The sequence below is a fragment of the Solanum lycopersicum genome, chromosome 4, assembly GCF_036512215.1.
Source record: "Solanum lycopersicum chromosome 4, SLM_r2.1".
NCBI classification, from domain to species: Eukaryota; Viridiplantae; Streptophyta; class Magnoliopsida; order Solanales; family Solanaceae; genus Solanum; species Solanum lycopersicum.
In genome coordinates, this window is record NC_090803.1 from 46,181,609 (window position 1) to 46,253,697 (window position 72,089).

General features: G+C 33.8%; 1 protein-coding gene across 3 annotated transcripts; it reads right to left on the reverse strand.

Moving 5' to 3' along the window:
- Positions 1–35,543: 35,543 nt before the first annotated feature.
- LOC101250210 (uncharacterized) lies at positions 35,544–57,144 on the reverse strand. Of its 3 annotated transcripts, none has more exons than XM_019213540.3 (8): positions 55,507–57,144; positions 49,701–50,118; positions 47,124–47,268; positions 45,710–45,825; positions 45,545–45,623; positions 38,256–38,489; positions 36,849–36,900; positions 35,544–36,188 (listed from the first exon to the last, which is right to left on the reverse strand). In XM_019213540.3, the coding sequence occupies exons 1-8, from the start codon at positions 56,615–56,617 to the stop codon at positions 36,088–36,090; spliced, it is 2,256 nt and encodes a 751-aa protein (XP_019069085.1). In that variant the 5' UTR covers positions 56,618–57,144; the 3' UTR covers positions 35,544–36,087. The 3 variants fall into 3 exon arrangements, with proteins under 3 accessions (XP_019069085.1, XP_069153246.1, XP_004237518.1); XM_069297145.1 differs by having other exon boundaries at positions 36,849–36,923; XM_004237470.5 differs by lacking the exon at positions 36,849–36,900.
- Positions 57,145–72,089: the final 14,945 nt, after the last annotated feature.

The following is a 72,089-nucleotide window of genomic DNA, read 5'->3' on the forward strand; positions in this document are numbered from 1 at the left end:
ATGTCTTTGGAAGACTAACTACAAAATCCATTGCAATTCTTTCCCACTTCCATTTAGGAATGGGCATTATCTGAAGTGTCCCTCCAGGGCTTTGGTGTTCATACTTTACCTGCTGACAATTCGGGATTGGGCAACAAAATTAACAATGTCACGCTTCATTCTACTCCACCAATAATGTTGCCTTAGATCACGATACATCTTGGTTGCACCAGGATGTATAGAATACCTCGAACTATGAGCCTCTGCAAGAATAGTGTGAGTTAAATCATCAACAAGGGGCACACATACCCTTCCCTTAATTCTCAAGACGCCTTCCTCATCAATTATTGCCTCTTTAGCCTCTCCTCGCAATACCATATCTCGAATTCGGCTCAGGTTCTCATCAGCAAACTGCTTCCCCTTAATCTTGTCAAGAAAGGAACATCTTGCCTCCACAGAGGCCGAAAATCCTTCTTTCTCTAGTACTTCCAGCATCACAAAGTCATTAGCTAGAGTCTGAAATTATCTAGCCAATGAGCGTCTAGAAACCTGTAAGTAGGCTAAACTACCCATGCTCTCTGCTTTTTTACTCAAAGCATCTGCCACAGCATTAGCTTTTCCTGGGTGATACAAAATAGTAATATCATAGTCTTTCAATAGTCCATCCACCTCCTCTGCCTCAAATTCAAATATTTCTGAGTAAAGATATATTGTAAACTACGATGATCTCTATAGACTTCACACTTGACCCCATATAGATAATGTCTCCATTACTTTAATTCAAATACAACTGCAGCCAACTCCAAATCATTGGTCGGATAGTTATGTTCATGCACTTTCAATCGCCTCGAAGCATAAGCAATTACATTCCTCTCCTGCATTAGCACTACACCCAAACAAGAATAAGATGCATCACAATAAATAATAAAATTCCTACCTTCCACTGGCAAGGTAAGAATTGGTGCAGTAGTCAACAAAGTATTGAGTTTCTGAAAGCTTCCTTCACATTCGTCCGACCATACAAATGGAACATTCTGCTTAGTCAAATTTGTCAGCTGGGAGGCAATGAAAGAAAATCCCTTGATGAATCGACGGTAGTAGCTAGCTAAACCAACAAAGCTCCTTATCTCTGAAACATTAGTGAGTCTTACCCAACTCTTCATTGCTTCAATCATAGAAGGATCCACCATCACTCCATCCTTAGAAACCACGTGCCCGAAGAAGGTCACTGAATCGAGCCAAAACTCACACTTGGAGAATTTGGCATAAAGCCTTTTATCCCTCAACAACTCCAATACAACTCTCAAATTCTCCTCACTTTCTTTCGTGCTCCTTGAGTATATCAATATATCATCAATAAATACAATAACAAAGAGATCCAGATATGGCTTAAAAATTCATTCATCAGGCTCATGAAAGCAACAGGGGCATTCGTAAGCCCAAAAGACACTACTAAGAATTCATAATGTCCATACCTGGTTCAAAAAGCAGTCTCTAGCACATCTATTGCCCGTATTTTCAATTGATGATAACCGGATCTCAAATCAATTTTAGAGAAGACACAAGCACCTTGTAACTGATCGAACAAATCATCAATGCGAGGAATGGGATACTTGTTCTTAATAGTTACCTTATTCAGCTGCCTGTAGTCTATGCACATCCGAAAGCTTCCATCTTTCTTCTTCACAAATAAAATAGGAGCACCCCAAGGGGATGCACTCTGTCTAATAAAACCTTTACCTAACAACTCCTGAAGTTGGGCCTTTAGCTCCCTTAACTCAGCTGGAGCCATTCTATAAGGGGGAAAGGAAATGGGGCGAGTACTTGGCTCCAGATCAATACAAAACTCAATATCCCTATCCGGTGGCATACCAGGAAGGTCTGCAGGAAACACATCCAGAAACTCACGGACCATCAAAACAGACTCAATCGAAGGTACCTTGGAAGTATCATCCCTGAGATGTGCCAAAAAATCTAACCAACCCTTACTCACCATCCTCTTAGCACGAAGAAAAGAGATAATACGAACTGGAGTGGAAATATAGTAACCCTCCCACACTAGAGGATCTGTCCCAGGCTTAGCCAATGTCACAGTTTTAGCATTACAATCTAAGATTGCAAAATTTGGAGAAAGCCAAGTCATACCCAGAATTACATCAAAATCAACCATCTCTAGAATAATCAAATCTACATAAGTATTGCACCTCACCAAAGTCACAAGGCATGACCTATATACCTTTTCAACTATCACAGACTCACCCACAGGAGTAGAGACACAAATAGGCATGTCAAGCAAATCACAATATAAATCAAGAAAAGTAGCAAATGAGGAAGATGCATATGAAAATGTGGATCCAGGATCAAACAATACAGAATCCATGCAATCACAAACCAAAAGAGTACCTGTGATAACAACATCAGATGTCTCTGCTTCAGACCTCCTGGTGAAAGCATAACAATGGGCCCTATCACCTGTCTGTTAATTGCCCCTACCAAGCTGCGCTACAGTAGTTCAAACTTTCCCGCCACCCCGACTGAACTGGTGACCACCATTACCTTGGCCACCATGTCCTCCAGAATGGCGGCCTCTACCATGACCACCTCTACCTCTAACTACTGAGGGTCTGTAACTCTGTTTTAGATAATATTTCCTAATATATCCAGCCTCTCCACATCTATAACAATTCCTGGAGTCAAGTATAGGTCTCTATGAAAATGAAGAAGTCTGGAGATAACCTCTGAACTAAGAAAAAGGCTGACTAGTCTGCGACGGGCCCCCAGTTGAAGTCTGCAATGAAGACTGAATAGGAGGGCTGGGTAACCTCCTGAACTCTTTCCTCTGGATTAAGAACCACCAAATTCACCTCCCTTATGGAACTTCTTAAATGTCGACGCTATGTTGAAGTCGTCTGGATTCACCCCCTCTACCTCTATCACAAAATCAACCACTTTCTGAAAGGATTTTGCTGCAGCAACTACCTGTAAGGCTGGAATTTGTAAAATTGACCTCAATCCTTTCACAAAGCAGCGAATCCTCTCTTGTGGGCTGAAGCAAAGCTGAGTGGCATACCTGGATAGTGCACAAAACTTGGCCTCATAAGCAGTAACAGACATCCTTCCTTGCTCTAGGCTCAGAAACTCATCTCTCCTCCTATCCCTCAAAGTCCGGGGTATATACTTCTCCATAAATAAGCTAGAAAATAATGCCCAAGTCATAGGTGGTGCCCTTGCTGGTCGACACTCAACATACGACCGCCACCACATTTTGGCATTCCCCTGGAACTGATAGGTCACCAACTCAACACCGAATCATTCTACTATGTCCATCTTATGTAGCAAATCATGACAATCAACCAGAAAATCATAGGCATCATCAGATTCAGCACCCTTGAAGACTGGAGGTTTCAACTTTAAGAACTTAATGAAATGTTCATGCTAATCACCTGTCATTATAGACCCTGTAGTCAATCGAGGAAACGTGCCTACTTCCAATGATGCATCAATGCAGGGAGCCACAACAGCTGCATGTTGTACCCCCTGAACCTGAGGTGGTGGTGCAGAAAACACTGGAGGTGTCTGTCCTTGATCAGATAACCCGCTAAGATAAGTAAGAACTTGATTAATCATCTCTGGGGTAGGCTGGGGTGGTACTTTCTTATCCTGAATCTGCTCATTTTCCCCTTCTTCACCCTCTCTCACTATCTCATCAGTAGGGTGAGGAGTCACTGCTCTATTCCTAACTGGACCAGGTGTTTATCCTCTGGCTCTAGTGGGCGTCCTCCTGCGACCTCTACCACGGACTCTTGCCACTGCTCCTCCTCGAGTTACATCCCCAATGGTTGGCTAAGACGCACCCTGTCTTGTCGGTGTTGGTGTTGGCACATTTGTTAAACCATCTGTGAAATAGAGTGAGAAGGTCATATACCAATTTGTATCACCCAGATATCAATTGGATCCAAGTAATAGCACGAAAGAGAGAAAGAATGAAATTTTCCTAAAGTCTTATAGCCTCTCGAAGAAAAGTAAACGCGTCCCCATCCCGTTCCACAAGTATCTACTAGATTTGTCCTTGTGTGATGAGATCATTGAACCTAATGCTCTGATACCAAGTTTATCACGATCCAAAATAATTCGTGAGTGGCACCCAATATTACCTCCTTAGGTGGGCGAACCAACACATCTAAACCCCAACATATACCAATAGTTCAACTATAAATGATATAAATAATGCGGAAGCTCCAAAAGACACTAACAACCAATTTAAATAAATTTCTAAAGTTTAATACTTATCATCCCAAAATCTGATAGTCATCACATCAAGGACATCTATTTCCAAAATACCAAGTCTAAGAGTGATTAAAAACCAAAATAAGCAAAAAGATGGTCCATGTCTGAAATACAAATACATCAAGACGTGAATGAGAGGATCTAGCACGAGCTAGAATTAATAGCTCACCCTGAACTCTGATGTGCTGGAGACTGGCTAGAGTTGAGGGCGAGTCGAAGTTGATGGTACACTTGCTGCACTCCACAAAAGAACAGAGAAGAAAATACAAGTAAGTGTCAGTACAATAAAGACGTACTGAGTAGGTATCATCGGCCAACTCAAAATAGAAACCAATATATATTGAATAATAACATAAAATCAACTACAATACTTAACATGTGGCAAGCAACAAACACATGAACAATTGACAACACCAGCATAATAGGTACACCATCAATCATAACATAAAGCACACCTATGAGGACTCATGCCTCCACACCATACTCATTGGAAAACAGGTTCTTTGAGAATAAGTATATTACTTCAAGATTTCTTTCTTTTAATGTTATTGTGTCGAACGTTACACTCTGATCCCATATATCGTGTCGAAACGTGACACTCCGATCCCATAATACCATGTCGGAACGTGACACTCCGATCCAATTATCCCATTATTTTATTTCATCAAGCCTTCTTTATTCAAGGCGTCATTTTAAATAGGGAGGGTTCAAGATTAGAAATTCAATAGTCTCATAATTTTAGGCCAACCACAAACCACACAATCAAAACATACAATCACTCAATCAAGTGCATAGGAGACTTTACAATATCACTCAATACATACCAATCGCTATTTAGAGTTTATATATCAAATAGAAATAAACCATAACATACCTTTACTGAAGAATCGAAGTCAAGCAACTACTTCTCCAATGTATTTCCTTTCCTTATTGCCTCTGAACCCTTCCAATCTATCAAAGATATATATCCATAAGGTGTTAGTTCACAAGACCATAAACACTCTGATTATTATGTGTCTAGCCTATACCCATCAATTCACCTAATTTTACAATCAATCTCTAAAGTTTAAACCTAAGGGTAAGTCTTAATTCCTCCAATTAGCACAACTTTGATGAAATTTAAGTAATTCAATACACCTAATATTTAATTACTTATCTCAATATATTTAGGATCTAGTATATAAGGTGAGAACAAAATATTTTAATGTATAAAGATGGAAGCCACTGGTCACAAACCAGCGGCTACGGACTAATAGCGAGACCCGATTGCATGTGACTATAACACATGCAAATATGTAAAAACTTATTGCATCCAAATTTTCCCCTTAAATATACATGACTTCTGTAATAATCTTTAGGTAATCATTAGATAGTTTTTGAATTTATTTTCATATTTGATTTTATATTAGGTTTATAAGTATATATGTTATGTCTTCTTATACCTTCATATACTAGCAACAATAAATAATAATTATAGTAAGAGGAATTGTTCGAACTCAAAAATCACTGATTTGCGAAATCAGTACCTTACCACTAAATACATTATAGAAGTAGCCCATCTCTTTCTCAATTTTAACAATACCATTATAATATTATATTATTGAAATTCATCCTTTAAATTCTCAAACTAAATGACCCCTAAAAAGCATTAGAAAATAAATGAAAGAGGGAGCAGTATCAATTCGTTCATTGCTAGACAACAACAAAGGTTCTGGTAATCCACATAACATAAGTTAGGATAATTAGATATTAAATATAAAAATAATATGGACTAAAAAAAAGAAAAGAAACTCATTAAATGCATTGAAAAGGAAATAGACAGATTCGTCGAACATATATCTATTCAAATATATTCCAACAAAGTTCTGTACATTGCCTGTAGCATGGCATTTATTATGGATGGTAGTGGCAGATCAAAGGATAATTACGAGTACTCACACTTGATCTTTGATGTAGCCGCACAGGATAGTCTCCTTTTTCACTTTATTCTTATGCGTTTATATTTCTTCCTTTCTTAACTGATCAGTTTTCACCCTAATTTTATATTTTAAAATTATAAAAGTGATCAATTATTAATTTTAAAGTTATCTTCTTTAACCATCAACTAACTTAATTGTAAAAACTATTCCACTAATTTCATAGTTATAATTATGAATAGCCCAAAACATCCATTTAAAATCTATCGAAAAAATATTTATGAAACAAAAAGCTCTAATACTTAAAACGACCAAAAGAGTCGTTACAATTTTGTTTCTACTAATTATATAAAACATTATCAAAATTGTTTAAATATAATTTGAAATATGAATTTGAATTTAAAAAATAAGTAACTAATCTAATCCCGAAAAACATCTTCTTTTTAGTGGCTAAATAGTAGTTTTTTGCTCTTCCCTATTTTTTTATTTTCTTTTTGAATTTAAAAACAATAACAAGATATGGTAAAAGTCATTACAGAATAATGAGAAATACAAATGCAAGTTTTGATGCTTTTCACATTCGGTAAATATAAAAAATCGAAGTTGAAAAAATAAATGTAAAATTTTAATGCTCTTTACTTTGTAGCATTGGAAAATAGGAACTTTTGTGTAATCTAAATTTTTAAGATTCGGTACAATAAATATACCATATATCCTTTACTTTGTAGTTAAGATATTGTAATTTGACAATTTATCTACAATTTAATTTTTTAATTTGAATTTTAAGATAGGAAAAAAAATATTGGCCAGAAAAGTTTGATCATAATATGACCAGAATGGTAAAAAGACGTGTTCACAGTATAAACTAATTTATTTTTGGACATTTTTGCCCTTTAACTCAATTATTAAATATATTTTTTCACTTAGATTTCCAATCCATTGAAAATGATTGATGACATTAATTTATGATTCCATAATTAAACATTAAAAAGAAATCACAAAATTTACTAAAGAAAACATAAGTTTCACCCACTCTACTCTCTTGAGATTTTCAAAATTTTTTTTAAAAAAATGTAAACATAGTAGTAAAGACTTATATAATAAAAGAAATAGTAAAAATCTATATAATAAAAAAACTAGTAAAAAACTACATCGCTTTTTTAATTTAAAAACTTCCTCCTTTTTACTAATTCTTTTTTTGTTTATTTCTTAATGACAAAAAGAACAAAAATAAAAAGTATATAAGAGGAGTAAAGTGTAAATGATCTATTTTAGTTTATAATTTTTAATCTAGAAAAGATAAATTATATCTAAATTTAAATATTAAAAATTTATATCTTTAATACTCAAAATTAAAAATCTAAAATTAATTGACTTGACAAAAAACTACTCCTATGTATTTAAATAAGTTGTTAAGCATCAAATTTTTAGAAAGAAGTTAAATAATAAAAGTATATTTCATCAGATTATATTTAGAACGTTTATGAGTGTATGTGGAAAATTGAAACTACACTAATGTTTCTCTTATTATGTAATTGTCTTCATGTCTTCGTTCGTATATGAGTCGTATCATACACAAATAAAGACTCCTTAAAATTAATATTTTTTTATTTGAGTACTAGAGAGGCATACAAATATTTTTTGGATAAAAATGTTGATGGAGCTTCATTGAAAAATTATAATAACACCTAACAAATATAAAAAGTTCTTTATGATTTCAAAATAATTTTTTATAAAAAAAAATTAAAATAAAAACACCTTCATAGTTCTCCCATGATAATGACAATACAAATTTGTTAAGCATGAACTATCGAAGTTTCATAACATATATATTTTTCGTTATTAGTATTATTTATTGTTTTATCAAAAAATGTTTGCTATGAAATGATATGTTAAATATTAAGTTTACATAGTTGTTGTCATAATATTAATAATTTTATTGTATTTATTATATGAATAAACTTAAATTACATTTTATCTAATTTTTTAATATAATGTAAAATCGTTTAATAATAACACTCAAAACTCAAAACACTCTAGTTCATATGTTCCAATCCTAGATAACAAACCAAAAGAGCCAAGCATTAATATTGTAGTCTTGTGCTCTTGTGTTATGCCAAATTGATTATTTGATAATCATTACTTATATTTGTTATTAATATGAGTTTTAATTAATTTGGTAATTGTAGTAATTATTATGTTAAAAAAATTAGGCTATGCATAAAATTAAAAATATAATTTGAATTATTTCAATAACGACAATTAAAACTCAAAATACTTTCAAATTAGTAGGCATCGACACATTATAGAAATACTTAAACTCATATGATTCATAAGCGACGATCCCATTTAACAAATCAAAGATATCAAAAAATTTATAACACGAACTTATTTTTTAATACATAAAATTTATCTAATTATTAAATTATCCTACAAAACTTATATTTCTATATTTATCACATAAAAGTACAAACTATATTAAAAAAAGATTGACATAATGTACAAGTACCCCATGAACTTATTTTATTAGTAATTTTCTACCCCCTTTTGGCTACGTGACACTATTTTGTGGGCCCAACGTTGATTGACTTTTTTTTCAAGCTAGTGCCACATAAGCCGAAAAGGGGTAGAATTACTTATAAAAAGTTTTTTTTTTTTGGGGGGGGGGGGGGGGGGGAGGGGTAATAGGACCTTAGTATAGTATAAGTGTGTCTCTAGGATTTAGGGCATATGTTGAGGGGGTACTTGCGCATTTTTCCAAAAAAATTTGTTGTTATCGGAAAAGAAATAATCTTGATAGTTATAAAAAAAATTAATCTATTTTAGAAGATGATTATGAAATATAATATCCAAATGAGTCTGTTTCATATTATTTTAAATGTTGATGATAGTGTATTAAATTTACTATAATGAAATTAAAATAAGAAACAAATGTAATATTATTCGAACAAATTTTGTATTATAAAGCTAGATATGAATGAATATTTCTTTTGTGTGCTAATTTAGAATTGGATGATTTGTATATAATAGAAACAACAAGATGAAGAAAAAGGAAAAAAAAGAGTGAATTAGGAAAAAATTAGAAGAAGATAAAGTTAGATGGTAATGGTTCCATATTATTGTTGTTCACACGTATTTCTATATGTTTAGGAAATAGTGGTAATAAAGACTTGACTTTACTTTAAAAGAGAAAAAGGTTAAATTAGTCTTTTTTCAATTCTGGCTAAATTCTGACCATATAATTCTAGTCATTTAGCACTTCTCTTTCAAGTAAATTATAATCACACATAATATGTTTTAGCAGATAAAAGTTCAAATCATTAATCTCTCATTCACATTCATATATTTTATGATACAATTCACGCAAATTCTACTTTAAAATATTCAGTAGATACTTTGAATAAATCTATTAGTCCCTTTGTTTCTATTTAGTTGTCCATTTTAGAAGTGACACAAATATTAAGACACCAATTATTATCATATGTTAGTTACAATTTTATCCTTAACTTAAAAGATTGTACAACTCCACAAGTATAATAAATGTATTTTCTAGTTCCAAAAATCATGCATTACAACTTACTAGTACTGGAAATTTTCTAGAATTAAATAAGAACATTTAGAAAAAAAATTATTGTCCTTTCTTGATTTGTTAAAATAGACAAGTATATAGGGACATCTATAAAAGGAAATATGGACAAGTAAATAGGGACAGAGGAAGTATAATGACTGTATCAATGAAGATTATTTTACCTTTAAATTAATTTTCTATTATACTTTTACAAAAATTTAATATATATATATATATATATATATATATATATATATATATATATATATATAGCATGTCATTTAAAGTTTGATCAAAATAAAATAATAACAAAATTAATGGTATATTTAGAAGATATTCAACATAATATATTATAAAACTAAAAGCATTGCTAATATAGCTATAGATATAATAGTAATAAAATAAATTAAATAGTGTACTAATGATATTAATTTAATGTTGCTATAATATATTAAATATATTATTAAGTGCATAATGCATTTTATTATTTATTTTTAAAATGAGTGAGACTTATTTTACTAGAATGTTCAACTTGATCTTGAAGGGCGTACAACTAATTTTTTCTGGAGAGATGGATAATCTAGAATTAATTACACTTTTTTGGGTCATGTCGTGCATTTTTTGATACCAGATATCAAACATACAAGTATCATATGATTGATGCATAATTTAGTGGAACTAATCATCATCGAAAAAATATAATTTTTTACTGTGTTTTTATATTAGATTTTCATATGATTATTTTTGACATTTTTAAAGTCAACGAAAAGTATTACCCCACATATATCATGATCCAGACCATCGTGATTGACATCCACACTAACTCTCTCATGGGAAAACCACCACTACAACCCAAACAAGTAACTAAACCAAAATTAAGGCGTTTAAGTTACGGAAGCAAGTTAAATACTAAGGAAATAAATAGAGTTCCCATAAACTCTAACAAGAGTCTATCAACTAAAACAAATGCCGAATAATTAACCTAGAACCTGAAAGTCAACGTATCGAACTATTAAATGATAACCAAGTCTAAAATAAGAAGGGTCATAATCCCAACTATCATAAAAACATCCAAAGAACTAGTCTAAGAATTAATTATACTAGAACATTCTAGACTTATTTTACTAGAATGTTCAACTTGATCTTGAAGGGCGTACAACTAATTTTTTCTGGAGAGATGGATAATCCAGAATTAATTACACTTTTTTGGGTCATGTCGTGCATTTTTTGATACCAGATATCAAACATACAAGTATCATATGATTGATGCATAATTTAGTGGAACTAATTATCATCGAAAAAATATAATTTTTTTACTGTGTTTTTTTATTAGATTTTCATATGATTATTTTTGACATTTCTAAAGTCAACGAAAAGTATTACCCCACATATATCATGATCCAGACCGTCGTGATTGACATCCACACTAACTCTCTCATGGGAAAACCACCACTACAACCCAAACAAGTAACTAAACCAAAATTAAGGCGTTTAAGTTACGGAAGCAAGTTAAATACTAAGGAAATAAATAGAGTTCCCATAAACTCTAACAAGAGTCTATCAACTAAAACAAATGCCGAATAATTAACCTAGAACCTGAAAGTCAACGTATCAAACTATTAAATGATAACCAAGTCTAAAATAAGAAGGTCATAATCCCAACTATCATAAAAACATCCAAAGAACTAGTCTAAGTCTGAAATGTGGACATAGACTCGAGAGAATCCAAAGCATCCGGAAAGATGCTAGCTCTACCTTGAATTCGAAAGCAACGTTAATAGATCTTCTAAGTGAGGTCTGTCAATAGCCGTTGGAAGATGTCATGTACTCAATAAAAATAAGAGCAAGTGCTTGTGTACGAGTAGGATCACACAACTATCCCACTAAGTGCAACATAAACAAGTTAATATAGCTCCACAAGTCTACGTCCACAGCAATCAACTCCCTAAAGAAGCACATGCCTACTATCAAATGGATCTGATGGACATGCCAAGCTTTCGAAGAAAGAAGACCAAAATGATTTTTGAACCTCCTTGATTATAGTACCTTTTCAACTTAGCTATATGTAAATAATATAGCTACTTTGAATAGGACATAGGTTAGTTAGTTGATAGGCTTTCTTGTAAAGGGAGAGTCTCCCTAATTTATGCTTCCTAGATACTATGTAACGAGAGGAGTCCTCTCCTTAGGTTTGTAGTATTTTGGTTTCATCTTTCATTGTAAGGGGTGGAGTTGACATTCTTGAAAGTCAACTCCAAACCATCTTAGGATTGGAGGTTAGGTTTATGCCCCCCTCAGTGTATTTTGTTTTGTTATTAATGGTAAAGCCTGGGGGTGTTGCTCAGCCCCTACCCCTCCAAGGGTAATTAAACTAAAAAAAAAAAAAAAACAAGTTAATACAACAATATAATCATGCAATGTATTGAACATATACAATTTTGAATATCATATGCTTCAACAATACACATTTATAAGAAGTGGTTAATTCTCATGGAACCCAAACCCAAACTATTAGTGCACCGAACATGGTACCTGATCCCATAGTTATGTCGGAACGCGACAATTTGATCCCATTTTTATGTCGGAACGTGTCATATGGACCTAGTTAGTTATGTCTAAATGTGGCAATCTGATCCATCAACACACCACAATCACATTCACAAGTATATTCTCAATAATCATACAATAAAGAAGTGATTCATGACATATAATTATTCATCTATCTCATTTACAACAAGTGTGAATCAACAATGAAACATTCACATACATACATCATAATGAAGCAATAATAATAAATATATCACACAACTATAGAATCACAACTATCACCTACCTCGATACAAGCTATAACCCTATGGACCCATTTGCCCATGCGATATGGTATCATGATATGGAATCATTAGATGAAATTGAAGTTTCGTTTGAACATGTGTTATGGAATTTTGATGTTGTATATTTTCTCATAAACATAAAAATCTCATAAGTTGTCAAACTATTAAATTAATCCTAATTATTTTTTTAAATCTTATCAAATAAATAAAAATATATAAAATAACATAATAAATTATTACAGAGCTATTTGTTCTCCATTTAAGTAATTGTTTCATCATACTTTAATTTAATAATAAAAAATGAACATAAATTATAATGTACTAGCTATAAATTTAATATAGTTCTCCCACATAATGATATAGACAATTTCCTCACATTGAGCATAAATTATAGTGTAGCTAAATACTAAAAAATTACACATAAAATATAAATGTTCACTTATTAAGACCATAAAATAAAATTATTAATCTGTTTCAAATTTTACCTTAAACCAAGGTCAAAATCGATTATTATGTCAAATTTTTGAATATACACTAGTCATATATTTCTGTTGTATAAATGTTGATGCCATCTTGTAATTGCTCCGACAACTATTTTAACATGCAGTTTAATTGTTTCAAGTAAGTTTAAAAGTTTCACTTGCCGAGCGTTGAAATAAATACAGAATGGTAGAAGTAACAAATATAAAACGGTTGGAGTAAAATAAAATTTATTACTCAACAATCGGTTTGTATGAGTTAAGTGACTATATGTTGGTGACTATAATAAATTTTATAATGGTGAATATAATAAATTTTAAAAACTAATGATGTGATTATAAATTTTATATACATATGAAATAAATAGTTAGTAGATATAAATGTGGGGTTGTTTTCAACTATATATAAAATCGTGAGTCAATTTTTGTATTAAAATATTTTAATCATGGTATGAAATTTCCATATAATTTCATATTATGTTTTTAGGAGAATATGGTATCGCATCATATGACGTGGAATCAACCTAAAATCGCATGTGCAAACGTTGATCCTATGTCACATACCATATCGTGATATGGTATTGCATGACCAAACACCTAATAAGAATCTTGATAGTTCTCTTTCCAGATTTGTTCCGCTTGTTCTTGGTCTAAAAATAATCATAATAACACGAGAATCAACAAACAATCACTAATTGCGCAAATTTCTAACATTTTCATGAACCCTAGATCATACCCATGATCCCAAGTATCCAAAATATGGTTGTATCCACCATATAATATATAACAAAACCTTTCCCCATCAATATATACCCATCCTATTACGTTTTACGGATCGAGAAATGGATTCGGAGATTCAAAACATTACATTTAACCTCAAGAAAGGTGAAAAACTGTTAGGACTTGCATGTAGTTCGTTGCATAGCTCAAAAAGTCGAGAAGTGCATAATAAGGTTGTATAAGGATTTATTAACAATCTTATGTCGCGTCGCGCCCACCACAGCGAACCTCACCCCGCTGTAGCGGCTTCGCCAGAGCGGCAAAAAACTCGCTAAGACAGCTTGCACGGAACCCGCAAGCTATTTCAAAAATCTCAATATCCCCCATTCACAACACACCTCTAAACAACAACACTCAGAAAATACTTTTCTTGCCAAGATCAATTCATAGAGTTCTACTTGCCCGAATTCAATTCGTAAAGTTATACGATTCTTTAACGATTAATCTAACTACTCATGTAATCAAAATCATAAATGATTCACCCACTTTCATCCAAATCTGGACTAGGTTGGAAAAAAATTTCAAATACTATGAAAATGTTTTTCAATCCAAAAACTTCCCCCGTTGACTTTTCTATAATGACATAATCTGATTGTTACGACATATCATAACTAACGAAGCTCGAGCAGTGGCAATTGCCAGTAGAGAAATAATGGCGAACATGATACATCAATTTTACAGCGACATACCTCGTAATGCCCCATCTCATTTAAACTCACTTGAAAATCATGAAGTTTCATTATTATTTTTAACATATGCATTTCTGAATGTAATTTTATATAAAGAAGCATGAAAGATGAAGCTTATAATATACAATATTGAATAGCACAGTAGGTTGAATAATTTTAATATTCAACACATGTGGTCAACAACTTTTAATAATCATGTGCTTAATGCTAGATGAAAAAAAATCTCAAATTACTAATCATGTTCTAAATGGATTTGGACATTCGAGCACGGTACAGCCCAAAAGTTTTGAAGTCCATTTCAGACCTTGAAAAGCTCCCAAAAAAGTTCATATCTGACACTGAAAAGTTTAGAATTTTCTATGTTTTATGGAAACCATCTAAGGGTCATGAAATGATCCACAAACCATAAATGATATCCATAAACCAACTTCAGAGAGTTTAATAATTTGGTATGAATTATGAGTATTCTTTCAGGGTCATAAAAAGCTTTTATAGACATAGAAGAGGTTCATAGATCGATGTGTAGAAACACGAAATCTACCTTGAGTTTTAAGGGCATGCTATATGGGTCGTAGAATATTTACAAATAGTGTTTTGGTCCGCTGATTGAAGTTTCAAAACTCGTAAGTTAGCTTGATTCTTAAGGATACATATTACGACTCGTGCATTAATTATGGACCATAGTGTGATAAACTAACCCATTCTTTATAAATATGACAACAATGAATAGTTTGGGCAAGACATTTATTGAGTAGTGGCTAAAATATCTTTTGACTAGATCTGCCTAGATGAAATATGGGCTAGGTAGGGGTACGATCATCTAGGAATGGTTGTGATGTAATGTTGATGTTTTGTTGAGATTTACTTGTATCCAAGGCACTAAGGAGTCTAGAGGGGCTTCCAAAATTAAATTTGGTAAGTAGAACTCTTGAAATTGATATGGGTGTGGAAGGTACTTGTTGGGACGTCTGGGGAATAAGTTTGCTGTAAAATTATTTTTTTGGACTTTTGAAGATCTACTATTTTGTCAAGCCAAATATAGAGGGACGCATCCTGCTATAACAGGGGAAAAGGGGTTTTAGTTCAGAAGCAATCCATAAACCCCTATTTTCTATGCTTTATGTTCTTAGATTTTGGATGACAACTTTGGGTTGTTTGCATTTAATTTTCAATTGAAATCATCAGTAGATGTAAGATTATTACTTTGCAACTATTAACATTGATTTTTAAGCCTTATAATATAGGTTATTAAGGGTTTTGACATGATTCCATCGTTAAAAAAGCCCTATGTTAGGGATGTTGATGATACATTGGCTTAGGGTTAGGATTGAGTTGTATTTTGGGAGTTATTAGGTCACTGTTATATTGAATGTTGTGTTTTATTTGTTATTTTAGACCAAGAGCAAGCTAAAGCTTCACATATTGTTCAAGATTTGTGATCAGAGTTCTACAGTAGATTTTTGGTACCCAAGTAAGCTAGGTTTTCTTAATTGAGTTGTTAGGTAAGTTTTCTATTGCATGGTATTTTGTAGATTGATAGGAGGTCTCATGCCTAGGCCGTCGAGCAAGGAATCTGGAAGTTAAAAGTTGTTGTTTATTGATGTGAGGATGACAAAAGATATTGACTAGGAGTGATTATCTAATTTATGATTTTTAATCTTGAGTTTCTTTATTGGGGTGATTAGTATAATTGTAAGGTCAAGTTCTATGAAATTAATTGTTTATAGCCATTTGCGCAACATGTGGTGATCAAGGAAACAAATGTGTGTTCATAAAAAAGGGACCACTGTTGGGCTATTGGCATATGCATATAGGTGATGATTGTATATTTTCAGTTTATGTATGCACGCCTACTACTTAGTAGTTTCGTTTGTACAATGGACGGTCGAGAGACATATGAAATTCTCTCATGTAGATCATCTCATGTAATGAACTTATTATGGTGACTTGTGGTTTCCAAGTGGTATTATTCATTATGTTATGTGATAGTGCATAATTATTTGTGATTGTCAGTTGGATCGAATACCACACTAGAACACTAAATATGAATGACTCGGGTACCGTATTAGTTTACTAGTGGTTTGGGTTCTAGGAGAGGACCACGTATAATTTATGGTTCTATGAGAGGACTGAGCATTTAGATTTGATATCATTGGTTGATTCTAGGTTTTTTTTGATTTCATGATATTGTGACTGGGAGTCTATGTGTTCATAATTGTCGTAATTTGTGATTGCCATGTGTTTATGGATATTGGGCTGTGCATATGAATCCAAGGTGAGGACTTGAAGTTTTGGATATATTATACTTGCAGTTATAATTGTTTAAACTATTGTTGAATTTATAAGAACACAATGCTTTAATTGCTTCTAATTAAATAGTGTTTCTATTTATCATGATGTTATTGGTTTATTGAAATAATGTCTTTAAGTTAGACAAATGACTGGGTTTAGTGTATTGTTAATTGATAAGACTGGTCATGGTTGTTTAGTATGTCTTAGAACTTATTTGACAATAGGGATGAGAGTCTAGAGGGATGAGTTGGTATAAGGTGCTACTTTTATGTATTGTTCCAAAAGGGCCAGTAAGTTGGCTGGTAAACCTAGTGATTGTCATACCCGGAGACTACACCTTGGACGTAGTCGACACCCAACGACCATTGATGGCGTTGATCGAACCCTTGGCCTGACTTACTTAACGAAAGACTATACTCATCTCATAAAAAGAATTAAAAGCATTATCATCAAATAACTTAAATAATTCGCTTGGACTAAATGTCTTAGCACTTGAACATATGAAATATAGGATAAATTCAACTCCAAAACTGAACTACTAACTATATATGAAGCCATTAAACTGACTGAGATGGATGTTGGGAAGGACACCAAAACATCCTAATGAACTAAACTAGAAAATAAATAAAAGGAATGTCCTCTGGAATGCAAGGAGGCTCACCAAGTGATTGTGGTATACTCAATTGTATCAACGGTGCGTTGCGTGCTCATCCTAGTTACCTACATCTGCATCATGAAAAGATGCAGGCCAACTGACATCAGTACATTGAATATACGAGAATGCGAGTTGGAAAGCTAAACGACGACTTAAGCTTGAGGATATTAAGATGAAATTACCTTGGATTTTTTCAACAAAAGAATATGCTTAACTCAAACTATGTATATAAAGAAATTCAAAACACATGCGATATATATAAAGCTTGTAAAACAAAACAGATTAGTTCGTTAAAAAATGCAATAACAAACTCAACTTTACTTATATATGAAAGTCATATAACTTTTTAAAGAGATTATCTAACCAATAATCATCACTTGAGACTAAGTACTGATACAATGTTTTGCCTCACGCTGTCGAGGAACATCCTATACCTTGCCATTGATATAGGACCTTACTTAACTTAGTGGATCAACTAGCTTAACTTACTTCATCATCTAAAATGTATGACCCTTTAACACCCATGATGACTTCATAATTTACATGGAGACTTGAGTTAATATGAAATCTCATCCCCACATAGGTGCTCAACACTACTCTCAAAAAATACTTTGGCTCATGCTTTTAACAAAACTTCCTTCCTTTGTGTTGGGATAATTTACTGAACCCTTTAGGTTTGAAAAGCTCCTTTTAGGGAATAATTAGTTCCCTTATAGATTTTGAGAAATGAACTCAACTCTTACTCTTTGCTAGACTTGAAACTTAACTCTTAGGGAATACTTAGTTCCTTGTAACGTTTGAGAATTTAACTCTACTCTTTACTCTTTGATCAACTTATAACTTTAGCCTTAAAACAAAGTTAATATGTTTGTTTAAGAATCTTTGAAAACTTTAAGAACTAACTTTGACTTGCTTCTTGAATTTTAAACTTGACTCGTAACTTCTTTGACCTTGATCTTAGCTTCCCTTGAATTAAATTATGGATTCAAGGATCATGATCTCGTGTTTATGGATGATCTCATGATGTTTAGATGTACTTTAGAGTGTTGGATTCAACTAGTACTTAACTACTACGAAAAAATAGGGAACGAACGGGGTCTCAAGGGGGTTTTGGTGCTCTGAGAGGCGCGGAGCGCTAGAGCCTGTTAGAAAGACTCTAGTTTTAGGTGCTCTAACTAGCGCCGGATACCAAGGCCTATCAGACAGATCTTGACATGAGGGGCTTTGGCAGGTGAGGCGCCCTAAGATGTAACAGACGGGACCTCCGAATTTTCTTCTTCGTTTTTCCTCTCTAAACCTCCTAATTTTTCATGGATCCCACCCCAAACACTTTGGATATCTAAATACCTCATTACCCAATATATTAGACCCAAAAACAGTCTGGAAACATGAATCCAATCTACTAGAGATCAACTACAATTCAACCGACAATAATTTCACAATTTTTCATCAAGAACTTCCATGTTCATCATTCAAATAAACTCTAAATTGCTGAATTGAATCAAATTAGAGTGTGGGTGAAAAGACCTAACACAGAATGATCTCACATACTTCGATATGGATCACCCCCTACGAAATCCACGCAAAGATCTTAGCGTTCCTTGAAAAATTCTTGATCTTTTTTTCTTTTCTCTTTTTCTCAAGCCCTAAGCATTCTTAATTTTGTTAAAATTGAATTGGGACTTGGTTTTTAACCCTAATGAACCCTTAAAACGATTTAGGAAATACTAGGGTGAAAAGACAACTTTACTCTTACTAAAATCCGGATTGGACTTTCCTCAGTCCAATAGCCCAACTTTTGAAAGACATATCTCCGTCATAGGACATCGGATTTGAGCAAACTCGGCGGAGTTGGAAAGATCTTCCCATGATATTTCTAACCATATAAAGAACTCATCAGAACTCCTACTAGTCTTGAAATTATCGCCGTTTGAGAATGACTAAAACTTACTTTTAAAAGCTGGAAATTTTCCAGATTTCCCTACTTATTCCCAAGATGATTATTCTTTGTTTCTTAGATTATTCTTAGTTAATTCAATCTCCCCCTTGGTAACATTCGTCCTCGAACGAGAACTCTTTCACTAAGCTAAGGGTAGTAACATCACTTCAGCACTCAACAACAACAACAAGTAACAACATTCTTACGCATAGACTAATAAAGTGCTAGGAAAAGAATTTAACACCTTGATTCACATTATCTCCAGATTCAAAGAGATGTGGATATATATTCTTCATATCCTCTTCAGCTTCCCAAGTCGCTTCCTCAACGAATTGGTTCCTCCAAAGGACCTTTACTAAATCAACTTCCTTTGTTGCGAACTTGACGATCCAAAATCTGAACCGGAACTTCTTCATAGGATAAGTTATCCTTAATACCAACATTCTTAGTTGGTATCATCAATGAAGAATCACCCAAGCACTTCTTTAACATATAAATATGAAATACCGGAGAACCACTACTAACTCTTGGTGTAGCTCCATATTCTCTTGGAGATTCTATAAGGTCCAATATACCAGAGACTAAGTTTTCCCTTCTTACCAAACCTCATAACACCTTTCATGGGTGAAACCTTAAGATACAACCAATCATCTACCTCAAACTCTAATGGCCTTCTCCTAATATCAGTGTAGGATTTTTGGAGACTTTGTGCCGTCTTCAATCTTTCTTAAATAACTTTCACCTTCTCTATAGATTGGTGTAGTAGGTCTGGTCCTATCAACCCTGCTTCACCAACTTCGAACAACCCAATTGGAGATCTGCATCTTCTTCCATAAAGAGCTTCATATAGAGTCACTCGGATGTTCAAATGATAAATATTATTGTAAGCGAACTCAATGAGAGGTATGTGATCATCCCAATTTCCTTTGAAGTCGATCACCCAAGATCTTAACATATCTTCGAAGGTATGGATAGTACGCTCTGCTTGTCCATCTTTCTGAGGATGAAAAGAGTGCTCAAGTTAATCTTTGAACCCAAACCTTTTTACAAAGATTTCCGAAACTGTGCAGTAAATTATGCACCCTAGCTGAAGTAATGGAGATCACCATTTCATGAAGTCTTACCACTTATTGAAGACACAACATAGCATAATCCTCAACCAAATAAGTAGTCTTTACCGGCAAGAAATGGGCTGACTTTGTCATTCTGTCCACAATCACCCAAATAGAATCATGTTGCGCTTGAGATCTTGGCAATCCTGTGATGAAGTTCATATCCCACTTCCATTCTGGAAGCTCTATAGTTTGAGCCAAACATCCAAGCCTACTTGCTGATAATTTGAGCACTCAACAAGCTAGGCAATATATTTCTTCATGCCTTCCAACCAATATACCTCTCTCGAATCGCGGTACATCTAGGTGGAACCCGGATGAATGGAATATATTGAGCTATGAACCTCCTCCAAGATCCTCTCTTGGAGTCCATCCACCTTAGGTACACATAATTGCCTTGGTACTTCAACACACCATCTCCCCCTTGTTCAAAAGCCAATACTCTTTACTTATTAACACTTGTCTTTAATCAAGCAAAATGGAATCTTGGTCTTGCTTCTCTTTCAGCTTTGACACTAAGGACGACTCAGCCCCATTTTTCAACACTAGACCACCTTCTGTGGAATCCATAAGTCGGTATCTTAAACGTGCAAGTTTATGTACATCTTTAGATAACTCCCTCTTTCATTCTTCAACATGGTAAGTAGTCCCCATGGATAACCTGCTTAAAGCATTAACGACCACATTAGCATTACCTAGGTGTTAAAAGATGATCATGTCATAATGTTTGAGTAATTACAACCACCTCCTCTGTTTGGGATTGAGCTCTTTCTGAGTGAACACATATTGGAGGCTCTTTTGATCAGTGAATATATCAACATGAACACCATACAAGTAGTGGCGCCATATCTTCAATCAAACACTACTGCAACCAATTCTAAGTCATGAGTTGGATAATTTATAAACCTTCAACTGTCTAGAGACATAAGCTATAACCTTGCCATTCTGCATCAACACACAACCTAAACCAACTCTTGATGCATCACAATATACCATAAAACATTGAGTTCCTTTCGGTAAAGTCAAAACCGAAACGGTCATCAATCTCTTTTTTCAACTCCTGAAAACTTTCCTTGATTGTCTTCTAAGTTAACCTGATCAAAGGAGACGAGATAGATGAAACCCTTCAACAAATCTCCTATAATAGTGTGTTAACCCAAGAAACTACTTATATATATTGGAGATATGGGTCTAGGTTAACTATGAACTGCTTTTATCTTCTGGGTGTCAACTCTAATCCCATCACCAAAAACAATGTCACACAAGAATGCCACAGACTTAAGCCAAAACTCACCCTTGGAGAAATTGGCATATAGTTCCTTATCTTTCAGAGTTTGTAGAACAATCTTATGATCTTCTTCATTCCTTGAACAAACCAATATGTCATTAATGAAGACGATGACAAACAGATCTAGATATGGTTTGAAGACTTTGTTCGTGAGATCCATGAATGTTGCAGGTGCATTCGTCAAATCAAATGACATAACCAAAAATTCATAATGCCCACACCTTCTTCTAAAAGATATCTTGGGAGTATCACATTCCCTAACATTCAACTGATCATAGCATGATCTGAGGTCAATCTTGGAAAGCAAGAAACACCTTGAAGTTTATCAAAAAGATCATCTATCCTTGGAATAGGATTTTTATACTTGATGGTCGCCTTATTCAATTGGAAGTAGTCTATACACATCAAAGGGAACCATCCTTCTTCCTTACAAACAGAATAGAGCGCCCCAAGGCGAGACACTTGATCAAATGAAGCCTTTATCTAGCAAATATTTCAATTGCTCTTTTTAAATTTTTTTAACTCTGCTTGTTCAATTCTGTATGGCGGAATAGAGATAGGATGCGTATCTGAGGGGACGTCTATGCCGAAGTCTATCTGTCTTTCAGGAGGGACTCTAGGTAGATCGTCAGGAAAGATTTATGGAAACTCACTGATTGTAGGCACTATATGAATGGAAGATACCTCAACACTTGAGTCATTAACTCGGACTAAGTGATAGATACACCCCTTTGAAACTAACTTTATCGCCTTAAGGTATGAAATGAAACGACCCTTAAGCACTGCTAAACTACTAGTACACTCTATGACTGGATCATTAGGAATTTCAAACTTGACAACTCAAGTTCTGAAATCTATTGATTCATAACATGCATGAAGCCTGTCCATACCTATAATGACATCAAAATCTACCATGTCTAACTCGATTAAATCATTAATGTTACTCTTGTTATTAATAGAAATAGGACAATCACGATATACTTTTTCCGCTAGAATAGACTCCCCAACATGTGTAGAAACACACAAGGGTGCACAAAGTTTTTCAGAAAGAATCTCAAACTGATTTGCAACATAAGGAGTTACAAAAGATAAACTTGCTCCTAGGTCTAACAACATAAACATTAAAAGTAAAGAATTTTATCATACCCGTGACAACATCAAAGAGTTCTCTTGATCTTTGAGGCTAGTGATTGTATAGAGACGATTTGCCCCGTCGCCAGTACAAGACGTGGCTCCTCTAGGTGCAACCCTATCAAATGGAGCAACTGATGAAAAATTGAGCTCTATTACCCGGATTTCCAGCACCTTGCTTATTCTTAGGGCACTCTCTCATGAAGTGACCCTCTTTACCACACTTGAAACAACTTGTCTAGCCATCACGAGATTTACCAAGGTGGGTTTTACTAGATCTACCACATAGAGAAGCCCAACTACCTCTTTGTGCGACACTATCTTGGGACTAGGCTGGCCTAGCCTTGAAGTTCTGCGAATTCTGGCCATTATACTCACCTCTATTTTTGGGTGCATGTGCACTAACAGATGATGTTGCATGCCCCTTTGATTTATGAAATTATGGCCCACTTGAACCACCTTTCTGCTGCCCAGTCTTCACTTTCTTGTTTCTGTATTCCTCTCTGTCCCTCAACTTCTCCTCTTCAACTTGTTGAACATAGACCATAAACCTGGATATGTCCATATCACCAATCAACATTGCAGCCCTACCTCTTTCCTTGAAGCACGACCCAAACTGACAACAAACGCGTTCATTCTGCTCCTCATATCTTTCACCATCTCCAAAACATAGTGAGATAGTTGGGTGAACTTCAAACAATACTCATGAACACTCATTGAGTCTTGTTTCAAAGTGAGGAACTCTCGTACTTTGCTTCCTTCAGTTCTCGAGGAAGAAACCTCCCCAAGAAGGCTTCTTCGAAACAAGCCAACTTTGAGGTAGTGCATCCTCAACTCTGCCTTTCTTCCATTGGTCAAACCAAGTTCTAGCCACACTTTACAATTGGTACACAGCTAATTCAACCCTCTCAGTATCAACCACATTCATTACCCCAAACACTTTCTTCAATTCTTCTACACAATTTTCCAGATCCTCAGTAATGCTTGATATGGTGAAACTAAAAAGGATTCATCCTAAGAAACTCATAAACCCTCGAGGTGTCAGCCTCTTACTGTCGAGCTCCTCTCTGTTGCCCGAATTGGTTAGTCACTGTTTGGATCATCATTCGGATAGCCTCACGGAACTCACCATTGGTAATCTCTCCATGGGCTTGCAAATCTGGTGCATTAGGGACCTATTGGTCCTCAATATTTCTCCTTGCTGGTCAATCTCTGACTGCTCTTCGTGGAGGCATGATGATCTGAAACACGTGCAAACATCACACTAATGACTAGGACTCTACAAACAAGTCCTAATAGACTCCCCAGGACTCTTGAACTCTGTGCTCTGATACCAAGTTTGTCACGCCCTGAGCCTACTCCATAGACGTGGCCGGAACTCAACGACTATTGTTGGCCTTGACCGAACCCTTGTCCTAGCTTACTTAACTCAGTAGAAGACTATACTCATGTCAGATAAAGAATTAAAAGCATTCTCATCAAATAACTTAAATAATTATCTTAGCAAAATGGCACTAAGTGTCAACACTTAAACATATAAATATAAGAGAAATTAGACTCCAAAACTTAACTACTAACTGTCTATGAAGCGTCTAAACTGACTGAGATGGATGTTAAGACAGACCCAATAACATCCTAATGAACTAAACTAGAAAAGTAATAAAAGGGATATCCTCTGGAATGCAAGAAGGCTCACCAAATGACTATCTGCGTCTGCATCATGAAACAATGCAGGTAAACTGGCATCAATACATTGAATGTACGAGTATGCGAGTTGGGAATATAAACGACGACTTAACCTTAGTGTATTATGATGAACTTACTTTGACTCTGCTCAACTCAAGAATATGCTTAACTCAAAGTCTGTATATAAAGAAATTTAAAACACATGCGATATATGTATAAAGCTTGTAAAACAATAAAACAACTTAGTTGTTAAATAAATGCAATAACAAACTCAACTTTACTTATATATAAAGGTAATATAACTTTTGTGGGAGATTCTCTAACCGACAACCATCACTTAAGCCTAAGTGTTGATACAACGTTTTGCCTTACGCTGTCGAGGAACATCCTATACCTTGCCATCGGTATAGGACCTTACTTAACTTAGTGGATCAACTAGCTTAACTTACTTGATCATCTAAAATGTATGACCCTTTAACACCCATCATAACTTCATAATTTACATGGAGACTTGAGTTAATATGAAATCTCATCCCCACATAGGTGCTCAACACTACTCTCAAAATATACTTCGGCTCATGCTTTTAACAAAACTTCCTTCCTTTGTGTTGGGATAATTTACTGAACCCTTTAGGTTTGAAAACCTCCTTTTGGAATCAATGTTCCCCTTTTTGTTCAAAAATCTTTTGGGACTCTTAGTTTCCGTTTAACTTTAAAGTGAAAACATTCATAAACCTTTAGGGAATAATTAATTCCTTATAACTTTTGAGAAATGAACTCAACTCTTACTCTTTGCTTAACTTGAAACTTAACTCTTAGGTAATACTTAGTTCAATTACAGCTTTTTAGAATTCAACTCTACTCTTTCCTCTTTACTCAACTTGTAACTTGAGACTTAAAACAAAGTTAATATGTTTGTTTAAGACTCTTACTGTAAGAACTCACTTTGACTTGCTTCCTAACTCTTAAACTTAACTCTTAACTTCTTTGACCTTTATCTTAGCTTCCCTTGAATTGATTTATGGATTCAAGGATCATGATCTCTTCTTAATTGTTTGATGTACTTTAGAGTGTTGGAATCAATTGGGATGATAGTTACATCACTTAGAAACTAGTATGAAAAGATAGGGAAAGAACAGGATCTCCAGGGGTCTTGGCTCTCTAAGAGGCGCATAGCGCCAGAGCCTATTGGACAAACTCTGGTATGAGGTGCTCTGGATGGTGCAGTGCGCCAGGGCCTGTCAGACAGACCCTGCCCTGAGGGGATCTGGCAAGCGTGGCACACCAGGGCCTGTCAGACAGACCCTGCCTAGAGGGGCTCTGGCAAGCGTAGCGCACTAGGGCCTGTCAGACAGATTGCCTCGAGGGGCTCTGGCAAGCGCGGCGCCCAAGATGTAAAAGATGGGACCTCCGACTATTTTTCTCCATTTTTCATCTCTAAACCTCCTAAACTTCCATGTATCCTACCCTTAGAATCAATAAATGCCTCATTACCCAATAGATTTGACAAAAAAATAGTCCGAAAACATGAAATAAATCTACTAGAGATCAACTACAATTCAACCAACAATAGTTTCATAATTTTTCATCAAGAACTTTCATGTTCATCATTCAAATAAACTCTAACTTGATGAATTGAATCAAATTGAGGTATGGGTTAAAGGACACAACACAGAATAATCTCACATACTTTGATAGGGATCACCCTCGACAAAATCCACGCAAGGATCTTGGCGTTCCTTGAAGAATTTTGATACTCTTTTTTTTTTACTTTTTCTCCCAGGCCCTAAGAGTTCTTAATTTTGTTAAAATTGAATTGGGACTTGGTTTTTACCTCTAATAAACCCTTAAAATGAATTAGTAAATACTAGGGTGAAAAGAAAACTTTACCCTTACTAAAATTCGAATTGGACTTTCCTTAGTCCAACAGACCAACTTCCAAAAGACATATCTCCCTCATACGATGTTGGATTTGCAAAAACTTGGCGGCGTTGAAAAGATATTTCCAGGGTCTTTTCAACCATATAAATAACTCACCAGATCTCATCTTGAGAAGGAAGTTATGAAAGTTTGATACCAAAACTCACTTTTGAAAGCTAAAAATTTTCTAGATTTCCCTACTTATTCCCAAAAATGATTATTCTTGGTTTCTTAGCTTATTCTTTGTTAGTTCAATTACGATATATAACAGTTATAGCCTTGTGTTCATAAATATTATGTGGTGGAAGGTATAGGCTATGATCTAATATTAGTGGTGGTCTGTATTAGGGAATACCTATATGATAGCAGAGTTAGGCTGTAATATGATATAAAAGTGACATTACATATAGGCTTGGAAAGACTTAGAGAGTATCATGTAGGATTGGGAATATGTAGAGTGACATCAAAGGTAGGATTGGTAATCTTAAGAGTGACATAAAAGGTAAGCTTGGGAAGCATCGGAGTTTGTAGCATAATGAGTTAGGAGGGTGGGTTCAAATGTAGTTTATAGGTATTATACTAATCATGGTGAAATTAAATTAATAGATACTTGAGTAGGTGTAACTTTCATATCGCATAACTTCTCTTTTTATATGCATTGTATTCTATGGTAGGTTTGGGCCGATCGATGATGCCTACTGGTATGTGTTGATTGTACTTATGTTAGTCTTACTATGTCACATGACATAGTTTGGTTGCAGGAATTCAATTTATGTCTCATAGGTGATTATAATGATGATTTCCGACAACTTCTATTCCTATGTTCTTATGGTGAGATCTGGTCTTATTTCTTTTATACTAAATCTTTAACAGTGTTCGTATGTTCATTGTTAAATCACTTAAAGGTTCAAATCAATTTATGGTAATTTCATAACCATATAAGATGATGTTATATTTATTTTCTGTCTTGCCCAAATTAATTTTGGGGTTGAGGATCCTCATATATGTGTTAGAGCATGTTGCACTGCTCGGTGAATTGGAACATGACAAACTAATATCACAACCTAGGTTATTAGTCTCTCAGTACAAGAGAAAATGTTGAATATGGTTTTTAAGGATTGTTGTATTGATGTCCACATCTAATCTTAGCGGACATGAAGCATTCTAGGAATCTATCTCACTTCTTTACTTCTTTTATGCAATATATCGCTTGTGATATGAGTTGAGTCCAATTGGTATCTCTGGATCCCAATTAGTATCTTAATGAAGTAGTCTGGATGGTGTTGTTGCAACTGATGGTACAAAAACTGAAGATTGGAAATGGAATGTTCTAATCGGTATCTAGCCTTAGGGGCCATATGAACACATGGGTGGTAAATTAGTGGTTATCTATGATGTGAGAAGGTGTCCATGAGCTTGGTTGAATTGATTAAAAATGCGTACTAATGTTTATTCTGTGGTGTATTATTTAATTATATGCAAATGTGTGAAGTGTATTTTCATGAATGATTAAAGTTGACTGAGAGGTTATTCCTTGTACTTTTATGATACAGTGGACAAGGAAAATTCTTGACTTGATTATGTGTGCTGAACTAATGATAAATGTCTATATGTTTTATTGAGTGTGTTTTGGTATAGTCCAGTTTTAAAACTTTATGGCAATGAGATAAAGTCTGTATTATACATGTCTGGAAATTATTTTGGGATGATTTTTACATGGCTTACCACTAGTTAAGATGGTACGTTAAAAGGATTTTTTATGATGTGCTAAACTCCGATTTTGAGATAGATAATATAGTTAGGGATCATGAAATCTACTATGGTATGATATAGGGTACATGATAATACGAATTGTGTCTCGATATTGCTGAAATTTATTCTATGATAATGTGATTCTGAGTTGTCTATGCATTGTTTGATTTGGTCTTAAGATTTGTTAGAGGTCTAATGTGGTTTCACGTGTTAAGATTGAAAATAAGGAATGAGATAATTTGATGAGAAAAGGTAGATATGGTAAGCTTGGGCATAAAAGTTATCGATTTGGTGTGAGTGATATTGCTTGGTTGAGTGAACCTATATATATATTCTAAAATTAGACCTTATTTTTTGTAGTGTTGTTTATCCTTGATTGGATCACTACTTACGTTGTAGTGATGTGTGTTTAATGAGGAACTGTGAGCTTGGTGGGATCAAGTTTACAGGTATTGGTGAAATGATATGTATCTATTAGTGGGAATAGTCACTCATGTAGTATCTAAAAAAATGTACCGTAATTGATTGAGTAGTGTTGGACATTACTCCTATGATAATTTTATGAGAATGGTTATTGGCTGGAGTAGCTCTTTAAAAAAGGTCATAGCAATTGGAGGATTTGAAATGGTTCGATTGATTATTAGATGTTAAGTAGTTGAGATATTGAAAAATAAATGAGTGTAGAAAAAGAACTAGAAAGCTTTTACACAGAGAAAAAAATTGGGGTCCAAGAAAAATTTGATACTTTGTTTTTTTAGGATCATAAGATATGCACACTTTTAGGTCTCTGAAGTTGACCAACATGCGAAACGTAGTGCGAGTGGATAAATTTTTTTCCTATTTTTTTTCTAACTTATTTCCATTTGTGGACTGAACAAACACTTTCTGATAAAAAAAATTAGGAACTTGGATTAAATGTACCTTTTTTTTTCTTCCTCTTCAAGAACACCAAGAATAAACCTACTCCGAATCTTCACCCAATCAACTTCTATGAGGAGTAGTTCCCCCTCTACCTAGATAATAAACTCAAACCTTTTCAGTCTCGATTGCAAGTTGCAACCTAAATCAACAAAACTCAATTGCAATTTCTTTTATGTTTCAAAATTTCAATATCTTTTAACGATAGAATATTCTCTGTAACTCGAAATGACATGAAACTTTAAATTTTGACTCAAAATGACACTAGAAACAACAATCTAGTGTCTAAAACAAAAACTTAAACAACAAAAAATGTTAAAATTTTTGCTCATGAAAATATCAAACTCCCTAGACTAGATTTGTAGAAATAAATCTAATTCCGAATCTTGATATGATTGATAGAATATTGAATTTGCAAGAACAAAGAAACAAGATGAATAAAGTGTAAAGGGATAAAACAAGACAAAGTAAGGAAATCAAAAAACAAGCAACGAATATTCTAATCCTAAGACCTCAATCAATTGATCTGAATTAAGTACCTATACTATTAAAAAAACCTCAACATAATTAAATTCCCAAGCAATCTTTCTTTCTACATCAAACACAATTAAAAAGAGTATTTAGGGCATGTTTGAAAAGTCACCCTGGTAATTGAATTTGGTGTAGTAGAGTGTAATTACACTGTCTGTTCTGTTTGGTTGGACAGAAAATTACCTGGCCAACAGGTCATTGGTGTAATTTTGAGGGAGTAATTACACTCTCCAATTCACAAGGAGAGACTTTGAATTGCCGATAATTACATGATATAATCACAGGCTGATTACTTTTATTTTTTCTTTCATTTTATTTATATTTTAATTTTTGTTTAATTTTTTGTTTCTATTATTTTTAGTTATTTTTAATTTTGTTTTTATTATTCTAAAAGTTTATTTTTTATTTTATTATATTTTATTTTCTTCTTATTTTCAACCCTACATCACGTAATTTTATATCATTTTTCGTATCATCATTTTTTTATGCCATGCTTAGGTTATATTTTTAAAAAAAATAAAAATGAAATCAAATTTGTGTATGCGATGTAGAATTTGCTATAAGAGTATTATATTAAATTAGATAATTTATCCGTGCTTCGCAGAGTCATAAATAATAATTGTATTGAACTTGCTGATAATCCTTTACTAATATCCATACATTAAAAATAATAGAAAAAATAAGTTCTTAAATAAATATTAGCAATATTCCAACATGAATTTGATTGTTTGCCAGCATACATAACTCAATAACCTAAATGAATAAATTATTGAGGAAATAATAAATCATTGACTCTTAAATCAACATCAAAAGGACAATAAAGAAAAAATAAGAACATATAGAGGCATTTCGTAATAAATAAAAAAACACATTTAAGTTGAATAGATTATACAATTATGATAGTGTGATATGTCTCAAGAGAAAATTTTAAAATTGATTAATATATTCAAAAGAGAAATTACTCTTGAACATGAAAGCAATTGTAACTTTTGAACTTGCATAATTAATTTCTTCAATTGATAAGCTAGAAACTTCATATCAAAAAATGAATTCTTGGAACTGAATACAATTATTATTTTCTGCACAATGAATATACCTATTATATGTGTATATGTTCAATATAACTGGAGACATCAATTTTGCAGAAACATAAGCAACAAAAGTTAATACATATACTCAAGAACAATAATTAATATCATAAGTATAAATAAAATGACCAAAAAAATAGAAAGAAATAGAAAGAAAAAAAAACAAGTTCACTGAATGCACAATGTCCCCTTAAGAATATCATTTTCCTCAAATGAGATTTAAAGAATTATATCCTCTCAGGATGGAACGATTTTATTCACCAACATATTGATACAAAAATAATAGTGTCAGTAAGCCACTCAACAGGAGCAAAGTACACGAATATTTAAGTGTACAGTAGTAGTAGTAGAAGAAGAAGTTCAGAATTTTTGTTCCTTTAAAATTCCTCTATTTGTAGACAACAAAGGGTAATGTGAACAAATGTTTATTGTGTCTTATCGAAAAGGTCACAACTCTTAGAAAATTTCATAATCCTTCGGAAAGGTGGTCACAACCTTTCATGAACGTCACAACTCTTTGGAAATGTCACAATCCTTCGGAAAGGTGGTCACAACCTTTCATGAACGTCACAACCTTTCATAATAGTCGCAACTCTTCATAAAAGTCACAACTTTTCATAGAAGTTACAATTTTTTTTATAAAAGTCACAACTTTTAATGAAAGGAGAAGACTAATTTTGAAAATAAATAAATTAAAAGAGAATCCTAGTTTTTAGTGACACCACAAAGGTGGGCCTAGGATTCACTTATATAACACAATTTATAAAATAATTCTTAAAATCTATCAGTCATTAAAACTATAACACTATGTTATCTTACATACAAGATTAGTAGTAACAAACATTAATAATGGAAATTTTTTAGGGTTTAGGGTTTAGGGTGTTGAAATACATACCAGAATCTGTAACATAAGCAATTGTGACAATGAGCCACTCAACAGTAGCAAAGTACACAAATGGTTAATTGTGAAGAGGAGGAGGTTCAGAATTTTCTTTGTTTTTAAATGAGAGAAAATTCCTCTATTTATAAACAACAAAAGGTAGTGTGAACAAATGTTTATTGTGCCTTATCTGAAAGGTTAGAACCATTTGGAAAAGTTGCAACCTTTCGGAAAGGTCACAATCTTTCATAAAAGTCACATTTTTTTCATAAAAGTCGGAACTCTTCATAAAGACGCAACTTTTCATAAAAGTCATAACTCTTCATTAAGATTGTAACTTTTCATAAATGTCACAACTTTTCATTAAAAAAAAAGACTAGATTTGGAGATAAATAAATTATAAAAAAAATTGGTTTGTGGTTGCGCCATGTAGGCGGACTTAAGGTTCTCTTTTATATATATACTAGGTAAATTGTCGGCGCTTCACGCGGTGTTGAACTGCATCAATGATCTACTGTTGAACATTTGATAATATAAGTGTTTTCGAGTGGGTACAATCCTATGATAAATTGTCAAGAATATTTATCCAAAACTGAAATAAAATTCTTAAATCTTAAAACCAAAAAAAAAAGATTTTAAGTGTATTCATTTTGTTATTTATTCTTCATTTTACTATAGTTTTTCATCACCAAAGTCTTTAAAAAAGATATGTAATTGTTTCATTGTCTATATTTGTATTTTCAAAAAGTGATACAAATATTTTATTCATCAATTGCGAGAGTTTTTCTACTATTCAAGGCCTCTACATACAAGATCTAAATATATTACATCTTATATAATTAATTGTGTTCTTGATAAATTAATTAAAATTTTAAAACACATCTCATGGAGTTCAATGGAATAGCTTATGTCGCTCAAATAGTCTAATTTAAATGATGTCTTGGCAAGTCCCTTATTCAAATCATTTGAAATCAATGACACTATTTGATAGCCGAAAGACATATTTTTTTGTTTACGTTTCGATAAATATGATTAAAATTTTAGTGTTTGTGAATTTTAATCTAATGTTTATAAGAGATAATATATAATAAATTTTAAAAATATACTCAAAAACAACAATTAATAACATAAGCATAAAGTAATGACTATAAAAAACATACTAGAATTTGTAACAATAATGAAACAAATAGGAAAAAATTGAGTCCACTTAATACACATTGTCCCCTTAAAGAAATTATTCTCCTTTAGTTTCCGAGGTTTAAAGAAATAGATCCTCTCAGGATAGAATGATTCTATTCACATGTGTAAAGATACAAAAACAATGGCGTCACTAAGTCACTCAACAGAATTTTCATCGTTCTAAAATGAGAGGAAGTCTTTTTATTTATAGACAATAAAGGGTATTGTGAATAAATGTTTATTGTGTCTTATCGAAAAAGTCACAACTCTTTGAAAAAGTCACACCCTTTTATAAAAATCTCAACTCTTCATAAAAGTTGCAACTTTTCATAAAAGGAAAAAACTAATTTTGAAAATAAATAAATTAAAAGGGAATCCTGATTTGTGGTGGTGCCACGTAGGCGGGTCTAGGGTTCTCTTATATATATATATATATATATATATATATATATATATATATATATATATTAATTGGATTATCTTTATGTCAAACATTTTTAAAAAAATTTGACATTTTATTTTTATATTAATCCTTTTATCAAACATGCATTTTATGTTGTTCGTAGAAACTTCAGACTTGTAGTTTACATGATCAATTTTGTTGAAATATATTAATTTGAAAGAGCATAAATCAGTTATCTTTCTTAATATTAGTTAAAAACATATATTAATTAATTAATTTCAAAAGATAATATATATCTTAAATGTTTAATTTAACGTCATTTATAAAGTTTCCTATTTTTCTAGTATAAATTTTAAGTAAATTTTTTTTTAATTTTTAAAATTTAATATAATTTTATGATTGCAATCGTGCATTCAAACTGAACATGTGTAATTATATTGTGACATTGAAACAGGACATGTGTAATTACAGTGTAATTGCACAGAGATAACCAAACATGTTAGTTTAATTACAAGACTATATAATTACTAGGTTGATAATTACTACCCTAGTAAAACAGAAATCTATAATATGTTTGGTAGGTACTAGGGTAGTAATTATCGCCTAGTAATTACACTGTCTAGCAATTACACTGATCTGTTTTGTTGCCACAATGTACATTGTAATTACTCATGTCCTGTTTGGATGCCACAATGTAATAATTACACATGTTCTCTTTGAATGCACAATTGCAATCATAAATTATAATAAATTTTTATGATAAAAATTAATTTTTTAATATTTATACTAGACAAATAAGAAACTTCATAAATGACATTAAATTAAATATTTAAGATATATATTCCATTTTAAAAATAAATTAATTAATAAACATATTTTATGTGACTAATATTATGAAAATACAATAGATATATATATTTTTTCAAATTAAGATATTTCAATTGAATTGATTGTAACAACTTTTAATATGAAGTTTCTATAAACATCGTGATATGCATGTTTGACAAAAAGAATAACATATAAATAAAATATCATAACTTATTAAATGTTTGACAAAAATATAATCTATCAAGTCCAATTAAAAAAAACGTTCAATATAAATTCAATATTTCTAAAACAAATGAACTGAAAATATAACATAAGTTATAAGTTCAAAACAAAAATTTTAAACATAATACTCTTATAACAAATTTCAACATAACAATAAATATGATTTATTTTTATTTTATCTTAATAAAAAAACGTAAGTCTTTAACCTTACTTAACAATAAATTTTATTTTATTTTAAAAAATAGAAAAGTAATAAAATTATGTCAATGAGAAAATAAGTATGACATAAATTAATAGATAATACAAGAAAATTTAAATAGAATTAGGTAAAGTAAGGTTGAGAACAAGAAGAAAATAAAATATGATGATAAAAAATAAAAAATAAACTTTTACAAATTTTTAGAACAATAAAAATAAAAAAATTAAAACAAAAAAATAAAAATAAAAATTAAAAAATTGAAAAGTAATCAGGTAGTATTTGCACTATGTAATTACTAGCAATTCACAGTCTATGCCTGTGAATTGTAGAATGTAATTACACCCTATCAATTACACCAATTACCTGTTCAACAAGTAATTACATATCCTTCCAAACATGATATATTAATATAATTACTCCAAATTCAATTACCAGAGTGTCCTTCCAACCAGACCTTTAGTAAAAACATCATCAAAATCTACCTTCTAAAATAATAAGAAACTACTACTTATACTAGGACTAGGATAGAAAAGGAAGATACAAGCTATTATTATTTTCTCTCTAAGAGAAGTAGTGCTTGTTTGGTTGTCTTCCTATGGGATGATATGATGAAAATTTATCATGAGGATAAAATAGATCATGGATGCTATGTTTGTTTTTAAACCGGTCATGGGTGGGCTAAATTGTGAAACATGAGTGGACTTTTTGATTTTGGGTAAGAACCAAAATATATTGCACATGTCTTTCAGCTTGGCTTAGGGATATATATGATCAAACGTATGATGATAAAGAGCATATTCAACCCCAAAGTATCAAGGATATATGCATACCATTTGTAATAGTTCATGGGTATATTTATCCTGCAAATCTCCGCAAACTGTAAACAAGACCTGTCGATCACACAATGACACACTACAAAACAAATATTTACAAGGCATACTCTCGATATTCACCAGCTAATTGAAAACTTTGGGTACTCTGCTAACAGGAATTTCAAAAATGTTTTTTCAGTATTGTGTCTCTGTTCTTTTGTACTCTTGATACCTAATTAGATCTTAGTTTCAGGTATCAAGGTTAGAAACTGCACAAATGATGTTACAAAGCAAAGGATGAACATGATGCTAATGGAAATTTACAATTGTTCAGAGACCAAATCTAAAAGGTTTTTTGCCTCTAATAAGAAAAAAGCAGGGATTTCGACAAATTTAAATCTGATGCTGTGGGTTGGAAAAGGTTCAAAATTTCCAAGCAGCTTTGGCATGTACGATCAGTAAGCAAAATCTCAGTCGACGTACATTTTGCTCTGCTAGCCACTTTTCTGAGCAAGCTGCTCGGTAGCCTACTTGTCCATGGCTTTCCTTGCTAGCTCATATCCAGCAAAATTCATCGCACCCAGAGGTGCAATCCAGAAAAATCTAGGAATGGCCCCTTTAAACAATCCAAGGGGTCCTTCATGACGGAGAATTGATAATGCAACCATCGTTGACGTCACAGCCATTCCCTGTGGAGCAGTCATCATTCTGGTCTTTATCACATCAAATGGAGTCGTTGAAACAGCTGTCAACCCGCCAGATAAAGCTCCAACGGCAACTGTTTCCCAAGGCTCCAATTCTCTCCCCAGAAGCTGCTGCACAGCCTAGAATAAACACAAATGATTTTTATCAATAAGAAATGAATGTAACACAGCTTTATATCAAACAAGCAATTTAGTGGTTGATTATGACCTTGAATAATGTCAAACGGCCTTTCTTGAAAAGTAAATATCAGAAGGTTCATCGACAGACAGCGACACGATACAGTATACAAATTTTAAGCTCGAGGGAATGAGTTTATAACATGCTAACAAATTTATTTACTTTCATGCATCAACAAACCCATACAGCAGATTTAATAAAGAAGCCGTTGATCCAGCCAACTGCATCTCAGAAAATTGCACAAATTTATATAGCAGAGACAGCATCCAGAGTATTCTGAAATACTTTATATTTCCTCTTCATCCCATTTTATAGGTGTTTTAATTGGACATGAATTAGAATGTTAATTTGACAAATGTATTAGGTAATGAAACAAAATATAGATGAGATGTATAGGATACATGTTTGTGGACATTTCTCAACTGGGACTCCTTATAAAAGAATCTTAATCTACTACAAGGAAATAACTACTCTCTACCTATAATAAGGTAAGTAGTTATTATCCTAAAAGAAGAAGAAACAGCATATAATATATTTTATAATATTCAGCTATGCAAATGCAAGGACTACAGAGATTTACTACAGAGATATTGTAAACTTACAAATATTTACCATATCACTACATTTGCTTTTCTTGATTATCAACATGTTTTTCTGAAAATATGTAATATTAATAGCTGAAAAGTTAATTTGATAGGTTAGATAAACATCACATCAAAATTAAAATTTGAATTTTAATAAGTGAAAATTGGGAAGTCGACAAAGAAAACATCAAATTAAAGTTTGAAATATGAATGATTGAAAGCTAAGAATTGCACAAAATAATATCAGAAGTGGAATGGTATCTAATATTTTGGAACGTTCCAAGTGGAAGAAATATCATACTGTAGCGCTAAAAGGAAAAATAATACAGAAAGTCAGAATAGCATATGCAATTAACATCGCTCCAGGCAGTGCACACCAAAACAGATGAAGCTAAACCAACAAAAGCCACTTCTAGCACCCCATACTGGGGCATGATTCACTGTCCATTTGAAATTACTCCTTGTGATTTTTTTCTTTTTCTCTTTACTTAGAAGTACTATTAACTCTTCTGTTCCGTCTGTTTTTTTTCTTTATCTTTTGTTGTTTCTATGATACAGAATGTACATCTGTTACTTTGCAACAATAACAGATCATAAAACTACAGAATTAGTCAATAGTTAGATGCTCCACAGAGTTATCACTACTAGACAGCCTTTTTTCTAGTTGGTATTTGCTAGAGTCTCACATTGGTTGAGAGAATGAGTTGTCGTCTCCTTATACAATATTGGGCAATCCTCACCTGATGATTAAGTTGAATTAGGCCCGATATCATTTTACTTAACTTGATAATAGATCTTAGACTCGTTCTTTTTCCTAGTTTACACAATGTTGGGCCTCCCTTGTTATAATGTTCACACTCTAGAGGGTGGTATTAGAGTACCATATCATTTGAGGAAAAGGGTTGTTATCTCCTTATAAGGTCTGGGGCAATCCTCGATCATGAGCTTACCTATGGATTTAAGTTAGACTTAATATTCATTGTCATAACAGTGTCACGAGTTAATGCCAGCTCTTTTAAAGAATTAATTGCTACCTGGAATGGTACTATGATCCCCAAAAAAATAAATGGTGAGGTACTTCCTCATATCACACTTTGTACTTAATCTGAATAGAGGAGAATCCCAGATGATTCACAGATTATAAGGCTGATTCACACAAGAGTGTAGATGCTTCTGGCTCCTTCAGTTATGCCGCAGAATAAAGGCATGTGAGGAAAAATTCTGGAATTTATGAATTCTCTATCCATACCGTAGGTCTTGCTCTGTTCCTTCAATATATTGTTTTCTGATTTTCAGTCATATCTTTGTTATTATTATATCAGCTTTTATAGTAAAAAGAATAAACTGATACTGGGAAAGGATTTAGTAGGGAAAAAACTCATAAACATTAAGGATAATGCAAACTTAAAATAAATGCAAAATCACCTTTTTGGACTCTGCATATAGGCCCATGCCTACGACATAAAATGGAATCTCACGGCAGAGAGTGGCACCAGTTCCACGGAAAAAACCCTTAAGACCATCTTGCTGCCAGGTACCAATGATTGCTGCCCCAACATTGTCAAAAAGACCAGCTTGCAATCTTTGCTTGAGCACCTCACAGGGTATTCTCACAGCAGTACCTAAGAAAGTGCTGCAGAATGATGCCACAGATTGAACCTAGACAACATTTCATTAACAAAAAAAAAAAAAGAATAAGTAACTTCCTTTGTAAATCCAAATAAATAAAGAAGCTCGTGTTAGCAAATGATCATGTGTAACATGATAGTGTTCAACTAATTGATACCAAATCCCTTATTTCTTTGATACGTTCAAGCCTTCTTATGTAGATACTACTATGGGGTACATGAAACAGCATAAAAGGTGGCATCCAAGAACATCAATTTGACTAGAGCATCAAAATCAGGAAGGTGGGGCAGAGAGAACAAGCACACTGAAATGTGTGAAAGAAAAATATTGTATCATTGTTGTTTTTATCTTTCCTTCATATCATAGAAGCTCACCTACCTTCTAAGAGAAGTTCTTTAGTCCCATTGAAAGATGAGAAGACCCCATGGACACTTGGATAATTTAAAAGCATAAGAAGTGTCCTTCAAAATTCAACCTAATATGAGTAGTCCTTTTAAGTCAACAATTGTGTTTTGTCCCTAGGATGCTTAAAAATGGAGGACATATGCCGACGGAAATCATTAAACAAATTGGGCACTCCAATGAATGGAACCATCAGAAGGCAGAACCAACTGGGTGCCACCTTGATTCCAAATGAGAACCAGATAAACCACAATGAAAGTCTCATAGGCTGAAAAACAATAACTGAAGGAACAAACAAAATGGTGGTAGTAAGAAGAAGCTCCCAGGGTTTTGGTCTAGTGGTAAGAGAGAAGGTTGAGGGGCAAGCCTATTATCCACCGAATTCTAAACCATACAAGTTGCAACACTTACCCTCAAGGATTTCTTGGTCACTAAAAAAGGCGGTAATAAGGTCTCAACTAGGCATAATGTAAATGGATAGAACTAAAGTAGAGCAATAGTAAAAGAACATTGATGAGAAAAACAAACTTCCTTTCAAATAAGGAAACATCATACTTCCTTCGGAATAGCAAAACAAACTCTCTAGTCATTGTGTAGGTAGCTCAAGAATTCTATGGGCATATCTAAGACATAAACGTTGAAAAAGTTGATATATCAAATTTGTCTACGACAAGACATTTGAAATGTTGTCAGCACAAAGCTGATATGTCTTCCATTCTACAAAATTTAAGGTCCAACCTTTTTTAAAACATTACCCTAACTAAACCAATTGCCAACTTTATCAAGACCTACCAAATTTAACTTCACAGGCTCCTACTAAATTACATTTGTAAAACCAGTAAATGGCTGCAAACTACAACTACTTAAGCTCTCAATAAGCGTGCAGAGAATAGGCAGGGAAGGCATACAGAATTTAGGGATGTGTAGACGTGCTTTATGATGAAAGCAGCTAGAGGTATGCCAATAAAGACAAGACCATGTGAAAGATGTTGATTAATGTGAAGTACTCGATTGGTTACCAGAATACATGACTCTTCCTAAGGAACGATTCTGTAAAGGTAAACGGTATACCAAAGGGAAGAGCGGACTTCTCAAAGCCCTTCTGGTTCTTGCTGAAAAATGGAAACAGAGTCCGGTTTGCTTTTGAAATTTAGATCCTGTTTGGCATTGCTGCTAAAAGTAACTTATTATTAGAGGCACTTTTTAAAAATGACTTATTAGAGAAGTGCTTTTGAAAAAAAGTAATTCGCATTTGGCTAATTCATTTGAAAATTTAAATTTAAATTTAAAATTAAATTATTTTATAGAGAGAAAATATTTTAAATATCTATTATAAGAAAATTAATTAAATATTTTTAAATTAAATTCTGCATGTTTAAATATTCAATCAATATTACACCTTTTTTGAAAGGCTGAAATCTTTGGTTGTTATTTTTTTCTTTTTTCTGATCTTATAAAAATATTGACGTTACCTTTTTCTAATTCTACAAAATAATACATACAATAGTATATAATATATAAACGTAAAATATATTATATAAAAATAAAACAATAAAATTTTAAATGAAATTTATCCAATGCTTATTAATTAATAAGAAATATATTGGTAAATATGTATATTTTAGCCTTGAGAAAAAGAAATTGTTTCTGCTTCTACTTCTCTTAAAAAGCAGAATTTTTTAGCTTCTCCTAACAACAGAAAAACTGTTTTTGCTTCCTTTTAAAAGCACTTCTACTGATTTGCCAAACACTTAATTTTTCAATAAAAATGTATTTTTCTCAAAGCAAGTGTTTCGGCCCTCTCAACAGCAATGCCAAACAGGCTCTTAGTATGGTGAATATTGATGGCTCCATGGGCAAGAGTGATGCTATAGAAGCCCCCTAAGAAGACTATCATAAAGGTCTTAAGTTAAGGAGTTGCAAGCCAAAATTGTTGAGATTAAATGGAAATCAAGAAGATGCTTATTATGGAAGAAAAGCCCAAGAACGAGTCCATGAATTGTGGATAAAAATGGGCCAAGTGCTAGACATATTTTATGGTTCAAGTCCAAGCCCAAATGAAAGAATATTGGGGCCCAAATGGGGCTGAAAATTCTGCCAAAAGGGAGGACAGTTAGGTCAAATTTGGAAACTTCTCCTTCTTTCTTTAGGGAAGAATTTTTGCTATTATTTATACATGCTATCCTTGTTTAAAGTTTCCTATTTAGATTTTATTCATATCTATCTATCGACACTACCTTAAAACCATGAACTCACTAACTTGAATGTTAAATTACTATAATACATCAACTTAAAACACCCAATTTAGTATAGATTCTATGTTTATATTTTATTTATTTATTTATTTATTTATTTGTTCTATATTATATTAAAAGCGGACACCATTTCACAATGATGGTTAGTGAATTTTTCAAAATGGTTGTGACTTTTTCTATAGAGTAATGATTTTTTCGATGAATTATCACATTTCCGAGAAGTTGTGGTTTTCCTTGCGGGCTTATCTGATAAGGCACAATAAGCACCTCTTGATATTATCTTTTGTTGTCTATAATAGAGAGATGTTCTATGACTTTTAAACTACAAATTTTGTAAATTTTCTGCTCTTCTTAAAAAAACAAGGAAGACAGTGATAGTTATTGAATTATGCAGTTACAATATCTTTTGCGGGTAAACTAGACAGATTAACAAAAATAGATGCAACACGGAGAATGGAATAACATAACTTCAAACAGGAAGACTATCTAAATAATTAATATATACTCATTTTCATAGCCATAAATATACTTTTGCAGCAACATCTACTTGACAAGAAGTTCAATGATTTTCTTTGCGCAAACTGCAACTTGGTGTGCAAGCTGTGTAAGTCTCAAACTGTTGCACAAATCTATACCTATCTTTTTTTTTAATCTAATGAACTGCCTAACTTAAATATTAAATTATTATAGTACCCCCAACATAAAACACCAAATTTAGTATATCTTCTAAAATAATATAATATAAGCAAATAATATAATACAATACAAAATATAGAAGATTGTCAAAAAAAGTATATCTTCTATATTTTGCATTGTATTATATTTATTTGTTTATATTATATTATTTTATATTAAAAAAGACACCGTTTCACATTGAAGGTTAGTGACATTTCCAAAGAGTTGTGATTTTCCCAATGAGTTACAACATTTTCGAAGGGTTGCGACTTTTCTACAGCGTTGTGACATTTCTGAAGAGTTGTTATTTTCCCGAAGGGTTGTAACTTTTCCAAAGAATTATGACTTTTCCGAAAAGGTTGAGACCTTTTTGAAGGGTTGTGACTTTTCTAAAGGGATGTGATTTTTTTAAGAAGGCATAATAAAGCAATTTTTCATAAACTACCCCTTGTTGGCTATAAAAAAGAGGGTTTTCCTCAAACTTTTCAACTACAATATTTAATGTTTTTCATTGTTCTTCTTTTTGGAACACCCAATTTAGTTTCTACATTTTATATTATATTTAGTGATTTATATGATCTTATATAAAAAGAAGATACCAGTTCACATTGAACGGCTTACTTATCCAAAGAGTATTAAATTTTCTAATGAATTGTGACCTTTAAGAAGGATTGTAACTTTTACAATGAGATAACACATGCACATACTTGGACTACCTTTTTTTAACTATAAATAGAGAGGTTCCCTCACATTTTTAAACTATGATTTTTTTATGTTTTCTATTCTTTCTTCCTAAAAACTGAAGTTTGATTTACAGACGTTAACAATCTCAAAGTTCACTGAAATTCGAACACTCCCTAACATGAATATGAAATTGATATAATACTCCAACTAAAAGCACCCAATTTAGTACAACTTCTATATTTTATATCAATATTTATATATATTTATATTATATTATATTATGTTAAAAGTAAGAACTCCACCAATACATTAATAACTAAGTATGCAGTATGGGAGAGGGCTGAGAAATTATATTTAAGAGATGTAACTAAGAGATTTTTTGAGTGACTAACTTTTAGTACTAATAATAAGAAAGTGTACATCCACTATTCATAGAATTTTATACTCTATTATTCATTTTATAGTTTCTTGCAAAATAGTTGTAGTACATTGGTTGATATTCACGTGCAACGCCATGCGTCAAAACTAGTTTTCATAAAAATAGATTTTAGTCCCATCTATTTGGGATAGTGTTCCCCCCATATCTAGGGGAGGATATTGTTATATTTTAGAAGTCAACATAATTATTAATTGAGAGTTTCTCTTCTTTTACACCTGTGTAGCTACTTGGAATTTATTTTACAAACTTTATAAGAGTCTTTAAGAGGTAGACTAATTCTTCAACTTGATATCTTTGGTTCTTATTCGTAACTTTAAGAAGGTATTTAGTCTTGTACTAATTATTATTTCTAATTTCTTCAAAATATGGGTCTTAAGTCTCTTAGATTACTTTTTAATCGAAATTCTTGAATTGACTCAATTAGTATCATTAATTAGCTTTAATCCTTTGTTTTTAAATACTAAGATCAAGCAGGGTTCTTCGTATTTATTTTGAAATTTGGGGATTTTATTCTCAAATTTCACCTATCTTTAATTTCTTTTCTTTAGTCTTAGTATTTTTGCTTCCGCATTATTTTATTGTTTATTCAATTAACTCGATTCTTATCAAATATACACAGAAAAATGTTTTACTACGAATATTTTCACTAGCAAGTGACAAAGATGGTAAGTAGCTAAGATTTGAGACGGCCCTCACCTATCACAAGAGAATCTTTCAAAAGTCCTAACCCCTTCAAAACTAGGCATATGACGATGTGAAGTCATTCTTGTTTTGTTTTCCGGGATAAAGTAATAAATTAGAAAAGGGAAAAGCTTGCTAAGGGTGCACCAAAAAGAAATAAGGAATCCTAATCCATGTAAGTGCTAAAGGAATCCTAAGGGTGCACCAAAAAGAAATAAGGGAAAATAGGTCATTCTTAAGTGTACAAAGTCTTTCAGAGTTCTTCTATTCCTCTCTCACCATCTAATCCATGTAAGTGCTAAAGGAGCAACGTCTCATTCCCTACAACTTCTCCTCCTTCTCCTAAATGCTCAACCTAAGTTGCTCAAACTCGGGCACAGGTATTCGATACTGGTGCAGATCTAGAGGTTGGATACTCTACGATTTGAATTTTAAGATTCAGGGATAGGGATACGGATCCATGTATGGATACGGGTGCAAGGATTTGGCTAAAATAATTTCATTGTCTAACAATGGAGTTATAAAACCTAAATTATGTGATATTATGGGGAAGACTGAGAAGAAATTATTGATCAAGAGGGCACTCTCATTTTTTGCACATAAAACACAAACGAACACATTTTTTCTTCCACAAATTCTCCACTGTTTGGATCACTCCTCCTGTAGCTAGTCAAGTGAAAATACATACCTTTCTCGGTACCCTAGGGATCTATATATACCGATGCATGTGGAAAATCACTCTCTTCCCTAATTAGAAGCTTCACAATAATATGACTTCACTAAACAAATACACAAATACCATGCCCCTCACCCTCCATCTCCATACATCGTAGCTACCAATAGTAGCTTTTTGTTGGTGAAGCAAATCAAGCAAGTTCTGAAATTCTTCAAACTCCCTATCTTGCAAATTTCACCAAAACCTAAAAAAATCCCAAAGCAATTCTCCTTTGTATACTCCAAATCACCTATGTTCCCAAAAGCTCACCTTGTTTCCATCACCCACCCTGAAATCTATACTCATTGAACTCTTCCCACCACTTCAAAATGTTTCTCCATAAGCCACATTCATATGGGAGTGAAACATTTTTAGTCCTCCAACCTTTCCAAAATTTCATACTTCTCACCAATAACTCCTCTACACAAAGCATTCACTTCCACCCCAAATCTCCATAACCACTTTCCCAAATGCCCACCCCATCACCAAGTGAATCTTTCTTTCCACACTTGAGCTATCCCAAATATCTCTGAAGCTTTTCCATCATTTTGGTAACACTGACTGGGGCGTGTAATAAAGACATGAAATATGTGCAAATGCTTGACAACGTACTCTTCTTGTTGAGATTATATAGCTACATTGTTTATAGAATTGGATAAAAGTGAGTGGGGAGAAGCATCCACGCAGCGCTTCTCAATTTAAGTCTTACGGGTTGTTTTGACCACTGATAACCCAAGGAGGAGCATATACATAGTGGTTAGTTCACTTGCCGAAATTGGGGGACGTCAACCACCTCATACTTCATTGCTTCTCAGAGTTCTGGGCTTTGACATATGCAGCTTTAATGTTTTGACATTCATCGGGTGCTCCTAGAATAGAGATGGATATGATTCCAAAGTAACTTGCCTTGTAGTTGTAGGAAGAAACTAAGGAAGACCTTGCCTTATTGTACTTTTGGTTATTTTGGAGAGAAAGAAATAGGAGAACGGAGAACCTTTGATCAAGTTGAGAACCTGATGTCAAGAGTCCAAAGTTTTCTTTCATTTAATTTTGTATTTTTGGTGCAAAGTGGTGGGAATACCTGCTTGCATGAATAGCCACAACACATTTTGTAAAGATGACACCATCTTGGTGTGGTACAATTGAATTGCTTTAAACTTATCTGAAGAAAACTGAACAGTATCATGTAGAAGAGAGGGAAATTCCTAGGAAGGAATCACTGCTAAGCTGTTACCTGTAGCTCTGGAAGTGTAGGAGCAATATTAATCAGCACAACCTTGCTTGCTTCAAAAATTCCAGTCCGCAGTCCATGGCTGCAATAATCAATCAAGTTGACAATTCAGATACAGACAAGGAAATTTTTTCCAAGATAGAGGAACAAAAAAAGAAAACAACTAACCTTGAAAACTGCCCTAGAATAGCAGGAATCGAACCTCTGTACAATCCTCTTGCTCCAAGTTCAGGAAGCTTTGATATTATTTGTGGAAAGGTTAGTGTTGATGCTTGGACTTGTGTCTGAGGAACCAGCCAGAAATTTTAGAATGTCATTTTCACTCTAATAATATCGCTTATTAATTTTCTAAATCAACTTCATTGTACCCAACTACACCATTAGAATAATGCCACAAATGACCGACTTATCACCTTGATTCAGAGTTACTTAAGCTTCATTGAATACCATAATGTAAATCACAAATAATACAATAGGATACTTTCCAGACATAGCATATGTAACACCAAACAGGAAAAAGATCAGATGGAAAATACAACCTTGCAAAAATTTAATTACCTGTCAAGAAACTGGTAAGAAGAAATTAAACATCTTCGCAGGAAAAACGTCAGCAATAATAAGAAATTATATACTCTAACAACATCTTCCCCATACTTAAGAACGTATAATAATTTTAAATCATAGTTTAACAAAAACACAACCCAGTTATCAAGCTTCTGAAGTATTAACAGAGCAAAGATGTCATATGTTTTGCTATAACACCCTCTAAAGAGACCTTCCTGTTCACTCTGTCTTTCTCCTTTATTAGACTTCGTGACCAAGAAGGATAAATTGTCTAAAACAACGATTTTAATTCTAAACGGTGTAGATACAGGCTTGCAACCAGATATGTATAGTACAACTACCTAACCTCTATATGGTGTGCTGGAGGTAAAGGAAGAGAAAATTAAAGCAAATAAGTCTGTTTACTATCATATAAAACAACAAACACAGTCGAGTACTACCTCGTTTCCAATAAACTACACCTAATTTTACCAATTACTAAGCTCATAAGATGTTACATTGACTGTGTTATATAATGGTCATAAATGTGATGGAAGTGGAATCATTAGTTACTAAGATGTTGTATAAAGTCTGAAGTATCATGAACGTTATGTTGCTCGGACTCTTCAAAAATTTCAATGGGTGCGTCTCGGATTCACCAAAGGTAGTGTATTTTTTGGAGAATCCGACACGGGTGAGGCATCAAAAGTGAAGAATCCACGCAACTATCAGAACTGGTATCAATTTTATAATAGTTTGAAGATTTTGGAGGAATACTTTTCATTTGCCGGAAAAAAGAGTCATACTTTTGGCACAAACCAAAAAGGAAGTAAATTTTCTTTGGCAACAAAATAGCTGCCTCTTCTAAATTGTTTACCAAGATTATCTACTCACATTTTACCTTTCTAGGTATCTTTTTATACTGGAAATTCAAACAATAACACCATTTATCATTTACACAAGAAGGCAATAAGTAACTGACTGCTCTAGAATATGATAGAAACTCAAACAAGCAAATGCTTCTGGAAAACAAAAATACCTTAACTGTATCCACGGGGTGCATTAACGCTGTAGACAATGCACAGGAAAGTCCTCCTGCTAATGCTGATTTCAGGACATTTCCAGCAGGAATTTCTACAGGTGGAGGAACAGCAACCACTGTGGCAGCCTCAAACCAGATATTTCTGTACGTTACACACCACCAAAACACCAACATATGCAAAAATGTTTAGAAACCGATGTATGCCTTGAAGTAAAACTCCATAGTATCAATTAAAGAGATAGTAACAGTCAGGCTTTGCAATAATAACAATTGCATGTACCATCAACAAAATAATGGTTAGACAGACAAAATATGGCAACTGAACTTGTCACGTGCATCTACATACAAGAATGAAAAATTGATATCAAGAATATAACAAATTTTGATCTGAAATTTACTAACACACATCTTCCGCCGTTTTCTAATCGACTATTAAAACATTCCACTTACAAAATCTATCTCATCATACTATTTGTTCTACATCTCTTTTCTTTTCGCTAATTTTGTGCTTCAACATTCTTCAACTGCAAAATGTGTCCCAAATATCAAGGTCCCTTTCATCTGTAGACAGATGCTAATTGCTATACTAACAGCAAAAGGGACCCAAATGCATCAATTTGCTTCCTTTCTTTTGAGTTAATTTAAGGGGAGAGATGTAGATCGTCTTTACATGAACAGCAATTGTTATTTAACTCGATGCTTAATTTATTTACTATGTGCAGATACTGCCTTTACTTTGCTAATTTATTTACAATGTGCAGATAATGCATTTACTTTGCTAATGTGGATACTTTTCTTTTGTTGTTGTTGAAACTGGTAATGTTGCTAATGTGGATACTTCCAAATGCGGTAAAACCATCAACAGACTTTGAAGCAAAAGCGGAGGTCGGAACATGAATGAGCATTGCATGTGATTCCCTTAAAGCAGGTGGGAACAACATGCTGAACTGTACAGCTTTTTCGAAAGGAAAGAAAATCAAGTTCTTCAAGTGCAGATGATCTAATCACTCCAGGCATATTCAATGGTGCACAACTATAGTCCATGTGCAACCTGGAAAACACTCTTTTCCAAATGCGGTAAAACCATCAACAGACTTTGAAGCAAAAGCGGAGGTCGGAACATGAATGAGCATTGCATGTGATTCCCTTAAAGCAGGTAGCAACAACATGCTGAACTGTACAGCTTTTTCGAAAGGAAAGAAAATCAAGTTCTTCAAGTGCAGATGATCTAATCACTCCAGACATATTCAATGGTGCACAACTATAGTCCATGTGCAACCTGGAAAACACTCTTTTCTATGATAAATGATAACCAAGACATTCCCAAGAGCCAACTGGGGCACGATTTGAAACTCAGTGGATAATGGAACTGCACCTCTACCCTTCCCAACTAAATACCATGGTTTGTACACAGAATGATTAAAACTCATGACATGTGCGGAACCCACATATCGCGATTTGCACTCTTACCATTGAGCTAAAGCCCTAGAGGCTAGGGAGGAACTCCTTTGTATAGGGATCTGCAGTTATGTAACTATATTATAGGGGATCTTACCGTCAATTGCCGACTAAAATTGACTCATACAAAAATATATTTTCAAAAGGGGGAAATATTAAATGCCCTCAAATTATAATCTGAACTCTCCGATATAGAATTGCTGGATGTTTCTCACATCTGTTGTGTCTCTTGCTACTACTTCTGTGATGAGGCAAAACTATAATTAAGATCATAATGTCTCAAAATTGACAAAATGTAGAAGAACAAACCCAGCAACTTCCAAAACCCAAAACTTTTGTATCCTCAAGTCATATCTTTGGAGAAGTCCCTGTATTACATGAATTTTGATGATATATAAATATCCTAATCAGATATTTCCATAAGTCCATTTATGTTTTTCATGTTTTGCTACAGGTTACAGAAGAATGCAAGAATATCATCTTCAATAGTATAGCAAGGCTGTAAATAGCCATGTTCATTGCTGGTCTTCATAAATAAAGGCAATGTTTTCAGCCCAAAACTTTGATAATCCATCTCTTCCTTTTTACAATTAGACAACTGCCGTTCTCAACAACCATTTATCCAGTCGACTTATACAATGTCCCATATCAGACACACAAGGGCATCTAAAGGGGTAGACATTATAAAACTCAACATATACCATCTGAGTAACTTCTTTTTCCAAGTTATGCCCCAACAACATCTTTTCTAGTTGCATTTGCACCAGCATAAACATGAACAGTGATTAATCTCGTGCAATAGTACCACTACTACTAGCAACTGATCTTCAGATGATCAGGCAATAGGAGACATGATTAACAGTTGAATATTGTCTTAAAAAGAATCGCACAGAGAAGCTTCTAATCAACTCACAAAAAATCTAGCTTCCCCAACCAAAACTTGGGATGTGTTATGCAATGGAACCCAAAAGCTGGCTTTCCACCAAAGCAAACCTAAACAAGAAGCTCATAAATGTAACTTTCTTTTATATTCTGACATCTTTCTGTTTTATATACTAACAAATTCTCAAATGCCATGATATATCATATCATTATAAAAAGGTAAAGATATTCTACCGAGGATCTTCTTGAAGCCGATCTGATGGAAGCAGCAGCATAAAGTTCCGGAAATGTCCATAGGAAATAGACTCCTCTGCATCCGCACTTAGAAATCGCATCATGGCAATAGCATTGTCTTCATTTGCTGGTAGTCCTGCATTGTTTAGTGAGGCAAGTATCTCACTCTTCTGCAATGTGCCTGACTTGCTCAAACAAAGACTGGTATAAGCCCGCAGGATGGTAGGCTCCTTCTGTTCCATCAACGAAAGAAATTGTTTCCACCCAAAAGATTTTGAGAACAAGTGACTTCTAGCACGACGCATGAGTTCATGGGCATATCTCTTTGGCAACTTTCTCTTTCTCATAGCAATTTCAAGATCTTCCAACGTGACTTGACCATCACCATCTCTATCCAATTCCTCAAAGAATCTCTTCCCTGCAAGATTACAACACAAAACTAAGGGCATGTCTGACAATATGGAAATTTAGTTGCTGAAATTTACTTATTGTGGAGTTCTTGTACGTTGCTGGCAGCAGCATCCCGGCCTAAAGAAAATAATAATATTAACAAAGACCAATATATAGAGCCCCCCTAAACTTTTTCAAAAAAGTAATTCATATAGACACCATATCTTAGGGTCTGAACTATTCAACGCCTAAAGCTGGGAAATATTGTGCCTATCAAAACACATACTGCTGACATGGAACAGTAACCAATTTGGAAGCATGCAATTGCTCTATGTTACATAACAAAGTATATGCTCTCTGGAAGTGGAAACTATGAAACTTCACTTTCAAAAATGATTTCCGCCCATTGTCTTTTAATTTTCCTTCGAAAAACTATGTTTGAGATTTGGTTAGTGGTCATCATCTTCTCTCCTTTTATTTTTTTGATCAGGCCATTGCATCATCCTTCTTTTAAGTAGTCATATCTTTTTTAAAATATGGTCCCTCAATGGAAGCCTCTTCATGAGATATCAGAATCGTCCAATCTCAACCAACTTCTTCATGTTGGCAATTATGACTCCAAGCTCAACTTGCCGTATTTCCCCAGGCAAAGTCAAATTCGATAAAACAGCTACTGAAAATTAGGCCATAAAAGTCTTACTTTTCTATATTAATTTCATCAGGTTATTTTTATGGTCCCACAACTATTGGATATTGATCAAGCTACTTCTGTTATCAGAGCAAGAAAGTGAGGAAATCACAATGTACTTCAGAGCAAACAATTATTTGCAGTCATGTTCTCATTAGGAGGAAATCGCTCTCACTGGCCAATACCAATGAAGTTCTACTCCCCATGGTCAAACTTCCATGTACCTCCATGTTAGGCGAGAAAGTCTATGGAGAAAAGCTTCAGCATGACCACAAAGAGGAGCACGACTAATCCTGCCTAATGAGCTGAACATGAAGGGCGAATCGAGACAGTGGCTACTTCAATTGTATATGGCTGGTAAGCTCCAGCAGACAGCAGTAGAGGAGAAACAAAAAAAAAAGAACAATGTCTTTATCGTCCCGTGTCGTTTTTTTTCCTTACTAATGTGTGTTAATTTCATTTGTTTCATTTGCCACGTCCCAGCAAGTGACATTCACACACTTAAGGTTGTTCAGAGTTGTCAAATATGTATTAAATAGACATATTTTTGATAACATAAGTTGTTCAAATATGTAGGACATCTAGTTCAAGTGTATATGAAAAATTCAGACAAGTTTAAGTGTTTGTCTATGTGTTTGGCCCAATAACAACAACAATAATAATATATGTCACTGCCCGTGACATTCACACACTTTCAGTTGTGTAGAATTTTAAAATATATGTATCTATCTAAAAGGCAGACTTTTGACGACATAGTAAGTTTAATAGGTCGTACACCTAATTTAAGTATCTATATGAGAAACTCAGTCAAGTTTGAGTGTTTGTCTATGTATTTGGCCTTATAACAATAACAGTAATAATGATGATAATAACAATAATAAAGTAAAAATAAAAGGTGCACATAATAGAAGGAATCATTTACTTCAACCACGTCGATAGTTGCTCAGATACTGGAAAAATGATCCAGGTACCTCTTTGTTTCCTTTAACTTGCAATCTCATCCAACTCCACATTACCAAAAGTATTCTTCTAGAGAAATTTTTAGTTATTCTTATCATTACAAGTCAAAATCTAGTACAAGCTATGTTTCATTCATTTCTTGTGTTCTCACTTTTGTATATTCAAGTTTATTTGTTCACCCACATCTTCTAGCACAATCTCATTGCAAAATACAGCCAGATAGACACAATCATAATATATTATGCAGTTATCTATCAGACATGTTCCATGTCTCACTGTTTTTTTTCTCTTTTTTTGACATTGGCAATTGCTTCTATTTCTTTAACACAACACATGGGTTTTACTGAAACCATATTTACAAAATATCTCATAAACCTACTGTCCTATCTCTATAATGAGTCTAAGACATCAATGATAGAGACGGTATCATAAGCGTATATACTTGCCCCAAAAATATTAAGTCAAAAATCAAAATACAATTCATTATGACTAGTTGTATAGTGTTCTCCATATTCTCAAAAACTCTAAGGTTCTTCTCTTTCCATATTGTGCACCATATAGCTGCAGGTACAATTCTCTTGTTGTTCCTATTCTTAGTTGTACTCCTGCTTCTTCCAAACTATGTAATGCTTCTATGATTTTCCCAGGCATGGACCAAGATATGTTGAGACTTTGGAATAATCTCCTCAGTTGACTTTGTGACCTTGCAATGTATAAATAGATGGACCATTGTTGATGCAATTTTCCCACAGATAAAACATCTGAAACATAAAGGGATCCCCTTCTTCACCAAGTTATATTGTGTCAGCACAGCTTCCTTAGCAAATAACCAAACAAAGCAAACTACTTTGTGTGGCATTTTGGCTTTCCACATGTGTTTCCAAGGCATTGGAGTATCTGCTGGTTTGGTTGGTTTATCTTCCTATAGGCCACATTTATTTTAGAAGTTCCATTACTATTAACCTGCCACTATAGGATGTCTTGTCCTGCCTTCAAACCACTAAATTGGTCGATGGTGCTGAAGAATTCTGTTACTCTTGGTATTTCCCAATCATAGAGGAGTCTCCGAACACAAATTTCCACCTTCAGGGTGTCCACAATTCTGCTGATGTAAACTAGGTTGTCAATATCTAAGAATAGTCTCTCGATGTTGCCTGCTTCATGCTAATAATCCTTCCAAAATAGTTCTAACTCCATCTGCCACTTTGATTATGGTATTAGCTTTGAATCCATTCCACAAAATCTGGTAGATTTCTATAAGCTAACACCATAAGATCAGTGGCAGATCCAGGATTTTAACGTCGTGGGTGCTCCCCTGACTACTGATTATTGTTACAAAATATAAGTAAACAAATCTATGACTTGTCATAAAATAGACAATCAAATTAAAATACAGTAGCAAAAAATATTAATACAATAATACTATGATAAATATTATTTGAATAATGAAAAAGTTACATGATGCTAATATATCAACTCCTCCAAGCTCGGTTGTAAGTACAGGCAGATCAAGCAGGAGTTTCTACTACTAAACTAATTACTAGAACTACTTGTAATAAGTTAGCCTGTTTTGGTAACCTATCTGTAATCACTAGTACTTGTGATTGTGTAGCCACTTAATTATATTATATAAAATATCCTTTTTATCCAAAAAAAAAAAGTGTAAAAAGAACAATCAACACAAGGAGAGAAAAATAAAAGGTCAATAGAAGAGCTGGTATTTAAAATATCAACTCCTCCAAGCTCGGTAATAGCTATAGTACAGGCAGATCAAGCAGGAGTCTCCACTACTAAACTAATTACTATAACTACTTGTAATAAGTTAGTCTGTTTTGGTAACCTAGCTGTAATCACTAGTACTTGTGATAATGTAGCCACTTAATTATATTATATAAAATATCCTTTTTATCCAAAAAAAAAAATGTAAAAAGAACAATCAACAGAAGGAGAGAAAAATAAAAGGTCAATAGAAGAGCTGGTATTCAAAATAGTTAGAAAAATAATGCTTACAGTGAGAATCGAACCAAGATGCAAATGCAATAATCAAACTTAAGCACCCACAATGACCACTGAACCAAATGACTACTTGTGCACTGGGTGCTCATGTTTATATTTTATATCATTCTTTCAATTTTTTATATAAATATATATAGTCCGATACGAAATTAATGGGTGCTCGCTTAGTTGCACGGACTTTACTTTTGATGCCGCACCCGTCTCGGATTCTTCAAAAACACACTTTTGGTGAATCCGACACTAACCCGTTGGCATTTTGAAGAGTCCGAGCAACATAGGGTGCTCGAGCACCCGAAATGTCCAATGTGGGTCTGCCCCTGCATAAGAAGTCGTGACCTCCTTGGTCATCCAGTTATCATTCTCATCATATTTAACTTTGATGATTGTGCCCCATGGATTCTGATTCTCATTTGAATATTTCCATAGCCATTTAATTCTTAAAGCTTTACACTGATTCTTGATTTCCAATCACCAAAATCTCTTCTCATTGACCTTTAATTTGACTAGATGGTACCCCTTCTTGTCTTTGTTCCCTTTCCATAGAAATTTCCTCCCAATGCTACCCAAATAAGCATCCAACTTATCGACGATTCTTGTTGGGGCAAGACATAATGACATCATGTATGCTGGAAGTGCATCAACACACAGTTTATCAAAGGCAATCTTCCACCTAGTGAGAGATATTCGGACTTCCACCTTGCGAACTTCTCACATTTTTCAATCACCCCATTTCAGATTTCCGTTGACTTAGACTTGGCCCCAAAGGCAATCCGAGGTAGATAGTTGGTAGAGCACCCACTTCAGCCCCTAAGATTGTCTATAAGATTTTCATGTTTGACACTTCATTAACTGCATACATGAAGCTTTTCCTCGCGTTAACACCTAAATCTAACATTTCTTCAAATATTACCAAGATCAGTCTCAGTATTTTGAGATGCTCCTCTTCGGGATCACAGAATATAAGTGTGTCATTTGCATAGTGAAGGTGAATTATCTTCAAGCTATTCCTTCCAGCTCTAGCAACCTCAAATCCTCTTAGCTAGTCTTCCCTAATTGTTGTCTTAATCATTAGTTCTCCCAGCAACTGTTTGATCCAGACTAGCTCACGAGTTGCTATAGCCACTGCTAGACATTCTGCTTCTGCACTTGATCGAGCAACCACACTTTGTTTCTTACTTTTTCAAGACAATAAATGACCTCATGGGCTCGATCTCGAATAGTAGTCCTTTACCTAAAGCTGACTTTATATATCGCAAAATGCGAACAATCGCATCCCAATGACTATCACATGGGGAAGTCATAAATTGACAGGTTAGTACAGATTGCTAAAATGGTCAGTATTTTCAATCAAAAAAACTAGACAACTTCTCATGAGTCTGATAAATGTGTAAAACATGAGCAGACTAACTTGCCAAATACTGGTTTGAGCTTGAATGCAATCACAGTGCAAGCAGTCAACATTGTCTGAAAGAATAACTACCTAACCTAACACAGATTAGTGTACAGTACTAAAGATCATCTCTTCCTGTTGAGACATCCTGACAAATTCAGCAATCTCAAAGTCTCAAACTTACTTGAAGTAATAATCAGTCTACTGTAACACAGAATGGCACACAGACATGAGGAAATCTCACTATTTGTTTGATTCTTGACAAAAAGAAACAACTAAGTAAAGCTGAAAAAGTCATTTTGACAAATTCACTTAAATGGGACAAACTTTAGATCAACTTAAGAAGTAGGAGAGAGGCATACCTTCAGCTTCTGTGTATCTGAAGAAGTCCTGGACGGAGATCAGTTTTTTCTTGTCAGGATGGTCTTTACTAGGTCGTCCTAACTGAGGCAAGAGCTCAATTAATTCTGTTATTGAAACTGTGGACAATGTTGATCTCAAACGCTCAACATTGGATAATGGAATACTAAGCAAACCACTAGCTAAACTTCTTGCGGAATTTCCAGTGCTCTCTTCTTGACCACTAATATCATTAACACCATCTTCTCTGTCCTCTCTCGCAGAAGAATCTACATCAACAATACTTGAAGGAACACCTCCTACTCTTGCAAAATTCAGATTCCCCAGAAATCCATTGACATCAGCTCTTTTACCCTCTAAAATACTGACTAGTACCTTAAAATGATCAAGCTGATTGGCAGGCGGAGGAATTTGATTGAACTCGGTACTGTGGCATTCCTGTTGTGGGACTCCTAAGTCAAATTTTTGAAGATTCAAAGCTACTTGATCAAAAAGAAAACCTAGAAAGCACTCAAAAGATAAATTATTTTCCTCTTTGTGCTTCACTCGGTCACAGTTATCCATAACAACCTGATCACTTGACTTCTTTTCCTTCACATCATTTACCCTCAGATTACCTTTCAGGTCATCCCGAACAGTATCCTGATTCACCTTCTGAAACCGCTTTTTCACAGTCTTAAATGGGATAGGAACAGCCTGAACAAAACCATTCATCAACAATGACCAAGCAACATCAAACTGCAGACAGTTGACACAGCTCCCATCCCCTTTGCCACCACCATACTTCTCCTTCAACCCTTTCCTGACCACATTACCCCCTTTATCAACCTGCCCATTATTCCCAAACATTCCAACAAACATCTTAATCGGTAACTTTATCAACAAGCCTTTCTTTTTCTCATCACTAACCACCCCTTGCTTACTTGCACTAATTTTCTTGACATCTAATCCATACCCACTACTAGTACAACTCTCAGCTTTACCAGGCCAACAATGCTCAAAATCCTTTGCCACTTTCTTAATACCTGACTCTATAGGCGAAAACGCATTCTTAACCAATTGTACTGAATTCCGAAACGACTCAACAGGGTCTCCAGTGCCAGACGCCACCATCACTCAACACCTTGTTACACCACTACAAAAATCAATCGAACTCAGTAACAAAACACAAAAATTCAAAATAAGAAACAGATCCACATATAAACCCTAACTGTAGTACAATTCAAACACAAAAAATCAATTCAACCCCATTCATATAGATAAGATAATGGTGCCAAAAGTGAGAGCTGTCTGTACAACTGTTATATACACAGAAATTATAGATTCTTTGAAAATGGAGAAATGTCTTTCTAATGTTGTTTTGCCTAAAAATGTTATCCAACAGGATTTTAGAAACCACTAAAATTCCGAAGATGTGATCTGTGAACGGTTTTCTTATTTTATTCTTTTAAGAGAATAAACAGGAAAAAAAGCCTTTTTTTTTCTTTAGATTATATCAACATAAAATCATTGGACATATGATAATCTTAGAAATTAGAAAAATGACAGGAATAGCCCTACTACAAGGAGATTTTTAGTTTGTACAAAAACTATAGATGATTGATACATTTGGCATTTGCATAGGGTCAATGGAGTGGTTTGAGTTTATTGCACGATTAACTATATTTGGAATATATAATGAAAAATATTGTCTCCTCCCTTTGTTTCTTTTTAGTTCTATTGTTTTTCAAAAGTCAAATTAATTAATTTTTAAATTTAAATTAAATTATATTAATTTAATATTTTAAATTAAAAAATTAAATATTTAAAAATTATATAAAAATATTATAAATTACAATATTCGCATTTTAATATAATGAGAAAATATATTATAAAATATTAATCAAAATTCTTATTGTTTAATTTGAAAAAAATTATAACAACCAAAAAAATATTATTATATTTCAAAGAAATAAGATCACTTGTTCACTCGCAAATTGAACAAAAAAATAACATTTTTTTCACATTTTATAAAAACAAAGATCTTTTACTTGTAAAAATTAAAATTTCTTATTAAAAAATCATAATTTAAAACTAAAAAAATTGTAAATAACCTAAACAAAAAATCGCTCTTATTTTCTTTTTCTTTTTTTCAAGTGATTTTTGAAACTTTATTTTTGTTTTATTTAATTTATATATATTTTTGTAGGTGAGGATTTGGATAATGACTGGGGTAAGAGGTGAGTGTGGATAATATTGAGTGACGTAGCATCTAGTGGGAAATGGGACAAATCTTTTGGCATTATGTGTCCCTTTGTGTACTTGTTTAGACGCATATGGAATTTAGTTCCCATGCAATACTTGTATAATTTATATTTATCATCGTCGATTCATTTTGTTTGTCATTTTTTTAGAAAATCTTATTCTCATTGTTTCAACTAGTATTTTTAGCTTGGATATCTAGAAAGTAAGATTCATTTTTCATAACTTACTCTTATTTTGAAAATGATGTAACTCTATTATAGTTTTTTGGTTAAATTAAAATTTTCTTTTTTTAAATAAAGATAAAATTGAAACAAAAACATAGTTAATGTCAATGGAGACTTACGACTTCTGAATTTATGTCAAGATGCTCAATTACCGAAGTCGTTCATCTTGTAAGGAGATTGGTGGGGTATCATACGGAGAGGAGGAAGGACTTATACATGGTATTAATCGACCTAGAAAAGATTTACGACAACATTCCAAGGGAGGATCTATGGAGATGCTTGAAGGCTTAGGTGTGCTTATGGTGTATGTAAAGTTGATCAGGGACATGCACGATGAAGCTTAGACTAGGTGAGGACAATGGGAGGAGACTTTGAGTACTTTTTAGTTTTTTGATGGAGTTGCATCATGGAACAACCTTTAGCTTATTAATATTTGTCTTGGTGTTTGATGAATTGATGCGGTAAATATAAGTCCAGGTTCCATGGTATGCCTTATTTGCGGAGATAGAGTTCCAATTGACAAAACTCGTGGTGGAGTTGGAGATAAACCATGGAGTCTAAAGGGTTCATGTTGAGCAGAATAAGATGGAATGCTTGGAATGTAAGTTAAGTAACATAACAGATGATATTGTTTCACTCATCGTATTGGTGCAGGGTGAATGAAATAGAGATTTGCATCTTGAGTCTTGTGTAATAAGATGTCACCGAAACTTAAATACAAGTTCTATTCTTAGACCAACTATGTTCGATGGGGTAGAGTACTGACCGGTCAAGACATCTCACATAAAAGATAAAAGTTGTGGAAATAATAATGGTGAAATGGTTGTGTTAACATACGAAAAGAGATAGTGCAACACCCCACAACCTCTATGTAAAAATCCAAATCATTCTCCATATGCATTTACCCAAACACAGCAATTTCTACAAACTTATATGTTAAGCTAAACTTTAAGTTAGGAGAGTGTATTACATGTGAATTAGGGTCATAAAAAATCTCTAGAACTAAGTCGAGTTCAAAGCCTTCCTACATGAGATCATGTAGGGATCAACTTTAGACAAACATGTCTCTCTAGAATATAAAGACTTGTGTGTCCTATTACTTATTAAATTAAAGGTATTTGGATCATGATCTTTCCAATGGCACCAACTGTTCAAAATTTTGAGGCAAGAGTAAAAAACACATTATAATCAATTTACCAGAGATGTTTCATGGTGTATGTCGATAGTAAGAAACTCCCTGGTAAAAGTTCATTATTTTTGTAAACTTGAATTATCATCATGGTTCTTCTAAGTTATGACAATTCAAATCTAATTTCAGTTCAAGGCTACAGAAATAGACTTACTATTATACAATTGAAAGCAAGTTTTGAAATGATATTCTTACACTCGTTTTAAAATGTCTTTCATTATATCACTACATTTATGGTTATTAAATACTAATCAGTTCTTGCTACAGGTTACCCGAAATGATTATGTTGAGTGTCATCTTATATACTCGATATATATTTCACGTACAAACTATATATTTTCTCTTCGATGCATCCTATTATGATATAGATTCTTGGCTAGCAAGTTATATCTTTTTCGGTTAGCAGTTGGTGAGTCCTGCTCATTCAGGGACTTCATGGAGTAGCCAATAGCTAGGTTTTTCATTATGACAGTTTTTTTTTGCTTTGAGGCAGATGGGGCCATTGCTTAAAAAAGTTATTTCTTCTCTCATTCTAGTTAGTGAAGGCTTTAACTTAAGAAATCAGTTGTTTAATTCCATGGATTTTTAGTCATTTAATTCGGATATTACGCTAAGTATTTGCTTTAGTTGATTATGTTATAAATTTAGCATGCACTTTATAGAATGTTAGTTAAGTTATTAGCAGAATGCTAGTACTAAGGGTCTCTTTGGGGTTATTCGTGATTCTAAGTGATTATCAGAACTAGGATGTAAACTTGAATCGTGAAAAACTTGGTATTAGAGCATTAGGTTCAAATGTCATCGAATGTCTAAGAAGTTGTATTCAGTAGAGTTTTTTTCCATAGTTGTGAGACATGTCACACATATGAGTGAGAGGCCATAGAATGTCTTAAGAAATATTACCCTTCTTTTTATGTTCTTAGTCATGCTATAGAGTTTAACTATGTTTTCTTATTTTATTTTATGTTTCAGATCATGACTCCATGAAGATTTATTCGTCGTACAATGAATATTATAAATGGAGCATGTCTCGTTGAATGAATTGGAATTCTCAGTTGCCACTAGTGCTAGTTGGACCAAGGGGTACAATGCACATGTTATGCAGCTTTGTCGTGCAAATATTGCAAACATTGAGTCTCACAATGCCATTTCATATGGTTTCTCATGCAACAAAAATTTAGTTTGCCATCAAAGAGTAATCTCTACAGATCGTTAGGTTATCCAGACACTTCTAGGATACAAAATTTCTTAGGATGAATCTATCTGAGTTCATCAAGTCAAAGCTTAATGAGGATCCAGAAAACTTTGTTGAAGAGGTTTAGAAGTTCTTTCATGTGGTGCATGTGGGTGAACTAGAGAACTTTGAGCTTTCCACTAACCAACTTAAGGATGTCGCAAGAATATTTCTTAATTCGTCGAAGAAGATTAGGGGCGAAAATGTCACCCCTCCAAGGTGGGTTATTTTTAAAAACACCTTCTTAGGGTATTTATTTCCTCAAATGTTGAGAGAGGATAAGACTCAAAAGTTTCTCAATCTAGATTAAGGTTTTATGAGTGCAAGAGTACAATCTTAAGTTCACATAGTTGTCTCGCTAGGTTCCAAAGATGGTAACTAATATGAGGAACATGATGAGTTTGTTCGCGTCTAGACTCTCCTAACTTTTGAATAAAGAAAAAAAACAATGATGTTGATTAGGGGTATGGACATAGCCAAACGATGATTATTGGACATGAGGTTAAAACAATACGTTAAAGGAGATATAGGAGTTCCATAATAAGAGGGAAAAAACATCAAAGTAAGAGTTTAGTCTACAAAGGATTGAAAATGGGAACTAATCATCTTTTAGCAGAGGTCATCTGGACGAGCTACATTTTCAGCCATTGTACCAACACCTAAACATAGAAATGTTTAGGGAGGAAAAGAGTTTGACTCTCAATATCATGGCATTGTTGTTGAGGGGTATCCACCTTACCTATTTGCAACAATGGTGGTAATAATCACCCTGATGAGTGTCTTTATGGTAGGGATGTGTGCTATAAATATTGGCAAGCAGGTCATGCACTAAAGGATTTCCCCTCAGCAAGGCAGGGCAATGGGGGTAACAGAAGTTGAGACCCCATATCTTAGGCAAGTTCTCAAAAGTCTTTCTATATGATCTTCTCGAAGTCCCCCCGAACAAAGAGATATACGTTAGGATAGACACTTTTCCTCACATGCATCGATCATATCTCTATTACTCTACATAGAATGGATTCAGTTGAGTTACATACATTCAATGAATAGTTGAAAAACCCTCCTAGATAAGGTATTCATTAGACCTAGTATTTCCTCATAGGGTGCCTAGTACTTTTTGTTCGTAAAAAGATGATTCTCTCACAATGTTTCATTGACTACCGCCAATTAAATATGGTCACAATTAGAAATATGTATCTCCTTCCCATAATTTTTATCTGTTTGACCAAATTTAGGGTGTCACTTGTTTCTCTAAGATTGATCTCATATCTAGATACTATTAGTTGAAGGTTAGAGAGTGTGGCATTCTGAAGACAACCTTCCAAACTCGACATGGTCATTATGAGTTTCTTGTTATATCATTTAAACTAACAAATCATTAAGTAGTTTTTATGGACCTCAGGAATAAAGTTTTCAAATAGTTTCTCAACGTGTATGGTATTTTTTTCATACATGATGTCTTGATTTATTCCCACAGTGAGAAGGAGCATGTTGGTCACACTAGAATTTTTTCATCAGGTCCTCGAGGACAAAAAAACCCGTCACTAAATTCTCTAAGTGCAAATTTTGGTTGAGATTAGTTACATTTCTTAGGTATGTTGTTTTTGGTGAGGGTATTCATGTTAAATCTCAAAAGATTGAGCCAGTGAAGAACTGGCCTAGGCCCACTAGTCCAAAGAACATTAGGAGCTTTTGGGGTTTAGTCGGTTGCTATAGAAAATTTGTTGAAATATTCTTTCTTGTTGCTCATTTGACTGGGCTAACTTAGAAGAATATGTTCTAGTGGTTTGAGGGTTGTGAGAAGAACTTTTAGGATATCAAGGCTTGTTACAATCCAAGACTATCCCTTAAACGTGTCATGGTGAATAAAATTCAAAAAGTGTCTAAACAAACCACATGGTATAGCATGACTCTAAGATAGCAACATAACTAAAATGGATAGATGATACAAAATAAGTTTCAAGAGATAAAGTAACATAAAACTGAGAATTAGAGTACAATGATAAAGTTCGGAAATACTAAGGTTTGACAATAAGTCGCTACTGCATAAGTGTGTGTAGGACAATCCCTAGCTCACTAGAACAATATGAAACCGAAGTGAAGTCTAAAATGACATCACACAGTCGCCATATGCTTGAAATATGAGAATTCACCAAATCTAGACAATTTGATCAGAATATGTGTTAGTTGCAAGCTGATAGGTCATGGAACCGATATTATAAAACAATATAGGCACATGAGATATATATGGTCAATACTCGAAATGTATTGACCATGACAAAAGATACATGAATATAAAGACATAATAATATAATAATATATGACCAAGCAAAACCTGATAATAATATGATAAGTTGAGTTCGTAAAATGTAGTACAAAGTCAATACAATATTCTGAAAGGATTCATAATCGTATCATGAGTAAATCATAAGTATTTGTAATTACATATGTGAGATATGCTGTTAACCGACATAAAACATTTAAGTAGGGGTGTAAAAAATGAACCCAGACATAAGCAACCTGCCTAACCCGTCCAGAATTTTAAGGGTTAGGCTCAGATAATTTGAATTGGGTTCAATCTCAACCCATTTAAACTTAACCCATTTGAAGAGAATTCTCACTTGAGCACAATTCAATCTCCAATTTCAACCCATTTTAAAACTTTTTATTAAGATATGTTTCTATATTGAAAGTATGAATTATTATCTATTTAACATCTTTTAGGATTTATCTATCCATTTGTTACCTTTTTAACAAAATATTCTTGAGAGGAAATTCAAATTGTGATTATAAAAGTTAAATATTAATATGTTAAATTATTGATATTAATGGGGTCAAATTAGGCGGATCAAGACCTAACCCGTTTTTTAGCCCATTTGAGCCCAAAGTAAACTTAGGTGGGTCATGACCTAACCCGATTTGTATTCAACCCATTTTAATATTTACAATTTCAACCCAACCCACCCATTTGACACTCCTACATGTGAGTTATAACTTGGAATTCAACATCCTTCTCCCACACCGAAAAAAGAGTGTCCTACTTGTCAAGGTGAGGACCATAATCATGAGCTTACTTGGATCCACTAGATACTGTCTATTTGAGACAAATCCTATGGGGGCATGTAGTTATGCGACAAGGTGATTGCTTCTAAATTATTCTATTTCTACTAATGGGTAATCTCCATTCTAAATTTCACCCAGTGTTAAGTAAACCCTCAACGGAAAACATGCACAATCATATCTTATTCATAATCTTTGAAACGGTAATAATCTAGTAATACCAAATCGTTCATAAGCTCTATAATCCTAAGTTTCTTTAAATTATGATTTCATAACTTACTCATAAAGTCACTTATCTAAAACATCTAAATCATAATTATTTGTCATAATTAGAATTACTTTTGTTGGAAGCATTCAATTTCATAAAACATGCTTGATACTTTATATAAAGAGAAAAGACATCAAGTCACTACTGAAGTTGTCTCAAATTTTTGTAAAGACACATTAACCTTGCAACCCTCCTATTACCCCACTAAACAATTTGAACAGATATTACCATATCACTTTTGGGAAAATGGTCTAAAAGTACTTCAACCTAGGCCAAAATTGTTGTTACGATCAAACATTATGGAGGACCTTTTACCACTTACACTATTGAATAATGTATTTTAAAGGTATATATGTGCCCACATGGACATGTTACTATTTATAGTTATGCAATATTTTTTATGTCCATGTGGGTACAAATATACCTTTAAAATACACTATTAAATAGTGCAGGGGCTAAAAGGTCCACTATAAAGTTTGGTATCGTAACAAAAAATTTGATACATTTCACACTTTTTTTCCATCATTTTGGATCAGCCTCAGATTTTAAGAAGCAAGTATGTTCACACACCAATCACATTGCACGACACGTGTTAATTTAATTTAAAATGTAACTTTTTTCATATAATTTTTTTTATCTTTTGTTTTCTTTATTTTTTCCCCTCTCTTACTTATTGAGTTATTTTAATTTTGATTTCATCTTAAATTTACTTCATCTTCCAACTACTACTTTCCCTCCATCTTCTTTATTTTTCACCTCCCACCCTCACCCCATCCCCACGTCAACTTGAACCCGCTCCTATTTTTCTTTTCTTTTTCTTCTTCTCCAATTCTTAATAGTGTCATACTATTTTTTAGACTTTATTGAATTATTGATAACAAAATTTATTATTTTTTTAAGAAAATTTAAAAGTTTGAAGGTATCATCAACTATTCATTTTCATATAACTTCAAAATTAGAATTGATAATTTTAATAGAATCAATGAATCCCACAAAAATTGAAAGAACTTGAAATTATTAAAAAAACTATATTATACTTCCTAATCATCTTAATATCTAGTGGATCAATCAAATTGTTCGAAATATAAGAAAATATTTAGATAAAACTTTAAAATTAAAGAGAGTAAAACTACTAGTACTAAAAAAATGAAGGTAAAGTTGTGATAAAAAGTGTGACATTGAAAGTGAGAAGCTTCAATGGAGATGACAATGAATTTTTGAAGAAGTTAGAAGAAAGAAAGAGAAAAAAATAAAAAGGAAGAAAGTTAAAATAATAAGAAAATATATTCTATGATAAAATACTAAATAAAATTATAATAGTTATCTTAGGTTGCTCACTCTCTTTGAGAGAGAGCAGACCACTCTCTATATCAGCTGGACGAAAAATGATATCATAATAATATGTGTTCAAAATTGTTTTGTGTCAAAGATGTCTTTTTGAAAATCCAAGACACGTTCATTGGTGATTTTATGTCTGTTATCTTATCTAAAAGTATCATCGATTCATAAATTCTTCAATTCATAATACATGCATATTTTTAAAGCATTGTTCATAATCATAAAATACTTGTATAAAATGGATTCATGTGAATATCATTGAAAATATTAAAATATGATTTTCTTATGGCTTCATATACTATTGAAGCCATGAGAAAAATCATAAAACCATGGAATTCGAGCAAGAATTATAAAAGAGAATTTGAGGTTCCTTGTGACTTAATAGGTGATTAAGAACTCATCAATGAACTTATCATACACCTTGATGAAACCCCAGCTTATAATCTATAAAAGAGACTTTAAGATTGAAGGAACCCTTGAATCACCTTGAGAAAAACTTGGAGAAGAAGACTTCAGGTTTAGAGAGAAATATGCTAAAAACGACATAGTTTAGGAGTTAAAAGAGTAGGAAAAATCCTAAATAACCATAAAAAAAACTCATGAATCATTCTTTGCGAACCCATGTACAATCCATACAAGGGACCACATACTGTAATGGTCCTTCGTAAACTAAATATTAGAAATCTAGATTTCCAATGGTGAACTGTAAGAAAGGATCCAAGAACCGTAGAACACTTGATAACCCCTAGAGCCTTTCATACATCGGAGACTCCAACTTGAGTCTGGACCCTTAGGCTTCAAACCATGGGTCATAGTGTATGATCTGTATTTCCTTCTATGCGTCATAATGGTCAATTGTATGCCAATTTAGTTAAAAACACAGTTTCTGAAGACGAATTATGATCAATCAATCACGAGTCATACTCCTATGTACGACCCATACAACATGGTCGTAGTAGCCTTGCACCGAAAATACAACTTCCTAAAAGCTCAAGACCTCATCTACAATTGATGTGCATGTATTTTAAAATCCTATATGGTCCGTACATATCCTTGTACAACCCTGCACCAGAAACATTTCTATATCTTTTAAACTTCCAATGACTTTTGCACTTCTGAGGTGTTACAATACCCCCTCCCCCGAGAATATTTGTCCTTGAATGAGATTCAACTAAGCATGATTAAATTTGGAAAGACATATAATCCTTAAAATGAGTAAAAATATAACATCTCGTAACTAGGAACAACTACAAAAGAGGTTAAAATCTGAAAATATATTATTTTGGAAATAAGAAAAATCTGGAAAATTGTCTAAGTTAGGAAAGTGAGGTTTGTTCATTTTCAAATGACCATATATCCTAGCTCAGGATGTGTTAGGAGTAGTTAAAACTATGGTTAGAAACACCTTAGAATAATCTTTACAACTCCACCAAGTTTGTGTGATTTCGATATCGTATGCGTGAGATATGTCTTTCAAAAGTTGGGTTGTTGGATTAAAGAAAGTCCAATCCAAATCTAGGAAGGGCAAACCTGTCTTTTCCTTACCAAATTTAATTAATTCATCTTTTGGAATTAATTAGGGGTAAACTAGACCTGTGTTCGGTTCTGGAAACAAGAAAACTTATGCTAGGGCTTGGAGAAGAGAGAAAATAAGAGAAAAGATGAGCGAAATCAAGAACGCATAAGCTTTGCGCGTGAATTTATCGTGGATGATTCCTAAAAATATATGTGAGATCACATAGTGTTGGATTAGTTCACCCATTGGCCAACCTTTTTTAATTGAGCGAATCTAAGCTATTTGAATATTAAGAAATTGAGTTCTTGAAAAACATTGTTGAAATTTTTGTTGAATTCTTGATGGTTGTGTTGTTGAAGTTTTGATTCATGTTTCCGCTTTGAATATATTGGGTATTGATAGTACTAATGATCCTAAGTGTTTGGAAAAATAACCATGGAAGTTTAGTGGTTTTAAAGATGAAAAACGAAGGAGGAAAGTCAAGAATACCTGGGGATAGGGGTTGGGGCGCAGCACCTCTCAGAGCCCCAACGAACAATCTTTGTCCGTAGGGCCTTGGGGAGACGCGCCAACAAGAGCGCCCCAGCCTGCTCTGTGAGGTTTGGCGCTCTGCGCTTCTCAGAGCGCTAGGGAGACCAGTTCTCCCCATTCTACCCCCAATTTTTTGTACTAGTTCTTAAGTGATACACCTATGTTTCTTAGTTTATTCCAGCACTCTAAGGTACATCCAAACATAATGAAATCATCCATAAACATGAGATCATGAACCTTGAATCCATAATCCAATTCAAGGAAAGTTAAGATCAAAGTCAAAGTAGTTAAGAGTCAAGTCTAGAAGTTAAGAAGCAAGTTAAAGCAAAGTTATTAAAGGTTTTCAAGAGTCTTTAGCAACGTTTTAACTTTTTATCTAATACTCAACTTTCAAGTTAAGTAAAGAGTAAAGAGTTGAGTTCATTTCTCAAAAGTTATAAATGAACTAAGTATTCCTTAAGAATTGTTTTAAGACTCAAGTTTCAAGCTAAATAAAGAGTATAGAGTTGAGTTCATTTCTCAAAATTTATTATGGAATTAAGTATTCCCTAAGAGTTTATAAATGTTTTCACATTTAGGATAAGAAGAAACTTAAGATCTCCCAAAAGAGTTTTGAGCAAGAAAAGAGAATATTGATTCCAAGAGAGATTTTAAAGCTACGTGTTGAGCAATTATATCAACCCAAAGAAGTAAGTTGTTTTAAAAGCACATGGCTAAGTATATTTGTGGGAGTAGTATTGAGCACCGATATGGGGGTGCGAGTTCATAATAAAACAAGTCTTCACAAACTATGTAGTCATCATGGGCATTAAAGGATCATACTTTTTATATTATCACTTAAGTTAAGCTAGTGGATCCACTAAGTTAAGTAAGGTACTATACTGATGGAAAGGTATAGGATGGACCTAGGCAGCGTGAGATAAAACGTTGCATCACTTAGGCTCATAGTGATGGTTATCTCCCACAGAAGTTATATTACTTTAAATGAGTAAAGTTAAGTTTGTTATTGCTTTATCTTTAATGAACTAAGATTGTTTTCATTTGCTCTCAAGTTTTACACACACGCACACACACATATATAAATTGAGAAAAGCCAAGGTAAGTGTTTCCTTCTTGCTTCTTTTGAAGCTTAGGTTGAGAAAAGCCAAGGTAAGTGTTTCCTTCTTACTTCTTTTCAAGCTTAAGTTGGTTTAGAATTTCAACTCGCATACTCATACATTCAATGTACTGATGCCAGTTGATTTGCATCGTCTTACGATATAGTCACAAATAACTAGGATTAGCATCTAGCGTACCATTGATCCAGTGAGCAGCTCCGAGTCAGTTAGTAAGCCTCCCGTCATTGCGGAGGACATCTTTATTATTCAGTTATTATTCTTAGTTTTCAGTTGTTAGGATGATTGGGAGTCATGTCCCAATATCCCTCTTTATTGTAGAGGCTTTATAGACAAATAGTAGTAGTTTATTTAGTCTTTCCATTTCACTTGTTAAAGATTAAGACTTGAGTTGCCATTTTGGTTAAGTATTACTTTTAGGTTAATTCTTTAGTTATCTCTTGTGTTTAAGTCTTCCGTTGAGTAAGTAAAGTCAAAGGTCCGCTCAAGGATAACAATGGTCTTCGAGTGTCGTCCACGCTCAGGGCATAGGCTCGGGTCGTGAAAAACTTAGTATCAGAGCACAAAGTTTAAGAGTCCCAGAGGAGTCTATGAAGTCGTGTGTGTAGAGTGCTAGTTATCGTTTGAAGCGCGCCACAACTATAATTAGGAGGATGCAACACTTAGGAGCTAATTCACTTATTTCACACTCTTTTCATGCATTAGAGTCTATCTTTAAAAGTTTCTCTCTAATTCATGCTTTCGTGTGTTTAAGATAATCATGCCTCTACGAAAAGCAACAAGAGGTTGTCCAGCTAGGAGGAATATAGAAAAACTAGAGTTACCCAATGCACTTGAAGTGCAACCTCAAGGGAAAGTTACTAACGCTGAGTTCCGGGAGGCTATTAAGATGTTAAGTCAAGCGGTGACTGATGTACCATTGTTTCATGGTACATTCAATGCTTTTTTCTTAAGATTGGTGTGTGTCTAGAGCCTTTTGTAGTAATTTTAATATGTTTTTATCTTTGTTTTGTAGAAAAGGTGTTCAAAACCAAAACACAAAAGGCCTTGGAGATTTAGTGCAGAGGTGACCCACGACGGCCATCGACGACCCCTCGTCCCATCGATGGACCGTAGATAGTGACCGTCGATAGAAGGTTCAGGCATTTGGAAGCAACTCGGAGAATTTTGACCAGGTGTGGATTACAGAAGGATAGACGGTTCATCGATTGAATCATCGATCAGATCAGAGAAAGTCCCAGTCTCGATGTTGAAGAAAGCTAAGTATGGAACGAGAAGAAACATCGACGGACCGTAGGTGAATCGACGAACCATGCTGTTGGTCCGTCGATTGGATAAGAGAATATGCAAGTTGAAAGCTAAAAAATATGCTTAGTGTGGACTTACGCAGGCAGCCGATGGTCCGTCATTTGATCAATGGACCATCTATGAGGGTTGTCGATTGAAGCCGTGTTTATTGGACAACTTTCCTTATTAGAATTCCTTTTAATTTTGGACAATATTTTTATAAATAGGGTGTAAAACCTCATTTTTGGGGTTGCATTGTATTACTACTTTCTTAGTTTTGTTCTTGGAGATTTGTTTTTGCAACTTTGGCATTATTAAAATTTTTGGATTTGGTTTTCAAGTGATTTTTGTGATTTCAAGTTGAATTTCTGCATTTTCTTCGAATTTGTCAAAGTAAGTTCATGATTTATTGTTTATCAACCATGAATTATGTTCTTCTATGCATGATAACTAAATCCACAACTAGTGTTATGGGAAACATGGGGGATTAACAAGGCAAACCTAGCTTAATAACAATTCTCATATAGGTTATTGCACGTATTGATAATTCTTTCGCTTAAAAGTCTTTTTAACGAGCTCACGCATTAGAACTCGCCTTATTGCTACTTGTCGGACCAAGGAGGTGGTTAATAGGAAAAGAATTATCAACATAGATTTAGTAGTATACTGTCTAATAGGCTAGTCTCGATTGGTGCGAAGTAACAATAATAAGCTATACATCAAATACGATGCTTAATATGAAGTAAAGGTAAGCGTTAGTAACTTAGACACACGTAGCCGGACCAAGGTACAAGGTGAAGTTCTCTAAATGCCGGACCAAATATTAATATTTTACATGAAAAACACTAAGGAAGAATTGTTATAGGTAGGATTATGACAGTATGAACCTACGGGGAACTATTACACGCTAGTTTCTCTTATAACTTGATAAACTTTAAAGATTTACTCCTATTACCTGTTTGATTTAGCAACATTAAAAGACTTTTGATTCACAATACCCCCCTTTTAATTACTCATTTTCGGAAAGGACTTGACTAAATAGAAGTAATTCTACATTGAAGTTAAGTTTAAACCATTTTCCTCATGGGATCGACCCCAACCTAATAATTGGATTCTTTACTTGATACAACCGCTTATACTTCTTTAGGGAAGTGTAATTTGAGCGTATCAAATTTTGGATCCGTTGCCGGGGAAAATGGCTTTTAGAATAACATTAATAACATTACTGAATTTTAGTCAACAATTTTGTGATGATATGTTTTCTTTTGTTTTTGTTTCTTTCAGGTCTAACTCTATTTTATGTCAAGCACACGGAGCCGAGGAGAACCAATACTTCCATTCAATCCTGAACTGAACCGCACCCTTCAAAGAATGAATAATCCGCAGAACCCAGCTAATCTAGGAGATTATATGAATCGCCAGCCCCCACCACCGATTGATGCTCATAATCAAGTGGTTGCGGAAAATCTGGCTGATGATGCTTTGAGGATGCATCCTCCCATCCCACACCCGCAAGAGTCCTATAGGGGCAACATTAACATCACTTATTCTTATGGGACTCTTATCTTACCTAATTTACCACAGGGTCACACATTCATGGTAGCTAGTAGCTTGATGCAGATGATCACCGTAAGAGGTTTGTTTTCAAAGCTACCATATGAGGATCCACATGATCACATCGCCAAACTGAGGTCTGTGTGCAAGAGTTGTGTTGGGAGGCCAGACTTGGATATGAACGTCATCGGGTTGAGAGTGTTTCCTCTTTTACAGAAGGGAGAGGCCGCAATATGGTTTACTGTGTTACCCTATAATTCTATCTATACGTGGGATAAATTGAGGGATGTGTTCCTAGCACGGTACTACCCGGTTTCCAAAAAGCTCAACCACAAAGATAGAGTGAACAACTTTGTAGCACTACCGGGGAGTCGGTGAGAAGCTCTTAAGACATATTTGCTGCTTACGTGAGAATTGTCCCACACCACCGCATTGATGATGAGTCATTGAAAGAGTACTTCTACCGGGGGGCAAGATGATAATAATAAGGAGGTGCTTGATACTATTGCCGGTGGTACTTATGGTGAGTGTACATATGTAGAGATCACAGAGAAATTGGAGAAAATCTCAACAATAAGGCTTAGAGTACTAGGAAGTCAGACACTAGGAGAAACATCTTTGTAGTGCAAGTTACACATAATCCGGCCACAGATGAGATTGGTGGAGAGATGTCTCAAATGAGAACTGAGCTTGGGTTTGTATTGAAACATGTCACTAGAGGTGCAGAGAAAGTAAATGCGGTGAGTTACTTTACTAAACCACCACCTCCAGCGGATGAATACTATTATGAAGATGATTCTTATGGAATGAATGATCATACATGGGGTTTCCGACCGAAATGCCCAAGGCTCCAATAAGGATAATTGGCGCTAAGGTCAAGGAAATAAAGGTCGAAACTATGAGACTTACAAAAGAGAAGGTCATTACGGTAATGAAAATGATCAAAGTGGACCCTATGTTCCGCCTCAAAATTAGGAAGTTGCTCCTAGGGATGGTAAAGGTAATTTGGCGCGAGTTGAAGATAT

Coding starts and splice junctions, on each gene's coding strand:
- LOC101250210 (XM_004237470.5), bottom strand. CDS start 56,617: ATGGTGGCGTCTGGCACTGGAGACCCTGTTGAGTCGTTTCGGAATTCA. Junction 47,269..49,700: donor CGGCTTCAAGAAGATCCTCG/GTAGAATATCTT, acceptor TGTAACGTACAG/AAATATCTGGTTTGAGGCTG. Junction 36,189..38,255: donor TATATGCAGAGTCCAAAAAG/GTGATTTTGCAT, acceptor TGTTTATTCTAG/GCTGTGCAGCAGCTTCTGGG.